Raw genomic sequence first — 60,948 nt, 5'->3', positions numbered from 1 at the left:
ATAAGAGCAGAAGGAAAAACTCATGATCCCAACCGGAAGCTGGAGATAAACAGAGTAAGGTATCTGGAGTTTTGTTAGGGTCAGAAAATTTGGAAATAATCCACTAGGAAAACCAAATTTGAGAGAGAAAAATGTTGCTTTATTAAAAAATCATGGTGATATCAGCTGGGTTCTGTATCTAAGCTATGTCTGGATCCAAGCTATGTCTGTGGTAGTAGAAAGGTGCAGGTGTCAGCGAGGACAGATCACAGAACAGCCCTTTAAAGCATGAAAAAACATACAAAACAAAACAAAACAAATTTGGTGGTTTAGTGGCAATCTTATACATGTGTGTAGTATGTTCCCAACTCCTTTCCACACCTGACATCTTCAGTTGATTATTATTATTATTATTTTTGCCATCGGAAAATAATTTAATTCTGTACAGATGATTGGCAAACTTATCAGAGTAGGGTGTGGATGTACCCCCATATTTGAAGAAATGACAGGAGAAAAGTGCCAGCGACACGTGCCATTCAAGAGGTGACAGCGACCAGACACCAAGTAAATCACAAATTGTGACAGCTGTGGAAGGAATATAAATCAACACTTTTCCTCTGGGACAAGAAAAAGAAAAACAAAACAACAAATATCAGATCTGAGGAATGTTTTCTCTCCCAGCCATGGAATGGTATTTGTCCATGATGAATGCAGGGATGATTGGGAGTAGATGGTCCAGGCCCCTGCGGCGATATCACCTGCCACACCTGTTATGGTCCCATTTGTGCCTCAGTCAGGCCAGCAGCATTCAGGATTCATAAGCAGCTCCTGTAGTCACAGTCATCACAGGCCTCAGAAGAGGGGCTTTGAGCCCTGGTTTTCAAACTCAGACCATGCATCATTCAGCTCCATGAAGATCATCTTGGCAGACTGTTCATATGGCTGCCCTGTGGCACTACCAGCGCTGCACGGCAGTACTGCTTCTTCACCTGCTCTGGAGTCACCAGGTCAGCCATACTCACAGGTGTCCAGCGGCTCTCCCCATCCCACAAAACTGTGTGCAGAGTGGACAGCAGTGCACGAATATTCCTCTCTTTGCCTTCAATCCAGTCCAAAAGCTTCAATTTGAATGGGTCTGTATCTCCTGCAAGTTCCTTTTTCTGCATCTCTGCCATGGTCTTTGGCCCCTTCTTGTCAGACTTAGAGAAGCCTTGATTAGGCAGCAGATCTTCAAAATCATTTTCTGAGACCTTTGGCTTTTCGGCAAAGCTGGGCGCACAGACAGCTCTCTCTTCTTGGGCCCCAATCACACTAAAGTGAGACCTTAGTTGTTCAGAGGCTCTGGGGGCTGGCTTAGCCTGCGGGGGCCATGAGGTTCTAGGGTCTGTGGGATGAGTTGTCTGCCAGGAGCTGTTGCTTTTGTGAGTGGTGGCTGATGTGCCAATGAATCTCCCTGCAGGAAGTCCAGCAGGCAAGCCTTGGAGGCTAGAGCTGAGATCACTGAGATCAGCAAATGGTCCGGGTTCTGAGACTTCGTTTGGCTGGGGTTGGGGCCTGGAGGGGCTGGGTGACCTGCAGAAGAGAAGAGGGTACCTTCTGATACTGGAATGGAGGCCGGCCCAGGTATACCAGTTTCAGCCCACGTATCCCATCCTTCTAGCAGATCTGGGTGGCTGGATGAAGCAATCACCTTGTTGGGCTCTGCTGGCAGATCTCCCAGGTGCAGGAAGGCAGAGCTGCAGGATGGGGGTGGGCACTGTGTGTCGATGGGAAGGCAGTTGAGGAAGCTACAGAGTCAGAGTTGAGAAACTCATCAAAGAGATCAGGCTTGGAGCAGGGCTGGGTGTGCGAGTTAGATGACAGCAGGAACTGGTCAAATGGGTCCACAGTGTCAGGGACTTTTCCTTGCAGGTTGCTCTCTTCAGTTGATTATTACTTATCTAGTAACTCAGATCTCATATCTGATAAACCAAGACCAGCCAATCAGAGCATATTTAGATGTTACTGGGTTTCAGGGTTTACTGGGTGCTAACCCACAAAGCACAGGGCAAGATATTGTGGTCTAAGTTCATAAGGTTTAATCTGGGGCCAGAATCCAATTCTGGGAATTCAGCTTTTTCTGATAATTCAGCCCATGACAAGATAGGGTCTTTCCCTACGACAAGAAACTATATATGAGATGAGAGCTCAGAACCTAAAGTGTCCCTAACTGTTTAAAATAGCAACTCTCATGATAAACTAGGGTATCTGTACTGAATAGTTTTATGTCAACTTGAGATGAGCTAAAGTCAACAGAAAAAGGGACTTCCACTTAAGAGAATGCCTACATATAGGTTGAAATCAAGTCTTTAGTGCATTTCTTAGTAATTGATAGTGGAGGGCCCATTCATTTTAGCGAGGGAACTGCCAAATGTTGACAGCATCATCCCTGAGCCTAGCCTTTTAGGTTCTTTATGAAAATGGCTGAGCATGTGTGAGGAGCAAGCCAGTAAGCAGCACTCCTGTGTAGCCTTTACATCAGCTCTTATCTCCATGACCCTGCCCTGTTAAAGTTCCTATCCTGTGTTCCTTTGGTGAAGAGTAATATGGAAGTAAAGGTCAAATGAACCTTTGCATCCCCAAATTGTTTTGATCATGGTGTTTCATCACAGCAATATTAGGCCTAACTAAAAAAATCCCCTTTGATAAACATTCTAATCTCTTCTGAAGGTCATAGTCCTGATTGAATTTTTAATCTCTCAACAGGCTCTGTCTCTGATAAGTGGCTTGTCTCTTCTTTCTTTTTAAATCAAATTTATCTATTGTATATAAGCATACATACGCAACATACCACAGCACATATATGTTAGTCAGAAAACAACTTATGGAAATTGGTTCTACCTTTCACCATGTAATTCCTAAGGATGGAACTCTGTCATTATTCTTGACCAAGAAACACACTACCTGTTGAATCATCTAACCAGCCCTGAATGTCACCACTCATTGCTTTCATACTGAGGCCCAAATGTTGTATACATAACCCTAAGGACAAGCTATACCTTGCTTGCTATACTGTAGTACTGTAACACAAGAACATATACTCATTTTTGAGGCACAGGCTTAAAAGCATCTACATTTATCTTCATTCATTTGAATCCTCTTTTTCTCTCTCTAACCTCATATTGACATTCTAATTAAAGCATAATCTGTACCTACATAATTATCCAATATCTATGATGTCAAGTACAGTGGCAGACATTACTCAGGTTCTATGTCTGTGTAACCTGAGAGCTAACAAGGAAGATACAAATATATCCCAGGGCTTGGTGGATAACTAGTTTACCGAAATTAAGGATCCTAATGAGAGATCATGTCTCAAAAATAAAGGTAGGCAGCTCTTGAGAAACAAACAACATATAAGGTTGTTCTCTGTCTTCCACATGCTCCCCCCCCAAACAGACACACTAATTTGAGACCCAGTTTTATTAAGCTTGTCATACAGACCATCAATAAGTTCTCACATCTTCCAAACTTCATTTATTATCTTGATTTCTACATTACCATCAATAAGTTCTTTATGCATATAATCTTCAACACATTTCTTTTAAATGTCATCTCCTTGTTATTAGAGTCCTCTGGTGGTTAAAAAGAAAGATAATTCATTCAAGCTATAATAATAATAAAAAACAATGAATGTAGATACCTGGTGTGAGTTCTCGGACTTCTCAGTTCCCTTAATTGAATAATGGAAATCCTCTCACTTCTTGATTTAAATTATAACTGAAAGGATGAAGACCAGCCCTTGTGTTACTCTAGGATGCCTTACCTAGGTGCATGGGTCTTACTTTGCTCATTATCAGTGTGCCCATTAACTTTGATAGAATGTGTGATCTGTGACATTTCCCAGAACACTCTTAGACCTTAATTCAACTCATTTCCATTGCTTGGGACAAGGAAAAACAGACCCTATGTAATTTCTTGACTCTATACTTACAGAGAATCCATTTACTGAAAGGATGAAGATTAAGAGACCTTGAGTGTTTTCTTACTTCCAGAAATGCTTTATTATTGTTATATGCATTTTTAACAAGATTAAAGGTAAATAAGTTAAACAAAATAATGGGAGAAGACTGCATTCATCTGGCACTGATATAAAAGTAAGATCAAAGTTTACAAAAACACAGAGTAACTATATAATTTTGGTTTGATCATTACTATTGATTTCCAATTTGAAAGCATAAAAAAGACATTTCTCAAGGTATGTCTCCGGAGTATTTATTTGGATAATTGAGATAAATATTCTCATTGTTTTTAATGGACCCACATTATCCCTTGGCTGTAGTTCAGGCTTGAATAAAAAGTAAGTAATGAGCTCAAGTTAAATGTCAAACCTGCAGCAATCATTTATCTCCCTAATTTCTGGCTGTGCCTACAATGCAACTAGTGAACTGCCTCATGTGTCTCCTGCTATGCATTCCCAACTATCATGGACTGTCCTCTTAAATTCTGAGCCAAAATAAACCCTTCTTTCTCAAGTTGTTTTTGCTGGCTATTTTGTCACAACAATGAGAAAGTAAACTAACACAAATGGTTGACACTTATTAACATCGAGAAACCATTCTAGGAATAGTGTCAATGTTATCAATTTTGACTTAATGAGTTAAATTAATTACTGAAATTCTGCATGTTTTGTAAGTGACAGATTTAGATTCAGCAACAACAAGAACATCATCATCATCAACAACAAAAACAACAGCAAATTATATTTGTATTCTTAATCTATAAGTTTTACTCTTCAGATCACAACTAGAGATGCAACTTTGTATTCTCCATTTTACCAAAGCTTTTTTCTTGGAAATAAGATATCTAGAATGCCCAGTCATAAATGTAAATTAACGTAAACAATTTCAAATATATATATTGAATATGAAGTTTCATTTAGGTCACAGAAATGTGTATACATGCAGGTATAAACACATACACATACACACACAGAAACACATACACACATATACAAACACACACCCATATGGAAATAGAGATAGAGAGAAGAAAGAGAGAGAGAGACAGAGACAGAGTCAGAGTCAGAGACAGAGAGGCAGGAAACAAAAGAGAATTGTTATCAAGTTCAAAGATCCTTACTTCAGATCCCTAATGAAGAGTTAATCACAGTAAAATATTTCCTGAGTTTCTACCATGCATTGTAAATTGTTAAGTGAGAGCTATCCAGTGTTGCAACTAACATGCTATTATCATATAGGAGGTTATTGATGCTGGTGTTTACAAGTACTACTCAAATATTTGTGCTACCGTGAATCTTCTAACAAGTGCAAACAGGAAATGTAAGAACAATGGAACTGTGTTGATGGGATGGTCACATAAGAGTGGATAAAAAAAAGTTGTCTATTAATCTTTAACTGGAAATAAGGAATTGAAACTGAAATCAAAGTTTATGTCTAAATATATGTTAAACACTAGCACAGAGTAAATTTTGTCTAAAATCTAGTGAATGAACCAAGGCAAGAGAATCCTAATAACCTCCTATGTACCTAGGAGAGTGTAGAGGCCATTGAAAGAAGCAAGACATAAACATAGGCCATTTTGTAGAGAAATGTGGGCAATTGGACTAATATATAATGTAAGCAGCAAAAGAAACAGATAAACTATAAATCCTGCAGCCAGTTCCCTCATGTGCATGTGTGTACATGCTTGTATAATCAAGGAAGTGTGCTCATGCATATTTGTAATAAGTTGTGCATGCAAATGGAGAACAGAGATATAAATTGGGTTCCAATCAGATCAACTCTCACTGCTACCCCTCAGAGAAAGACACTAGCACTTGTCTTACCTGTGCGGACTCCCATGCTTGGCTTTTTGCCTGGGGATCCACATTTACCTGGAGAAACTGCACTTAGAACTTAATGTCTGTATGGCAGGCACCTAACCATCTGAACCATTTTCCCAGGTTCTTCAGGTAACTTCTTATATCGGAAAAAAAATATATATATACATATATATATATATATATATATATATATATATATATATATTCAATAACAGAAGTCCTTTCTATTGCCTTCTGTTGTGGATAAAATGTTTGTAGAAGACACTTCAGTTTAGAAGATTTAAGATTTGGAATGGAGCCCTAATTCTGTTACAGTTATCTACAGCGCCTGACTGACGCTGCCTTCTTTTTTTTTTTTTTTTTGGTTCTTTTTTTTCAGAGCTGGGGACCGAACCCAGGGCCTTGCGCTTCCTAGGTAAGCGCTCTACCACTGAGCTAAATCCCCAGCCCCCTGGAGCCCTAATTCTGTGCCTGTCCTGATGATACAGAACAGAAGGACTGCTTCTGGTCAAAGAAATAAGACTCTGAGAAGTTTTCAATGGAGATCATGAGAGGTAATTTTAGAGGAAAAAGAGACAAACAAATAGTATCTTGCAACATTTCTAAGGTAAACGAGTATTCATTGGGCTGGTGAAATGGCTCAGTGGTTAAAAGCAATGACTGCTCTTCCAGAGATCCTGTGTTCAATTTCCGCAACTACATCGTGGCTCACAACCATGTCTATCAGGATCTGTTACCCTTTTCTTGTATGTCTGAAGAAAGTGACAGTGTGTTCATATGAATAAACAAATCTAAATAATAAAAGGAAAGAAAAGAAAGTAAGAAAGAAAGAAAGAAAGAAAGAAAGGAAGAAAGAAAGGAAGGAAGGAAAAAAGTGTGAGTATTCATTGTCTAGGTCAATCAGATAGGAACAATCACGTTCTGCCTAGAAAGACAGTGGGAAGAACATGGACAAAATGGCTAAAAGGACTATCTTGAGCTGAGTGAAGAATCTACACTCATTTCCAGAGATCAGAGATCTGCAGGAAGAATGCAGAAAAGTACATTGCCTATATATAGCGATCCTCTTTTTAGAAATAAAATTAAATAAATTTTATTAAAAACCTTAAAGGGGCTGAGGAGATAGTGAAATTCTTGAATTGATAATATGAGGACCTGCCATCTAGTTCCAGAATCCAGAGAGGAAAGCCAGAAATAGGAATGATTGTTTAGTGGTAGAAAACTGCGCTAGTATGTACTAGGCCCTGGGCTCAATTACCAGGTTTGGAAAGAAAAGTAGAGCCTAATTTTAAATCAGTCCACAGAGTCAGGTATTGAAGGACATTAAAGGCTTTTGCCAGTCTTACACCCACCTGCCTCTGGTCAAGGCTAGACAAGCTTCCAGCTTCCAATCTTGGGTCAAAGCTAGGCCAAGTTCTATTCTCCACCCACAGGAACGTTTTTGAGTAAAATATCTCAGAATGTACTGATCTTCTGGAAAAGCCCAGGTATAGTTCATATGCTTATCATGATCTTCCCATGCTTGTTAGCCAATAGATTTAAAGGTCAATATGCATAGCCAATAAGTTTGAACTGTAACCTTGCAGATGTAACCTGTGCCCTTTAAAAGTATAAAAACTGCTTGTAATAGTCAATTTTTGCTGCTTTCTAGTCTCTTGCCTCGGGGACTGATTGAGGGTTGACGCAGATGTGCCAGAAAATAAACCTCTTGCTTTGCATCAATATGTGTTGTTGTCTTGAAGTAAGTTCCACTGACTGAGGTTTGGAGTTCTCATAGTATGTGTGTTTGGAATTGCAATGTTAAGAAGTTGGAGACAACCTGGTCCCTGAATCTGGCTAATAAGTCAAACCTAACTTACTTGTCAATTTCTAGTCTAGTGAGCACCTCAATTTCAAATATTATCACAAATATTATGCTTTGTACTCTTCATGGAGTTGCATATTGTACAGATTGTACTGTGTAGATTTATGTCAGGTCTGCCTTCTGCCCTGTCACTGAGGTGTGAGCATGGACATTGGGAGGGACCACACACGGATAGGGAAAACACAGCCTAAGAAGTGGTCGGCCGAAGCTGGGATTCCCTAACACCTAGGTTTCCAGTTTCAGTTAGAAAACCTGCATTAAGTTGTTGTGAACAGAATTGTGGAGGTTTAAGAGCCCGAGATGACAAAGGTTGGGACAAGGAACTGCCAAACTCATGGACATCCAGGCACAGGTTGGGACAGTGTCACGGTCCACAGGCTGAGGATTGAAACTAGCTTGGGTCTGAGGAACATGGGAGTTCTCCTTTAGCTCATAGGCAAAAGTCCTTAGGAATGATTGTCTGGGAGTCCAGAAAGGCTTTCTCCACACTCCCTATGATAGTTATTGATGAAAGAAGCAGTCCTTGACTCAAAACTGTTTACTAATTAATCACCATGGGAAATGGGTTCATATTACTTCCTGAGGATGGGCAGATATTAAATAACCTTTTCAGGGAGAAATGCCCATGAATGAAAGAATATTGGCTAAACCATCAGGGTCTCTAGGTACATCATTAGCAATTAGTAGGGAGAATTCTGTTTGAGGCTATGTGACCATGAATCATGTTTCCTTATGTGGGAAATGAGGCAGGTTTTCCAGGCTTGAAATTTGACAGAGATTAGGAAGCCACCTACTGTCTCAAGTGGGTGCCCATGTACATGGTACTCTTAATACACTCAACCTACCAAGTTTCCTGGAATGGTCTACTGTACCAACTATATGCCCTCTTACCTTCATGATGATAAACACAGAGTCAGATAGAACACAGACACCACAATCACATTGGTTGAAGACCTGAAGATTAGTGTACAACCATAGTTCAACAGGACATAGAGTAGGTATGGTCCAGAATAGTGTAATACTCCTTGAAGACAGAGCTCTGATTTATCCTTTTTGACATGACAGTCCTTTTGAACCTTCACTCTTCACTGCCTGCCATCACCATGAAGCACGTTTCTCCTATAAACTAATTGTAGTCCTCCCTCCATTTGTCCTTCCTATTGGCTCCTGAGTCCTATCTATTCCCTCCCCTTAAAAATCTTTTATTTCAATGGTCTAACTGATACAAACCTAAATAGAAGTGTAGGTAACTGTTTCAAATGGTTTCTAAAATTCCTGAAAAAATATTTGTGTTGTGCATAAAAGCAAGAAGAGTATGAAGTGGCATGCCCAGAGACAAGCATCACTTCTCTGGAAATCAAGATGAAAAATAATCTGGGAATAGACCAAGAAAGCACATAAAGAAAAAGCATAATAATATTACAAGTGAAATAAAGGTCAGTGGATCTTAAAATGTCAAGTGACAAAGTATAACCTTCCTTCAAGGTTATAGTTAGTGTAACTTAGCTGCTGCCAAGGTTTGAAAACTGTCTGGATTCATGTACATTTTTGGTCTCATGATGCCAGTTTAATAGCAATTTCTTCAAGTTTGTATTAATATCACTATAAATGTCAATCAGCATTTTAAGTCCCATATAAAATTTCAGATATATTATATATATTCTGAGCACAATAATTACACATTAGCACTAAAAATGTGCAGATTGTAAATGATCTTGCTTCTCTATATATTTAATACATTTTACTAAATATATGCGAGAGAAAAAATACAGGTCCCCACACACACACAGAGGAGTGGGGATGGAGAGAGTGAGAAGAACAACGCTAATAGAAAAAGGCACTGTCCTTGACTCCTATTTGGGTTCCATGAGGCCTCTCGTTGGGAAAAAAACTTGCTATACAAACAAGCATAAGACCTGAGTTCAGGTCCTCTGTACCCATGCAAAAATTCGGGTATTATAATACACATCTATGACTTCAGTGCTGAAACAGGGAGCTAGGAGGAGCCCTGAAGTTCTGTAGCCAGCTACTCTCGGAAATTGAGTAAGCTCCAATACAGTGAGAGATTCTACCTCAATAAGAAATGTACAGAGCTATAGAAGACAACCTATGACTTTTATACACATAAAAAAATGTGTAAAATAAAATTTTCCATGTGTAAAATAAAATCTTCCATGTCCTAGTGTTGTAATTTGAAAATGAAATTCTACCATAAGCTCACCTTCTTGAAAACTCTGTTCATAATTGATGGTAGTGGTAGGTGCCTACTAGAATCTGTAGAAGCTAGAGGTTGGCTACATGAAAGAATGACTTTGTGTTGGACTTACGCTTGATTGTCCACTCTTCCTTTCTGTTCATTCTCTGCTACATATTTTGCAACTATTTTTAGTTTTAATTGGTAGTTTTCTTGCTGTAGGATTTGGTATACAGCCCGTTGATTTTTCTTAGTTATCACTGTTCTGATCTCAGTAATGAGAAAAATGTGTGTTCGGTGACCTAAATGATACTTCTGAAGTCGCACAGTAATTGAGGGGCACAAACAAGATTTTAAATAAATATTTTCTACTTCTCAAATGCAAGCTGTTCCTGATACATATACAGGACTGCTGGATGTCAGTAAATTAATGTTGATTATCTCTGATTTGAGATGAACAATTTCAGTCTTTATAATAAACAACGTAATGTATACTGTATAAATATTTTACATTTTTCTTCCATGTCCTAGTGTTGTAATTTGAAAATGAAATTCTACCATAAGCTCACCTACTTGAAAACTCTGTTCATAATTGATGGTAGTGGTAGGTGCCTACTAGAATCTGTAGAAGCTAGAGGTTGGCTACATGAAAGAATGACTTTGTGTTGGACTTATGCTTGATTGTCCACTCTTCCTTTCTGTTCATTCTCTGCTTTCTCTCAGCAGATACAGCTTGACAACCATTCTCTCAGCAGACACAGCTTGACAACCATCTCATCTTCATACAATCCTTTCCCACTATAATATACCGCATTCTTTAAATTGTGAGCCAAAAAAGCTTTCCACCTTTAAGGTGCTTCTTGTTGTGCACCAAGAAAAATGGTCAAACTTTCAAGCCCTTTAAGAAAGAAAGTTAATTCAATACATGTGGACATTTTTTTTCCTACAAAACTGACAGGTGGGCTTATAGATCTGCAATGATGAGAATTTCTAAAATTCTTACATACTAATTCAATTCATTTTTTTTCTCATTGACCTCTGTTCACGTCCCTGTGTTGAACTCAGAAGAATGTGGAAAAATAAAAGTAGAGTTCTTTCTCAAATGACTGAAATGCTGACTACTTCCCACGACTGCTCAGCTAGAGATGTGGCAAGTATAAGAAAAAAAGAACAAGATCTTCCTGGTTGCTGCCGCCACAGAGAGCTCGTGGGCAGCACCCCGCAAGCAAACTTGAGCCTTGGGACCACAGTTAAGACCAACTTTTCTGCTGCAAGTGACCTGTCCGGTGAACTCAAGACACAGGCCCACAGGAACAGCTGAAGACCTGTAGAGAGGAAAAACTACACGCTCGAAAGCAGAACACTCTGTCCCCATAACAGGCTGAAAGAAAACAGGAAAACAGGTCTACAGCACTCCTGACACACAGGCTTATAGCACAGTCTAGCCACGGTCAGAAATAGCAGAAGAAAGTAACACTAGAGATAATCTGATGGCGTGAGGCAATCGCAGGAACCACGGGAAGCAACAGAAACCAAGACTACATGGCATCATCAGAGCCCAATACGCACATCAAAACAAACATGGAATATCCAAACACACCAGAAAAGCAAGATCTAGTTTCAAAATCATATTTGATCATGATGCTGGAGGATTTCAAGAAAGATGTAAAGAACTCCCTTAGAGAACCTGTAGAAGCCTAAAGAGAGGAATCGCAAAAATCCATGAAAGAATTCCAGGAAAACATAAATAAAAAAGTAGAAGCCCATTGAGAGGAGTCACAAAAATCCCTGAAAGGATTCCAGGAAAACACAATCAAACAGTTGAAGGAATTAAAAATGGAAATAGATGCAAACAAGAAAGAACACATGGAAACAACCCTGGATATAGAAAACCAAAAGAAGAGACAAGGAGCTGTAGACACAAGCTTCACCAACAGAATACAAGAGATGGAAGAGAGAATCTCAGGAGCAGAAGACTCCATAGAAATCATTGATGCAACTGTCAAAGATAATGTAAAGCGGAGAAAGCTACAGCTCCAAAACATACAGGAAATCCAGGACACAATGAGAAGATCAAACCTAAGGATAATAGGTATAGAAGAGAGTGAAGACTCCCAGCTCAAAGGACCAGTAAATATCTTCAACAAAATCATAGAAGAAAACATCCCTAACCTAAAAAAAGAGATACCCATAGGCATACAAGAAGCCTACAGAACTCCAAATAGATTGGACCAGAAAAGAAACACCTCCCAACACATAGTAGTCAAAACACCAAACACACAAAATAAAGCAAGAATATTAAAAGCAGTAAGGGAAAAAGGTCAAGTAACGTATAAAGGCAGACCTATCAGAATCACACCAGACTTTTCGCCAGAAACTATGAAGGCCAGAAGATCGTGGACTGATGTCATATAGACCTTAAGAGACCACAAATGCCAGCACAGGTTACTGTATCCAGCAAAACTCTCAATTAACATAGATGGAGAAAACAAGATATTCCATGACAAAAACATATTTACACAATATCTTTCTACAGATAAGCACTAAAAAGGATAATAAATGGTAAAATCCAACATAAGGAAACAAGTAATACCCTAGAAGAAGCAAGAAGCTAATCGTCTTGGCAACAAAACAATGAGAAGAAAAGCACAGAAACATAACCTCACATCCAAATATGAATATAACGGGAAGCAATAATCACTATTCCTTAATATCTATCAACATCAATGGCCTCAACTCCCCAATAAAAGACATAGATTAACAAACTGAATACGCAACGAGGACCCTGCATTCTGCTGCCTACAGGAAACACACCTCAGAGACAAAGACCGACACTACCTCAGAGTGAAAGGCTGGAAAACAACTTTCCAAGCAAATGGTCGGAAGAAGCAAGCTGGAGATATCAATAATATCAAATAATATCAAATAAATTGAATTTTCAACTAAAAGTCATCAAAAAAGATAAGGAAGGACACTTCATATTCATCAAAGGAAAAATCCACCAAGATGAACTCTCAATCCTAAATATATATGCCCCAAATACAAGGGCACCTACATACATAAAAGAAACCTTACTAAAGCTCAAAACACACATTGCACCTCACACAGTAATAGAAGGAGATTTCAACACCCCACTCTCATTATGGACAGATCATGGAAACAGAAATTAAACAGAGACGTAGAGAGACTATGAGAAGTCATGTACCATATGGACTTAACGGATATTTATAGAACATTCTATGCTAAAACAAAAAGATATACCTTCTTCTCAGCTCCTCATGGTACTTTCTCCAAAATTGACCATATAATTGGATAAAAAAAGGGCCTCAACAGGTACAGAAAGATAGAAATAAGCCCATGCGTGCTATCAGACCACCACGGCCTAAAACTGGTCTTCAATAACAAAAAGGGAAGAATGCCCACATATACGTGGAAATTGAACAATGCTCTACTCAATGATAACCTGGTCAAGGAAGAAATAAAGAAAGAAATTAAAAACTTTTTAGAATTTAATGAAAATGAAGGTACAACATACCCAAACTTATGGGACACAATGAAAGCTGTGCTAAGAGGAAAACTCATAGCGCTGAGTGCCTGCAGAAAGAAACAGGAAAGAGCATATGTCAGCAGCTTGACAGCACACCTAAAAGCTCTAGAGCAAAAAGAAGCAAATACACCCAGGAGGAGTAGAAGGCAGGAAATAATCAAACTCAGAGCTGAAATCAACCAAGTAGAAAAAAAAAAAAGAACCATAGAAAGAATCAACAGAACCAAAAGTTGGTTCTTTGAGTAAATCAACAAGGTAGATAAACCCTTAGCCAGACTAACGAGAGGACCCAGAGAGTGTGTCCAAATTAACAAAATCAGAAATGAAAAGGGAGACATAACTACATATTCAGAGGAAATTCAAAAAATCATCAGATCTTACTATAAAAGCAATATTCAACAAAACTTGAAAATCTACAGGAAATGGACAATTTCCTAGAAAAATATCAGGTACCGAAGTTAAATCAGGAACAGATAAACCAGTTAAACAACCCCATAACTCCTAAGGAAATAGAAGCAGTCATTAAAGGTCTCCAAACCAAAAGGAGCCCAGGTCCACACGGTTTTAGTGCAGAATTCTATCAGACCTTCATAGAAGACCTCATACCAATATTATCCAAACTATTCCACAAAATTGAAACAGATGGAGAACTACCGAATTCCTTCTATGAAGCCACAATTACTCTTATACCTAAACCACACAAAGATCCAACACAGAAAGAGAACTTCAGACCAATTTCCCTTATGAATATCGACGCAAAAATACTCAGTAAAATTCTGGCAATCCGAATCCAAGAGCACATCAAAACAATCATCCACCATGATCAAGTGGGCTTCATCCCAGGCATGCAGGGATGGTTTAATATACAGAAAACCATCAACGTGATCCATTATCTAAAGAAACTGAAAGAACAAAAACACATGATCATTTCATTAGATGCTGAGAAAGCATTTGACAAAATTCAACACCCCTTCATGATAAAAGTCCTGGAAAGAATAGGAATTCAAGGCCCATACCTAAACATAGTAAAAGCCATATACAGCAAACCAGTTGCTAACATTAAACTAAATGGAGAGAATCTTGAAGCAATACCACTAAAATCAGGGACTAGACAAGGTTGCCCACTCTCTCCCTACTTATTCAATAGAGTTCTTAAATTTTAGCCAGAGCAATCAGACAACAAAAGGAGGTCAAGGGGATACAGATCGGAAAAGAAGAAGACAAAATATCACAATTTGCAGATGATATGATAGTTTATTTAAGTGATCCCAAAAGTTCCACCAGAGAACTACTAAAGCTGCTAAACAACTTCAGCAAAGTGGCTGGATATAAAATTAACTCAAATAAATCAGTAGCCTTCCTCTACACAAAAGAGAAGCAAGCCGAGAAAGAAATTAGGGAAACGACACCCTTCGTAATAGACCCAAATTATATAAAGTACCTTGGTGTGACTTTAACCAAGCAAGTAAAAGATTTGTATAATAAGAACTTCAGGACACTGAAGAAAGAAATTGAAGAAGACCTCAGAAGATGGAAAGATCTCCCATGCTCATGGATTGGCAGGATTAATATAGTAAAAATGGCCGTTTTACCAAAGCGATCTACAGATTCAAGGCAATCCGCATCAAAATACCATTCCAATTCTTCAAAGATTTAGACAGAATAATTTGCAAATTCATCTGGAATCACAAAAAACCCAAGATAGCTAAAACTATCCTAAACAATAAATGGACTTCAGGGGGAATCACTATCCCTGAACTCAAGCAGTATTACAGAGCAATAGTCATAAAAACTGCATGGTATTGGTTCAGAGACAGACAGATAGACCAATGCAATAGAATTGAAGACCCAGAAATGAAGCCACACACATATGATCACTTGATTTTGACAAAGGAGCCAAAACCATCCAATGGAAAAAAGATAGCATTTTCAGCAAATGGTGCTTTTTTCAACTGGAGGTCAACATGTAGAAGAATGCAGATTGATCCATGCTTATCACCCTGTACAAAGCTTAAGTCCAAGTGGATCAAGGACCTCCACATCAAGCCAGACACACTCAAACTAATAGAAGAAAACTAGGGAAGCATCTGGAACACATGGGCACTGGAAAAAATTTCCTGAACAAAACACCAATGGCTTATGCTCTAAGATCAAGAATCGATAAATGGGATCTCATAAAACTGCAAAGCTTCTGTAAGGCAAAGGACTGTGGTTAGGACAAAACGGCAACCAACAGTTTGGGAAAAGATCTTTACCAATCCTACAACAGACAGAGGACTTATATCCAAAATATACAAAGTACTCAAGAAGTTAGACCGCAGGGAGACAAATACCCCTACTAAAAAATGGGGTTCAGAGCTAAACAAACAATACACAGCTGAGGAATGCCAAATGGCTGAGAAACACCTAAAGAAATGTTCAACATCTTTAGTCATAAGGGAAATGCAAATTAAAACAACCCTGAGATTTCACCTCCCGCCAGTCAGAATGGGTAAGATCAAAAACTCAGGTGACAGCAAATGCTGGTGAGGATGCGGAGAAAGAGGAACACCCCTCCATTGTTGGTGGGGTTGCAGACTGGTACAACCATTCTGGAAATCAGTCTGGAGGTTCCTCAGAAAATTGGATATTGAACTGCCTGAGGATCCAGCTATACCTCTCTTGGGCATATACCCCAAAGATGTCCCAAAATATAAAATTCCTGCTTCAGAGCTTTAAATGCTGTACATTCCTCTCAATAATCGAGACCTTGACAACAGAAGCTTGCTTGGTCTCCATCTTTTCTCCCCTCCCTTGACCCTCAGGTAGAGCCTCTTCTGGGCCCTGAATAACTGGACCTGCTGGACGGGTCAAGTGGCACCTGAACAGGGACCCGAAGCACGGCCAACTACCGGAAGACGGAGAAAGGAGATCCTCGGAAAAACTGAGAACTCTTCAGGGCGCATCGCTTGTGCTTCTCTGGAGAGGAAGTAAGACAGGGCCCCAAAATACTTGACGTCCCATTGTCGGGGGTAAGGTATTGTCTAAGGAAGCTTGTTTCATAGGAGAAATCAGGCACTCACTCAGAGAGAGAGGAATAAAAGTTAAGAAAAAAGATCTCATTAATCTTTTTTTTTTTTTATCTTTTTGTCAGAAACTTGTCCTTGGTTTATTACTGAAGGAACAGAAATTAGCTCCTATAGTTGGGACAAGGTTGGAAAGTGTTGAAATGACTTATTGTAAGAAAAAGGATCCCAGGTGGTTCTGATTCAGGAAATAACGTCTGTGTCTTTGTGTCTTTGTGTTTTGTCCCGGCTAATCTCTGGGTCTCTATTTGCTACTCTGGGTCTGTATTTGCTTGTGAGTTCTGGAGTTCTGGTTTTGCAGTTGCTCCCATCTCGGGCTGAGAGTGAGGCTCATGTCTCAGGAGAGACGCAAATGTGAGCGGTAGATGTGCCAGGTGCTCACTGATTGTGCTGCCCTGGGAGATGTATCAGGAGGTGAGAAGGGACACAGGGATGCCTGGGAGATTTCTGTCTGGGTGCCAGTGAGGATTTGGTGATTCTCATGGATTGGAGAAAAGACCTGCCTTTCTGGCCGTCTGTATTTCCAGAGTGGTCTTTGTGTGTCTTAGGTCTTAGTTTTGTGTTACTCGTGACTTTGACAATGTTTTGTTTTGGTGCGCACTTTTCTTTTTTTTTTTTTTGTCTGTTAATCTTTTGATTTTCTCTCTGTGTGACTGAATGCTATTTGCCCTCTTCGCTGGACCTCTATTTTATGGACTCTCTTCTTGTTTTCTCACCATCCCACTTGAGATGCTTGTTAGTAGCTCTTACAGGAAATCTATAATGCTTACTTGAGGAATGTGCTTTAGAAACAAGAATTTCTTGTTTGCCCTAGGTTCCTTCAGGATAGGTGTGGGGATAGACTTGATTTCTATTGCAAATAATGTAACATTGCATATGATAGTACTCCTAACACTTCTTGGGACTGTGCCTCAGGGATCACAACCTGTATAAGTTTAGAAGTTCTAAAACGCAATCATGATCTTTGTGTGTAGGTTCAGATAGTGTCCAGATTGGAATCCTGATGCTTAAGACTTATTAAGACACAAAAGAGAGTTGAAAATTACTTAGGCCTATCTGAAGGTGCTGCAAGGGCACCTACAAGGACATTTGCTGTTGCCCTGCAACACAAGGCTTATGGAGAATTCAGAAATGCCATTGATATAGAAAGAGTAAAAAAGACTTGTTAGCTGACCTCCAAGAATCCCTAACCCCCCTCTCAGAGATAGTCCTTCAGAATAAAAGAAGATTAATTAGACCTGATATTCCTTAAAGAAGGAGGTCTGTGTGCTACACTAAAAGAAAAAATGTTGCTTCTATGTAGACCATTCAGTAGTAATTTAAGACTCTGTGAGTAAACTTTAAAAAAGGTTAGACAAAAGACAGAGAGACAGAGACCATCAGGGATGGTTCGAGATCTGGTATCGTAGATCTCCTTGGATGACTACTCTGATATCTTCCCTTATGGGACCCTTCTTAATTTTGCTTTTGTTTCTGATTATAAGTCCATATGTGTTAAATAAGCTAGTTACTGTCATGAGAGAAAGAGTATGTGCTGTTCAGATTTTGATGTTATGTCAGCAATTTCATGTTTTAATTTAGTTGTATGATTAGAACTAGCCACTAGAAGAAGTGGGGAATGAAAGGTAGAAGTTTTAAGGTTGCCTCACCCACTAGACAAATGTTCTGAGTAGAAAAAAAAAAAAAGAAAAGAAAAAGAAAAAAAAAACTGGTTAGGCCCTGGAATTTTATGTTGCAGGAAGCTTCTCCTAGGACCATAGAATGGGTAATTTACATCAGCCGGTTCAACAACTCTCTCCCAGGAAGTATCTGACCATAAAGTTAGACTAAAATCTTAGAGAACAATTTTGAGAAGCAGGAAGCTTCTCCCAGGAACTAGCAGACCATAAAGTTAATCTTGAGAAACAGGCAGTTCCTTTTTGTGATTTTTCACTGGTATTCTCGACATTTTCCAATGATGTCCTTCCTATCCCCTTTTCCCCAACAGCAGTTTTTTTGACAGAAATATCCTCTTTACTGGATACATTTACCTGTCTTCTTAACTAGGGTCCTTTCCACCTATCCTTTGCTGGTGGCACAAATCATACGTCTTGGAAGAGAACAGTCCCATAAGCTCTTTGGAAGTGAACCCAATGCTTTAATATTACTCTATAGCCCCTCCCAGAACTCTTGGGTCAGTCAACGTGCAGATGAATGGACAATTAGCTGCATTGCCTTTCAGGGTAAGATAGAGAATCATTACCCCTCAGATAAGTTGATACATTTTTTTCTCAAAATTACAGTCCCAGTGGTCTTTTCAAAGGTAACACGTGATCACCCTATGTCGGGAGTTCACCTTGTCTTTACAGATGACTCTTCTAATGGACAAAGAGAGAACCCATCACTGCCCTGACTCTTGCAGAACTCTTAGGCCTGTCAGCTGTGGGGACAGAAACTGGGATTGCCTCCCTGATCACCTCCCAACAGAGTTATCATCAGCTCAGTGCCACCATAAACAGGGACATCAGTGAGCTTCAACAAGGAATAACCTATCTTAAAGACTCAGTCGCTTCATTGGCTGAGGTTGTTCTACAAATAGAAGGGGATTAGATCTTCTCTTTCTACAACAGGGAGGGAGGGCTCAGTGCGGCACTCAAGGAGGAATGTTAAGACAGGATTAGTAGAAAACAGCCTACAAAAGTTAGAGAAAGTCTACAAAAGAGACAAAGAGAAAGAGAAAAGAGTGAAGCATGGTATAAAAACTGTTTTTTTCTGCCTCTCCCCTGCTCACCACGCTTCTACCCAGTATCCTGGGTCCCTTTATAGTACTCCTGCTGCTTGTCTCCTTTGGTTCATGGGTACTTAGAAAGTTAACTGATTTTTATCAAGGCCCAGGTAGATTCAGCTACCAAGCAGATCTCAGTCCATTATCACTGCCTCTATTGTGAGGAGGCTGAAAAAACCGTGTGTGTGTGTGTGTGTGTGTGTGTGTGTGTGTGTGTGTGTGTTGTGATACTTCCCTTGGGTCGCCCACAGCTGGCTGCGACTTCTCCAGCCTAAATACAACCTGTAACTCAGGCTGGAAAATCAGTCGATGGTGGAAGCGTCAGTTACAATAATATGTGCCACATATCAGGTGCACACCTCACCGCTGTGAAGTAACCTTATGATGGGATTAGCACGGGTCCATGATCTGTGTTGCCCACTCTCACAAAACACATGTATAGCCCAGAATGGTCTATTAAAGCATAAGTTCGTTCCTAGCCATTGCGGTGCAGTCCTAACTGCAAGAGTGACTTGCCATGGCCGAGCTGGGCACTCTGTGAGGCATGTCTGATCTATCTCAGACCACTACTTCCACCCTGGCAGAAATAATGGAACCTAAGTGAGAGTGCCAGACGTGGGGGCAACCTGTGTAGACTAAGACACGGGGCTTCACCAACCAGGTGCTGGTTGTAAATGCACATCATATAGACAGAACTTCCTCCCACTGATAGTTAAGGAAAGGTGGAGATGTCGGGGACCGGATATCCAATCTAAGCAAAGCTAGAGCTCTGCCCTGAGCATATTCCTGAGAAGGGCTTGACCTTTTCAAAGAACTTGTCCCCGAAAGACTGTTGCATCTTTGTCTAAGGAGGATATCTTGCAGTTTAATGATTCACCTTATGTCCTTGGGCACTTCCCACTACTCCTCCCATCCTAAGCTTCAGTTCCTGCTCCAATTCCTGCTTCAGAGCTTTAAATGCTGTACATTCCTCTCAATAAACGAGACCTTGACAACAGAACCTTGCTTGGTCTCCTTCTTTTCTCCCCCCCCTTGACCCTCAGGTAGTGCCTCTTCGGGACCCTGAGTAACTGGACCTGCTGGACGGGTCATATCATACCTATTATCATACCTATTCATGCATTTTCATACCTTTAAAAATAGCAAGATAATTAAAAAGCCAAAATTAAAAGCAATATGCTCAGTTCCTTTACATTCCTGCTACCACAAAGGAGTCATTATAACCGTGACACATTCTCCACCTTGAAGGAGTCATTTTTCAAACTGTGAGCCAAAGGAATATCTTTTTTTCTTAAGTATTTTTGGCTTGACGGGTCATATCATTCCTATTATCATACCTATTCATGCATTTTCATACCTTTAAAAATAGCAAGATAATTAAAAAGCCAAAATTAAAAGCAATATGCTCAGTTCCCTTACACTCCTGCTAACACAAAGGAGTCATTATAACCGCCACACATTCTCCACCTTGAAGGAGTCATTTTTCAAACTGTGAGCCAAAGGAATCTCTTTTTTTCTTAAGTATTTTTGGCTTAGTAATATTACATGTAACTAATACATAATTTTTGTTTGTAGTTCCCTGGTGCGTTCCAAGACATAACTCATTCCTTCCAGGTATGTTATACCTAGTTATCATCTCAGAGAAATTAAGTAAATTATTTAAAAACTATCAGAGAAAATAGTAATTAGAATACAAACCTTGGTTTATCTAATTGAGAAGTCATTTATTTACTAATATGAATCTAATCAAGGAATGTTTTAGTTGGCTCTCACTTCAGCTGGTTTTGTTGATTGACAAGATAGTATTTACTTTTCTAGAGCTTTCTTCCTCTAAGATTTGAATCAACCATGAAACACAAGGGTCATAGTTCCTGAGTAATAAATGGTTTGGCCTTCTCTGATTATTTGGTTATTTAATGATAACCAACATTAATTATGATCTCTGATGGTGATAATCTAAGATTTTTTTTTGTACTGAGGAGTAAATCTAGGATCTTGTTTATGCTAACCAACTTCTCAGTCCTGAGCTTCATCTACAGCTCTCTTTTTAAATGTTTTATTTTCTTTTCAGATGGAACCTCTTTATGTTGTCCAACCTTTTTTTGAATTAATTCTTGTAAACTAGACATACCTTAAATTACCATTGCTTCATACTTAAATGTAGTTGATATTACAGGTTTGTGCCATAAACCAAACTTCTAAGGTTTAATAGGCTCATCAAACAGTTAGGATGTTCTTTAAAATTTAAGAAGTTGTGTGTTTGTGTGGCTTTTGGGTTGATATGAAATAAGGAGCTCCCGTATATTCCCTTTGAGGTGAAGGAATTAATAAAGAAGACTGTTGGGGTTGGGGATTTGGCTCAGTCGTAGAGCGATTGCCTAGCAAGCACAAGGCCCTGGGTTTGGTCCCCAGCTCTGAAAAAAAAAAAAAAAAAAAAAAAAAAAGAACAATGTCAAATCTCCAGAAGGAGACATTCGTGAAATCTACCATACAGGAAGTAGTTGCCAACCATAAATAATAAGCTTAGGGCTAGTGCTATGCTCAAAAATTAAAAGGGATATCTTGTTTTGCATAGGGCTAATTTCATTTAACAGCATCCATATGGTGGCTTATATTACCTACAATTGTAGTTCTAGAGAATCCAATTCTATCTTCTCATCTTTAAGAACACCAGGCCTGAAATTGGTTACTGTACATACAGAAAATCAAATATGCATAAATATAAAGTAAATCATTAAAAATGAAGCTTTCATCCAATCACAGGATGCCTTAGAGAATATATGCCTCTGCTTGAAAAAGAATTGAACCCTGATACATAAATCCCAGGAGTAAGCTTGTCAAAAAAGCTGAGAGAGATTGGTAATACCTCACAATGTTCCTAGGAACACACATTTGTGCCTTGGTTATAATCAACACTGAGCCACCCTAAATACAATCATTATTCCATGGGAAGAGATCCAGGACTGAACAAAAGGGTCCAAGTGAGGTGAGCACTAGCATTCACCCCTCTCTGCTTCTTGATTATGGATGCCACATGAACAGATGACTCATGTTTCTGCTCCTGTGCCATTCTCACTGCATGGACATTACCTTAGCACTGAGAATCAAAAGAAATTTAGTCCTAAAGTTGTTTTGCTCAAGTAATTTTTTCCTGCAGTGTAGAAGTAATTCATATTGCTCTCAAAGCCAGAACCATGTTCTCTGATGGCATTAACTGAACAGCCTAATACACACATATTATAGGCTTATAGGACAGTCTAGCCACTGTCAGAAATAGCAGAACAAAGTAACACTAGAGATAAGCTGATGGCGAGAGGCAAGCGCAGGAACCTAAGCAACAGAAACCAAGACTACATGCCATCATCGGAGCCCAATTCTCCCACCAAAAAAAAACATGGAATATCCAAACACACCAGAAAAGCAAGATCTAGTTTCAAATTCATATTTGATCATGATGCTGGAGGACTTCAAGAAAGACTTGAAGAACTCCCTTAGAGAACAAGTAGAAGCCTACAGAGAGGAATCGCAAAAATGCCTGAAAGAATTCCAGGAAAACATAAATAAACAAGTAGAAAGCCATAGAGAGGAGACACAAAAATGCCTGAAAGAATTCCAGGAAAACACAATCAAACAGTTGAAGGAATTAAAAATGGAAATAAAAGAAATCAAGAAAGAACACATGGAAACAAACCTGGATATAGAAAATCAAAAGAAGAGACAAGGAGCTGTAGATAGAAGCTTCACCAACAGAATAAAAGAGATGGAAGAGAAAATCTCGGGAGCAGAAGATTCCCTAGAAATCATTGACTCAACTGTCAAAGATAATGTAAAGCAGAAAAAGCTACTGGTCCAAAACATACAGGAAATCCAGGACTCAATGAGAAGAACAAACCTAAGGATAATAGGTATAGAAGAGAGTGAAGACTCCCAGCTCAAAGGACCAGTCAATATCTTCAACAAAATCATAGAAGAAAACTTCTCTAACCTAAAAAAAGAGATACCCATAGGCATAAAGAAGCCTACAGAACTCCAAATAGATTGGACCAGGAAAGAAACACCTCCCGTCACATAATAGTCAAAACACCAAACGCACAAAATAAAGCAAGAATATAAAAAGCAGTAAGGGAAAAAGTAGCATATAAAGGCAGACCTATTAGAATCACACCAGACTTTTTGCCAGAAACTATGAAGGCCAGAAGATCCTGGACTGATGTCATACAGACCCTACGATAACAAAAGTGCCAGCCCAGGTTACTGTATCCTGCAAAACTCTCAATTAGCATAGATGGAGAAACCAAGATATTCCATGACAAAACCAAATTTACACAATATCTTTCTACAAATCCAGCACTACAAAGGATAATAAAGGGTAAAGCCCAACATTAGGAGGCAAGCTATACCCTAGAAGAAGCAAGAAAGTAATCGTCTTGGCAACAAAACAAAGAGAAGAAAAGCAAACAAACATAACCTCACATCCAAATATGAATATAACAGGAAGCAATAATCACTATTCCTTAATATCTCTCAACATCAATGGCCTCAACTCCACAATAAAAAGACATAGATTAACAAAGTGGATATGCAACAAGGACCCTGCATTCTGCTGCCTGCAGGAAACACACCTCAGAGACAAAGACAGACACTACCTCAGAGTGAAAGGCTGGAAAACAACTTTCCAAGCAAATGGTCAGAAGAAGCAAGCTGGAGTAGCCATTCTAATATCAAATAAAATCAATTTTCAATTAAAAGTCATCAAAAAAGCTAAGGAAGGACACTTCATATTCATCAAAGGAAAAATCCACCAAGATGAACTCTCAATCCTAAATATCTATGCCCCAAATACAAGGGCACCAACATACATAAAAGAATCCTTACTAAAGCTCAAAACACACATTGCACCTCACACAATAATAGTGGGAGATTTCGTTCAGGAAATTTTTTCCAGTGCCCATGTGTTCCAGATGCTTCCCTAGTTTTTCTTCTATTAGTTTGAGTGTGTCTGGTTTGATGTGGAGGTCCTTGATCCACTTGGACTTAAGCTTTGTACAGGGTCAAGCAACCAGAGCTTCCAGGGACTAAGCCACTACCTAAAGACTATACATGGACTGACCCTGGACTCTGACCCCATAGGTAGCAATGAATATCCTAGTAAGAGCACCAGTGGAAGGGGAAGGCCTGGGTCCTGCTAAGACTGAACCCCCAGTGAACTAGACTATGGGGGGAGGGCGGCAATGGGGGGAGGGTTGGGAGGGGAACACCCATAAGGAAGGGGAGGGGGGGAGGGGGATGTTTGCCCGGAAACCGGGAAAGGGAATAACACTCGAAATGTATATAAGAAATAGTCAAGTTAATTAAAAAAAAATGTTAAAAAAAAAAAAAAGGAACTAGATAAAGAACAATAAAAGAAAATCTGGTTATCTTTTCAAAAAAAAAAATAGTGGGAGATTTCAACACCCCACTCTCATCAATGGACAGATTATGGAAACGGAAATTACACAGAGACGTAGACAGACTAAGAGAAGTCATGAGCCAAATGGACTAACAGATATTTATAGAACATTCTATCCTAAAGCAAAAGAATATACCTTCTTCTCAGCTCCTCATGGTACTTTCTCCAAAATTGACTATATAGTTGGTCAAAAAACGGGCCTCAACAGGTACAGAAAGATAGAAATAAGCCCATGAGTGCTATCAGACCACCACGGCCTAAAACTGGTCTTCAATAACAATAAGGGAAGAATGCCCAAATATACGTGGAAATTGAACAATGCTCTACTCAATGATAACCTAGTCAAGGAAGAAATAAAGAAAGAAATTCAAAACTTTTTAGCATTTAATGAAAATGAAGGTACAACATACCCAAATTTATGGGACACAATGAAAGCTGTGCTAAGAGGAAAACTCATAGCGCTGAGTGCCTGCAGAAAGAAACAGGAAAGAGCATATGTCAGCAGCTTGACAGCACACCTAAATGCTCTAGAGCAAAAAGAAGCAAATACACCCAGGAGGAGTAGAAGGCAGGAAATAATCAAACTCAGAGCTGAAATCAACCAAGTAGAAAAAAAAAAAAGAACCATAGAAAGAATCAACAGAATCAAAAGTTGGTTCTTTGAGAAAATCAACAAGATAGATAAACCCTTAGCCAGACTAACGAGAGGACCCAGAGAGTGCTTCCAAATTAACAAAATCAGAAATGAAAAGGGAGACAAAACTAGAGATTCAGAGGATATTCAAAAAATCATCAGATCTTACTATAAAAGCGATATTCAACAAAACTTGAAAATCTACAGGAAATGGACAATTTCCTAGAGAAATATCAGGTACCGAAGTTAAGTCAGGAACAGATAAACCAGTTAAACAACCCCATAACTCCTAAGGAAATAGAAGCAGTCATTAAAGGCCTCCCAACCAAAAAGTTCCCAAGTCCAGACGGGTTTAGTGCAGAATTCTATCAAACCTTCATAGAAGACCTCATACCAATATTATCCAAACTATTCCACAAAATTGAAACAGATGGATCATTACCGAATACCTTCTACGAAGCCACAATTACTCTTATACCTAAACCACACAAAGATCCAACAAAGAAAGAGAACTTCAGACCAATTTCCCTTATGAATATCGACACAAAAATACTCAATAAAATTCTGGCAAACCGAATCCAAGAGCACATCAAAACAATCATCCACCATGATCAAGTAGGCTTCATCCTAGGCATGCAGGGATGGTTTAATATACGGAAAACCATCAACGTGATCCATTATATAAAAAAACTGAAAGAACAAAACCACATGATCATTTCATTAGATGTTGAGAAAGCATTTGACAAAATTCAACACCCCTTCATGATAAAAGTCCTGGAAAGAATAGGAATTCAAGGCCCATACCTAAACATAGTAAAAGCCATATACAGCAAACCAGTTGCTAACATTAAACTAAATGGAGAGAAACTTGAAGCAATCCCACTAAAATCAGGGACAAGACAAGGCTGCCCACTCTCTCCCTACTTATTCAATATCGTTCTTGAAGTCCTAGCCAGAGCAATCAGACAAGAAAAGGAGGTCAAGGGGATACAGATCGGAAAAGAAGAAGTCAAAATATCACTATTTGCAGATGATATGATAGTTTATTTAAGTGATCCCAAAAGTTCCACCAGAGAACTACTAAAGCTGATAAACAACTTCAGCAAAGTGGCTGGGTATAAAATTAACTCAAATAAATCAGTAGCCTTCCTCTACACAAAAGAGAAACAAGCCGAGTAAGAAATTAGGGAAACAACACCCTTCATAATAGACCCAAATAATATAAAGTACCTCGGTGTGACTTTAACCAAGCAAGTAATAGATCTGTACAGGAAGAACTTCAAGACACTGAAGAAAGAAATTGAAGAAGACCTCAGAAGATGGAAAGATCTCCCATGCTCATGGATTCGCAGGATTAATATAGTAAAAATGGCCATTTTACCAAAAGCGATCTACAGATTCACTGCAATCCCCATCAAAATACCAATCCAATTCTTCAAAGAGTTAGACAGAACAATTTGCAAATTCATCTGGAATAACAAAAAACCCAGGATAGCTAAAACTATCTTCAACAATAAAAGGACTTCAGGGGGAATCACTATCCCTGAACTCAAGCAGTATTACAGAGCAATAGTGATAAAAACTGCAAGGTGTTGGTACAGAGACAGACAGATAGACCAATGGAATAGAATTGAAGACCCAGAAATGAACTCACACACCTATGGTCACTTGACAAAGGAGCCAAAACCATCCAATGGAAAAAAGATAGCATTTTCAGCAAATGGTGCTGGTTCAACTGGCGGTCAACATGTAGAAGAATGCAGATTGATCCATGCTTATCACCCTATACAAAGCTTAAGTCCAAGTGGATCAAGGACCTCCACATCAAACCTGATACACTCAAACTAATAGAAGAAAAACTAGGGAAGCATCTGGAACACATGGGCACTGGAAAAAATTTCCTGAACAAAACACCAATGGCTTATGCTCTAAGATCAAGATTCGACAAATGGGATCTCATAAAACTGCAAAGCTTCTATAAGGCAAAGGACACTGTGGTTAGGACAAATCGGCAACCAATAGATTGGGAAAAGATCTTTAACAATCCTACAACAGATAGAAGCCTTATATCCAAAATAGAAAGAACTCAAGAAGTTAGACCGCAGGGAGACAAATAACCCTATTAAAAAATGGGGTTCAGAGCTAAACAAAGAATTCACAGCTGAGGAATGCCAAATGGCTGAGAAACACCTAAAGAAATGTTCAACATCTTTAGTCATAAGGGAAATGCAAATCAAAACAACCCTGAGATTTCACCTCACACCAGTGAGAATGGCTAAGATCAAAAACTCAGGTGACAGCAGATGCTGGCGAGGATGTGGAGAAAGAGGAACACTCCTCCATTGTTGGTCGGATTGCAGACTGGGACAACCATTCTGGAAATCAGTCTGGAGGTTCCTCAGAAAATTGGATATTGAACTGCCTGAGGATCCAGCTATACCTCTCTTGGGCATATACCCAAAAGATGTCCCAAAATATAAAAAAGACACGTGTTCCACTATGTTCATCGCAGCCTTATTTATAATAGCCAGAAGCTGGAAAGAACCCAGATGCCCTTCAACAGAGGAATGGATACAGAAAATGTGGTACATCTACACAATGGAATATTACTCAGCTATCAAAAACAACGGCTTTACGAAATTCGTAGGCAAATGTTTGGAACTGGAAAATATCATCCTGAGTGAGCTAACCCAATCACAGAAACACATACATGGTATGCACTCACTGATAAGTGGCTATTAGCCCAAATTCTTGAATGAGCCTGGATGCCTAGAACAAATGAAACTCAAGACGGATGATCAAAATGTGAATGCTTCACTCCTTCTCTAAAAGGGGAACAAGAATACCCTTGGCAGGGAAGAGAGAGGCAAAGATTAAAACAGAGACTGAAGGAACTCCCATTCAGAGCCTGCCCCACATGTGGCCCATACATATACAGCCACCCAATTAGACAAGATGGATGAAGCAAAGAAGTGCAGACCGACAGGAGCCGGATGTAGATCGCTCCTGAGAGACACATCCAGAATACAACAAATACAGAGGCGAATCCCAGCAGCAAACCACTGAACTGAGAATAGGACCCCCGTTGAAGGAATCAGAGAAAGAACTGGAAGAGCTTGAAGGGGCTCGTGACCCCATATGTACAACAATGCCAAGCAACCAGCGCTTCCAGGGACTAAGCCACTACCTAAAGACTATACATGGACTGACCCTGGACTCTGACCTCATAGGTAGCAATGAATATCTTAGTAAGAGCACCAGTGGAAGGGGAAGCCCTGGGTCCTGCTAAGACTGAACCCCCAGTGAACTAGACTGTTGCGGGGAGGGCGGCAATGGGGGGAGGGTTGGTAGGGGAACACGGATAAGGATGGGGAGGGGAGAGGAGGGTGTTTGCCCGGAAACCAAAGAATTATTATTAAGTATTAAATAAATAAAAAAAACTGAAAAAAAAAGAATGAAAATAAAAGTGGGACAGGCAACCTATGACAGTATCAGGCATGATAAAATCTCAGTAAACACAGAGGTGTAAATTTTTCTAAGGTAGCTATCAACAGCCAAGTAATATAGACATCAAACACAATGCACATTCTAAACAGGAAGCTGGAGATCTGTGTAAATGATGCAACACCATCAATGTAGTCTTGATGGTCCACTACAGTTCTGTTATCAAAATGAAGATCATTTATAGCAAAACAAGTAGGGAAAACTCATATTTATTATGGAAGATATATTTACGTCAAACACACAGAGAGAGAGAGGGGTTGGGCTTTTGGATACTTTTACTTACTCTAATATGAACAATGCTATATTTATTCACCTTCAAAATCTTCCCTTGGAAAGATCTTTCTCTTGATGATGCTTTAATCAGAGTTTATCAGAGGATCTGTTGGCTGTCTTCTGGGACTGGCTAATTCTATGTCTCTTTTACATGCACTTTATCAGCATGTTCAAGACCATATAGCAATATTATATTTTTCAGGGTTTCTTTAAAATTAAACAAAAGACAGTGATTGCTACATACCAGCATTTGGTGAACCTTTTACTGTATAGAAAAAGTTTTCACCCCAGATAACAAATCATGCCAGATTAAAGTTATGATTAAACAAATATCAAAGTTAATGAAGCAGTTGGTTTTGGCAGAGTTAGCTACAAGAACATAGGTGGGGGTTACTTCCAAGACCAGGGATGTGTCAAACACAACTCTGTCAAAATGAAACTTTCCAAACATTGATTGCTGGGCATGGAACATGCATCCCTGTCACTCTCTGAAGACATGTGTGTAGCTTGCTATGATGGAGAGTCTCTGTGCAGCTCAGAAAGTCAGAAATGTCTCCCCTGTCTTTTGCTTATTGCTTCTATAATCAGGAAAGGGATGCTAATGAGTTTTCAAAGTTTCAGCTTTTCTACTTAAGTAATATTTGCTACCTCTTGCATCCTATGTACCTCCCTCTCCTTACTTGAGAGAATGTTTATATTCAGATGGTATTGTCATAAAACAGATAGACAAAAGGGAAGTGTTGTCCATTAATGTGTCATTATTTTATACACATACTAAGATTGTTGAATATGGAAGTTAAAAAAATAAATTCAACACAAATTTAAAAAAAAAACATAAACTCATTTGTGTATCTATATGTTATACCTATGTATGGATATGTATATGGAAGTCAGACATAGATGTCTTCTCAGTCGCATTAACAATTGATTTTTTTATAGTGTGTCTCTCACTGAACCTAAAGCTCATTGACTTAGTTTGGATGGATGTCCACTGAACCCTAGTATCTTCCTTTCTCCACCTCTTTAGCTCTGGAATTACAAGTATATATCATCACATCTATGTATTAGCGATCTGAACTCATACTAATCTTTCATTATGAATATCTCCCCAGTCCCTAGATTCAATTGAATACTTAAGACTTTTGAGCATTTTGGGGAAAGAAGACCAGAAAGATGGCTTAGCAAATATGAACACTGGCTGTGCTTACAGGGGACGTGGATTCAGTTGATAGTAGACTGGTTGGCTAAGGACCACATGTAATCTTAGTTCCAGTGTGTCTGATGCCCTCTTCTGATAACCACAGGCCCCTAACATGCACATGGTACACCTGTGTACCATGCAGTACATGAAGTAATCCCACGCACGTATAGACACATATATGAATAAATTTAAAAAAATGAAAGTGGAAATGTTGGTATTCTGACACTAGTCCTTCAGAACACCTTTTTTTTCTGTTCCCCAATGCAATCTTCTCCAGATCAGCAGCTCCTCAATTTCCCTTCAGAAAAACAAAAAAAGAGAAATGAAAAAAAATTAAAAAAAGGCCTCCCAGGGATGGAAACAGATGCACAGATCCACATGCAAACATTAGGTGAAGCTCAAGAAATTCTGTGGAACAGAGGAAGAAAACATTGTAAACACTAGAGGAGACAAGAACAACACAAGAAAACCCACAAAATCAACTCACTTGAGCCCATAGAGGCTCACAAAGTCTGAATTGCTCACCAGGAAGCCTACATGATTTTTTCCTACCTTGGTCTTCCAGTAGGGCTTCTAAAAGTGAGAGTACATGCTATCTCTGTGTCTTTGCTTCCTTTTCCCCATATGGGGTTGCCTAATTTGACTTTAATATGAAAGGAGGTGCTTAGACTTACTGTAACTTGATATGAAATATGCATTAATATCCAGGAAAGCCCTGCTATTTTCTGAATGGAAATGAATGAGCAATAGATGGAGTTGGATAAATGGCCAGTGAGGAGAAGCACTGAGAAAAGAGGAAGGAGGGTAAACTGTGGTTAGGAAATAAAAATAAGAAGAAGAATAAAATTTAGAAGGAAAAGACTAGGCAAAAACACTCATATCAAGGATGAGTAAGGCAACCCAATTTAGAAACCACAAAAAAAAAGTATCAAGAGCAGATAAATACAAAATACCCTCACACCCACTGTTACGAATTGCATGATAATAATAAGTAATAACCATAATGTGTATCCAAAGGACTTACTGCAGACACAAACAGACTTTATAATTGGTGCTTGTACCTCTGTGAGTCACTATGACCCCTACTTAGGTCATATTTATGGGCTTTGCTCTCTTCTTTTGCCAAACTTATTCATTCCTCCAAGGCTATAGTCTCCAAGGTGAGGGACCTGATGATCTTCAATTGTGCTTTATCTCTGTGTAATTTTTTTTGACGGTTTCTCCATTTTTTCCTACCACATGCTAGCAAGTCTTTGGTGAAAATTGTGCAATCACCAACCTATGTGTGTATAAAAATGTCACTAGGGATAATTTTTTTGATTTTCTTCCATCACAGATCTCAGAGATATTCAGCTGATATTTCCTGTTCATCCTGACCCACATATCATGTTGTGTTCTTTAAATTATTCGATTCACTGATTGGCTACTCCCACAGGATATGCAGCTCCATTACACCGGAATATCTTGTAAGCAGGAAAGATTATATAGTTCAATTATTTTATGGCTGAATTGGTTTCCCAGTCTAGGCCTATCACTAGAAGCCTTGGTTACAGTTACAGATAATGGCCAGTTCAGGCTCTGTATCTTGCATTACAGGCATCATGCTAAGGGTTACCCTCATATATTCCTGGGAGTTTCTGTTGCATTCAGGTTCCATCTCCCCCAAAACCCCGCCAAAGAAATGACTCTCATTTTCCCAACCTGACCCCTCATATCCCCATTCTCACAAGACCGAACCTCATTCATGAAATCTATTCTGTTTCTTCTTGCCAAGAATATCCATGCAATCCTCATACAGCCATCCTTGTTACTTGGTCTTTCTGTCGATTGCAGTATGATTAACATTTGCTTAACAGGTAATATTTACTTATAAGTATGTATCATGTTTTTCTTTCTGGGTCTGGATTACCTCATTCATGATGATTTTTCATTGTTCTATGCATTTGCCTACACTTTTCATATCACTGTTTTTAGTAACTGAATAATACTCCATTGTTGAAATTTACTGTCGATGCCCCATGCCCGCACCGACAGTGTCCCGCGAATCGGGCAAAAGCCTGTGGGATTAAAGAAACATACACACACAGGTTATTCGTGTCAAGCCAGAAGAGGAAGGGGCTCCTGTAGCTTTATTCACCAAATATATACTCATGTTCACCAGGTGGAAAATATCTGAAAATCACAGTGGGAAACCCTGGCTCGAGATTGCAGTAGCAAAAGATCAACTACTTGCCCTAAATAAACTAGGGAAAAATCCAGGAAGGCCAGCCTAAATGTCAAAGACAAAGACCAAGAAGACAAAAGGCAGGAATGAATTTACCACCACCCAGGTGTGTCTCCCAGGTGTTTCTGTACTAGGCCAGACTGCTCCTTTGTTAGGAAAAAAAAAGGCTTCCACATGCATCAGCAGGGCTCAGCAGGGGTCAAACCCTGCAAGAGACCCAGAAGGGTCTGACAAGGTGGGTGCAACATTGCATGGGATCCAGGAGGCTCTGACAAGTCCCCCTATTTTATTTATTTATTTTTTTATTAAGCAAGTCCCCCTATAATAATTTCAAGCAGCAGCCTGTCTTAGGTCACTTTGAGATGACAAGCTTCTTTCCCGTCATTAGAATATTCTTCCAGCCTCAGAATTTCCTGCTTTAGGTGAAGCCTGGACCCAAAGAGTTGCCCGCTGTCAGCTAACTGCTTCTCGTGAAGGCTGAGCCCAATTTGTGCAGAAGGTTTTTCTCCTATCAAGGAGAAAAACACCTACTTAGTTGCTGCCCACGTCTGGAAGTGCTATTTGCACATGTGATAAGAAGCACAAGGGCCACTGCATGCCAGAGTAACGGAGAGACTTTGACAGCCCAGGTTATCATAGTGCCTGCTGTTGCCACTCAGCTCTCCTATATGTTTTTCCACTGGAGTTATGAGCTGTCTGTCCTTCTGTCCTGTGGTATTCACAACAAACTTTCCCTCTGCAGTGTGCACTTGGGCGGTTCTTGGAAGAGTCAGGAGACAGCCTGTCAGCCTCTGCTCATTAACCTAAGGACCATGTGAACAGTGAGGTGGCCATCTTGTGATTTGGTCTGCATTATTTGTTGGAAAAATGCCACAAGAAGATCACACTGGGATTTAGAAGTTTCTGGCTAATACTAAGCCAGGTAGCCTTTTGTGGCCAGATTGGTCTACAAAGAGAAACAGCATTTTGGAAAAGTGAAATACCTTTGTAACCTAACATGCAATTGGTTCAATAAAGACTTCAAATTTAAAAAAAAAAAAAAAAAGCACAAGGGCCCTAGGCCAAACTCGGAGGGCCATATCACCAAGGGCTGTTGTCAAGCTACTCCCGTAATAAAATTTAGAATTCCCAATTATCAGCAACTACTCCAGAAAGTTCACCCACTATGCTTGCCTAACAATAGATTGGGGAAGGGTAAGTCCAGAAACTGCAGACAAAATGGCTGCAACAATAGCAGCAAAAATGCCAAGGTCTTTCCTAGGACAGTTTAGTATCGGCCATTCTTCTCTGGAAAAACTGGCAGGCAATGGAACCATGTCTGAGATCTGCACAATCAGGGCAGAGTTCCCCAATCCACAGCAGTTTCACACAGATGGAATTTCTGTGAAGCTAAAGACTGCAAAAATGACAACACCAGTCAAGGTGGCAAGAGCCGCAAGGGGAATGAGGGGTGGCAGTGGTAACAGCTGGAGTCCAGTTTTCTCTGGCAAGCAGTGGTGCACAGAGGGTTGGGGCGCAGGCCATGGTGGGATGGGACATGCAGTGACAGTAACAATGACTGCAACAATGCCAAGATCTCTGTGATGACAAAAAATGAGGGGAAATCCTCCATCTTCCTCTAAAAACAAGGGAATGAGTCCAGGGACCCAAACCAGGAGAACTGAATCTTCATGCTCCCAGGATCAGCATGTCTCACCAGCCACTCAGGCAGCTGGCACACTCCTGTAGCATCCTGTAGAAAAAACACAAACATGCCGTCTTCCCCATAAAAATACCTGGACAGGATCATGTCAATATGTGGATCCTTTTACTTTACCTAGGCAGAAGTATGCCTAGTTGTAGGGTGCCGTAGACATTCAGAGTGTTCCTTGGCATCCAAATTTTAAAATTGAAATAAAAAAGGCATTATTTAAATAATAGTATAGCATACAGGGATATAACTTCCCCTTTTTACTTATTAAGATATTGTTAAGATATTGTTTATTAAGGTAAGTCCTCGAGGATTAAATTGAGGACACTAAGCACTTGTATATACAAATTGACTTGTATAACAAATTATTGTCTCCAGCTTTATTGTTTTGGTGATAAAAAGAATGAGGGACTGGGGATTTAGCTCAGTGGTAGAGGGCTTACCTAGGAAGCGCAAGGCACTGGGTTCGGTCCCCAGCTCCGAAAAAAAAAGAACCAAAAAAAAAAAAAAAAAAGAATGAAATTTTTTTGACTAATTGTTCTTATGTAAGGGCTATAATCTGCCTGGTATCGTTCACTTCCCTTGTTAAGGGATCCAGGCAATTCAGTTTGAGTTCTTAAATGACCTATAAAGGAACAGTACTTAGTGCTCTTAACCACTAAGCCATCTCTCCAGCCCCTCACCAACTTTATTTACCTAAACATAAGCATTAATTAGAAATGCCAAATCCTGTAAACATGGCCCAGATTTAACCTTACTTACAAATCCCAGAGCTGGCAGAGCAAGGCTGGGAGTTGGGAGTAAGGAAATGGAGTCTTCCTCTTTTCATGAGTGTGTGCTATCAACTCCATTATCATTTTCAAAGAGCTGGGTCTATGGTTTTGTTTAGTTGTCTGAGCCAAAGCACTGAAAGGACAGTGAGTTGTCAGACATTCACACTGAAATCATGACTCACTTATTTTATATAGAAAACTTGCCTCCAATAAAGCATTAACTAATTGTAAAATTTGAGGGTTATTACTATCTAAAAAAAAAAGGAAAACTTTTTAATCAATTGTAAACCACAAGCCACACATTGGCTATCACTACATGAATTGAAAGCTTGATTTTTTAACATTTAAAAAACAGCGTCTATAGCATGTAATTCAATAATCTGTGCTGAGCAAGGGGAAACTCTAGAGAATAAACAAGTGGTCCAATCACAAATGTAGCATTTTCATTAGATCAACCACTTATAAATAGAGTAAGCACATTTTCTATGGGTTGCATGCACAAATTTACAGTAAATACAAAAGCATGCTAAGAGTAAAATCATCAATTTTGTATGAAAAATTTGTATATGTGATAGGGCAAATACAGTATCTTGTAATAAACAATTTAATTGCTACTTGGAATAAGAAATGTTTTACCAGGTTTCTTTTTTTAAAATACTTTCAAGACTCTAGCCTACAATTTTGTATTAACACAACTGAAGCTTTATCTCCAATGAGGATAACAAAGACCTAAGTCTTCTGGTAAGGTGAGGTACTTAGCCAATTAACATATCCTTAGAAGCTTAAAATTAGTTTCAAATATTAAAAAGGGAATGTTCAATATTTTTTGCAGGAACAGCTACTCCCCAAATATTAAAGCTCATTGTGAGAGTAAAGGTCTGTAGTAAAAATTTCCATATACACTGAAAGATTCAATGTTCTAATTTCTTACATTGAAGAAGCAACAAAATTACATAATACAAGGCCAATAGATATTCTTTTGTAAAATTTTTTAATGATATCACTTCATGAGTTCTCTAAAATTATAAGCAAGTTCACAAATTGAAAACTCACAATCACCAGGATGTAAACAAATTGCACAAAATCAATCCTCTAAATCTATCTTGAAATGGCAGTTGGAGTAAGCAAACAGGCTGTAATGCTCTCACAAGTTCCAAAACCTCATCAGTCCTTCATAAATCCGGTAACAATCTCTACCTGTTTGATTATTTTTTATTTAATTACAAATAAGTTTGAGTTAGCCAGTGTAACACTGGCAATCCTTAAACACAATCTTTAAGTTCTCCTTGTAACACCGGAGCACAACCACAACTCTGGAAAGCAAAACTCAACCTCTAACAAAAATACAGCCTCCAAAGTCCAGTCTCCAAAACACTGAGTCTACCCTTCATGCTACAAGGTTTGACTGCCAATTCCTACATATGAACACACGATGGTGTGGTCTCCAATACCTCAACAAAGAGACATTGTCCTAAAATCTTTTAGAATCCTGGTTTCTAGGATTAGAATTCCATAAAAATATTATCTCAATTTAGACTTGTTTCCCTAGGTTGGCTCATGCCACATGTTGTCTAGAATGACTCCATTCAAATTACAGTTCCTTTTTCGAAATGAGTTAAAACCAAATCAAGGTGTGAATGACCGGCAGATAAAGTTTTTACCATTTTTTCTATTGACCATTAAAGATAAAACATTTAAGAAACAAGAAACAAAAACCACAGACATAAACTGACAGACATGGACAGCTTGGTGCACCAAGGACAGACAATAGACAAAGAGGGGAAAAAACTAGATGGTTCCCACCGAAGGGACCCAGATACCCTACCTATGGAACTCAGAACCAGAAATAAGCATTTCTCCAACAGGAGCCAGCAGAGAGTCAAGACATCTCCTGACTTCCCTCTGTTCCTAGGAGAGCTCTCAGAAAGATTTTCTCATTCTCCAAAGTATCTGCGGAGAGTCTGGGAGGACAGTTTTTCCAAAATGCTTTCATTCTCTCTCATTTCTAGGGTGTAAACTATCTCTAGTCAGGGTCCAAAGACTAAAACTTAACTTTAAAAGAACACATACGAAAAACCACTTTGCCATTACCTTGTCCCTTTCTTTTTTTTTTTATGTTTTTTTTCTTTTTTTTATTATTATTAACTTGAGTATTTCTTATATACATTTCAAGTGTTATTCCCTTTCCCGGTTTCCGGGCAAACATCCCCCTTCCCCCTCCCCTTCCTTATGGGTATTCCCTTCCCAACCCTCCCCCCATTGCCGCCCTCCCCCCATAGACTAGTTCACTGGGGGTTCAGTATTAGCAGGACCCAGGGCTTCCCCTTCCACTGGTGCTCTTACTAGGATATTCATTGCTACCTATGGGGTCAGAGTCCAGGGTCAGTCCATGTACAGTCTTTAGGTAGTGGCTTAGTCCCTGGAAGCTCTGGTTGCTTGGCATTGTTGTACTTTTGGGGTCTCGAGCCCCTTCAAGCTCTTCCAGTTCTTTCTCTGATTCCTTCAACAGGGGACCTATTCTCAGTTCAGTGGTTTGCTGCTGGCATTCGCCTCTGTATTTGCTGTATTCTGGCTATGTCTCTCAGGAGCGATCTACATCCAGCTCCTGTCGGTCTGCACTTCTTTGCTTCATCCATCTTGTCTAATTGGGTGGCTGTACATGTATGGGCCACATGTGGGGCAGGCTCTAAATGGGTGTTCCTTCAGTCTCTGTTTTAATCTTTGCCTCTCCCTTCCCTGCCAAGGGTATTCTTTTTCCTCATTTAAAGAAGGAGTGAAGCATTCACATTTTGATCATCCATCTTGAGTTTCGTTTGTTCTAGGGATCTAGGGTAATTCAAGCATTTGGGCTAATAGCCACTTATCAATGAGTGCATACCATGTATGTCTTTCTGTGATTGGGTTAGCTCACTCAGGATGATATTTTCCAGTTCCAACCATTTGCCTACGAATTTCATAAAGCCGTTGTTTTTGATAGCTGAGTAATATCCCATTGTGTAGATGTACCACATTTTCTGTATCCATTCCTCTGTTGAAGGGCATCTGGGTTCTTTCCATTTTCTGGCTATTATAAATAAGGCTGCGATGAACATAGTGGAGCACGTGTCTCTTTTATATGTTGAGGCATCTTTTGGGTATATGCCCAAGAGAGGTATAGCTGGATCCTCAGGCAGTTCAATGTCCAATTTTCTGAGGAACCTCCAGACTGATTTCCAGAATGGTTTTACCAGTCTGCAATCCCACCAACAATGGAGGAGTGTTCCTCTTTCTCTACATCCTCGCCAGCATCTGCTGTCACCTGAGTTTTTGATCTTAGCCATTCTCACTGGTGTGAGGTGAAATCTCAGGGTTGTTTTGATTTGCATTTCCCTTATGACTAAAGATGTTGAACATTTCTTTAGGTGTTTCTCAGCCATTCGGCATTCCTCAGCTGTGAATTCTTTGTTTAGCTCTGAACCCCATTTTTTAATAGGGTTATTTGTTTCCCTGCGGTCTAACTTCTTGAGTTCTTTGTATATTTTGGATATAAGGCCTCTGTCTGTTGTAGGATTGTTAAAGATCTTTTCCCAATCTGTTGGTTGCCGTTTTGTCCTAACCACAGTGTCCTTTGCCTTACAGAAGCTTTGCAGTTTTATGAGATCCGATTTGTCGATTCTTGATCTTAGAGCATAAGCCATTGGTGTTTTGTTCAGGAAATTTTTTCCAGTGCCTATGTGTTCCAGATGCTTCCTTAGTTTTTCTATTAGTTTGAGTGTGTCTGGTTTGATGTGGAGGTCCTTGATCCACTTGGACTTAAGCTTTGTACAGGGTGATAAGCATGGATCGGTCTGCATTCTTTTACATGTTGCCCTCCAGTTGAACCAGCACCATTTGCTGAAAATGCTATCTTTTTGTCATTGGATGGTTTTGGCTCCTTTGTCAAAGATCAATGACCATAGGTGTGTGGGTTCATTTCTGGGTCTTCAATTCTATTTCATTGGTCTATCTGTCTGTCTCTGTACCAATACCATGCAGTTTTTATCACTATTGCTCTGTAATACTGCTTGAGTTCAGGGATAGTGATTCCCCCTGAAGTCCTTTTATTGTTGAGGATAGCTTTAGCTATCCTGGGTTTTTTTTTATTCCAGATGAATTTGCAAATTGTTCTGTCTAACTCTTTGAAGAATTGGATTGGTAGTTTGATGGGGATTGCATTGCATCTGTAGATTGCTTTTGGTACAATGGCCATTTTTAGTATATTAATCCTGCCAATCCATGAGCATGGGAGATCATTCCATCTTCTGAGGTCTTCTTCAATTTCTTTCCTCAGTGTCTTGAAGTTCGTATTGTACAGATCTTTTACTTGCTTGGTTAAAGTCACACCGAGGTACTTTATATTATTTGGGTCTATTATGAAGGGTGTCGTTTCCCTAACTTCTTTCTCTGCTTGTTTCTCTTTTGTGTAGAGGAAGGCTACTGATTTATTTGAGTTAATTTTATACCCAGCCACTTTGCTGAAGTTGTTTATCAGCTTTAGTAGTTCTCTGGTGGAACTTTTGGGATCACTTAAATATACTATCATGTCATCTGCAAATAGTGATAATTTGACCTCTTCTTTTCTGATCTGTATCCCCTTGATCTCCTTTTGTTGTCTCATTGCTCTGGCTAGAACTTCAAGAACTATATTGAATAAGTAGGGAGAGAGTGGGCAGCCTTGTCTAGTCCCTGATTTTAGTGGGATTGCTTCAAGTTTCTCTCCATTTAGTTTAATGTTAGCAACTGGTTTGCTGTATATGGCTTTTACTATGTTTAGGTATGGGCCTTGAATTCTTATTCTTTCCAGGACTTTTATCATGAAGGGGTGTTGAATTTTGTCAAATGCTTTCTCAGCATTTAATGAAATGATCATGTGGTTATGTTCTTTCAGTTTGTTTATATAATGGATCACTTTGATGGTTTTCCCTATATTAAACCATCCCTGCATGCCTGGGATGAAGCCTACTTGATCATGGTGGATGATTGTTTTGATGTGCTCTTGAATTCTGTTTGCCAGAATTTTATTGAGTATTTTTGAGTCGATATTCATGAGGGAAATTGGTCTGAAGTTCTCTTTCTTTGTTGTGTCTTTGTGTGGTTTAGGTATAAGTGTAATTGTGGCTTCGTAGAAGGAATTCGGTAGGGCTCCATCTGTTTCAATTTTGTGGAATAGTTTGGATAATATTGGTATGAGGTCTTCTATGAAGGTTTGATAGAATTCTGCACTAAACCCGTCTGGATCTGGGCTCTTTTTGGTTGGGAGACCTTTAATGACTACTTCTATTTCCTTAGGAGTTATGGGGTTGTGTAACTGGTTTATCTGTTCCTGATTTAACTTCGATACCTGGTATCTGTCTAGGAAATTGTCCATTTCCTGAAGATTTTCAAGTTTTGTTGAATATAGGTTTTTATAGTAAGATCTGATGATTTTTTTGAATTTCCTCTGAATCTCTAGTTATGTCTCCCTTTTCATTTCTGATTTTGTTAATTTGGACGCACTCTCTGTGTCCTCCCGTTAGTCTGGCTAAGGGTTTATCTATCTTGTTGATTTTCTCAAAGAACCAACTTTTGGTTCTGTTGATTCTTTCTATGGTCCTTTTTGTTTCTACTTGGTTGATTTCAGCTCTGAGTTTGATTATTTCCTGCCTTCTACTCCTCCTGGGTGTATTTGCTTCTTTTTGTTCTAGAGCTTTTAGGTGTGCTGTCAAGCTGCTGACATATGCTCTTTCCTGTTTCTTTCTGCAGGCACTCAGCGCTATGAGTTTTCCTCTTAGCACAGCTTTCATTGTGTCCCATAATTTTAGGTATGTTGTATCTTCATTTTCATTAAATTCTAAAAAGTTTTTAATTTCTTTCTTTATTTCTTCCTTGAGCAGGTTATCATTGAGTAGAGCATTGTTCAATTTCCACGTATATGTGGGCATTCTTCCCTTATTGTTATTGAAGACCAGTTTTAGACCGTGGTGGTCCGATAGCACGCATGGGATGATTTCTATCTTTCTGTACCTGTTGAGGCCCGTTTTTTGACCAATTATATGGTCAATTTTGGAGAAAGTACCATGAGGAGCTGAGAAGAAGGAATATCCTTTTGCTTTAGGATAGAATGTTCTATAAATATCCGTTAAGTCCATTTGGCTCATGACTTCTCTTAGTCTGTCGACATCACTGTTTAATTTCTGTTTCCATGATCTGTCCATTGATGAGAGTGGGGTGTTGAAATCTCCTACTATTATTGTGTGAGGTGCAATGTGTGTTTTGAGCTTAAGTAAGGTTTCTTTTACATATGTAGGTGCCCTTGTATTTGGGGCATAGATATTTAGGATTGAGAGTTCATCTTGGTGGATTTTTCCTTTGATGAATATGAAGTGTCCTTCCTTATCTTTTTTGATGACTTTAGTTGGAAATTGATTTTATTTGATATTAGAATGGCTACTCCAGCTTGCTTCTTCTGACCATTTGCTTGGAAAGTTGTTTTCCAGCCTTTCACTCTGAGGTAGTGTCTGTTTTGTCTCTGAGGTGTGTTTCCTGTAGGCAGCAGAATGCAGGGTCCTCGTTGCATATCCATTTTGTTAATCTATGTCTTTTTATTGGGGAGTTGAGGCCATTGAAATTGAGAGATATTAAGGAATAGTGATTATTGTTTCCATTTATATTCATATTTGGATGTGAGGTTATGTTTGTGTGCTTTAATTCTCTTTGTTTTGTTGCCAAGACGATTACTTTCTTGCTTCTTCTAGGGTATAGCTTGCCTCCTTATGTTGGGCTTTACCATTTATTATCCTTTGTAGTGCTGGATTTGTAGAAAGATATTGTGTAAATTTTGTTTTGTCATGGAATATCTTGGTTTCTCCATCAACGTTAATTGAGAGTTTTGCTGGATACAGTAACCTGGGCTGGCATTTGTGTTCTCTTAGGGTCTGTATGACATCAGTCCAGGATCTTCTGGCCTTCATAGTTTCTGGCGAGAAGTCTGGTGTGATTCTGATAGGTCTCCCTTTATATGTTACTTGACCTTTTTCCCTTACTGCTTTTAATATTCTTTCTATATTTTGTGCGTTTGGTGTTTTGACAATTATGTGACGGGAGGTGTTTCTTTTCTGGTCCAATCTATTTGGAGTTCTGTAGGCTTCTTGTATGTCTATGGGTATCTCTTTTTTTAGGTTAGGGAAGTTTTCTTCTATGATTTTGTTGAAGATATTTACTGGTCCTTTGAGCTGGGAGTCCTCACTCTCTTCTATACCTATTATCCTTAGGTTTGATCTTCTCATTGAGTCCTGGATTTCCTGTATGTTTTTGACCAGTAGCTTTTTCCGCTTTACATTATCTTTGACAGTTGAGTCAATGATTTCTATGGAATCTTCTGCTCCTGAGATTCTCTCTTCCACCTCTTGAATTCTGTTGGTGAGGCTTGTATCTACAGCTCCTTGTCTCTTCTTTTGGTTTTCTATATCCAGGGTTGTTTCCATGTGTTCTTTCTTGATTGCTTCTATTTCCATTTTTAATTCCTTCAACTGTTTGATTGTGTTTTCCTGGAATTCTTTCAGGGATTTTTGAGATTCCTCTCTGTAGGCTTCTACTTGTTTATTAATGTTTTCCTGTGTTTCCCTAAGTGTGTTCATGTCTTTCTTGAAGTCCTCCAGCATCATGATCAAATATGATTTTGAAACTAGATCTTGCTTTTCTGGTGTGTTTGGATATTCCATGTTTGTTTTGATGGGAGAATTGGGCTCCGATGGTGCCATGTAGTCTTGGTTTCTGTTGCTTGGGTTCCTGCGCTTGCCTCTGGCCATCAGATTATCTCTAGTGTTACTTTGTTCTGCTATTTCTGACAGTGGCTAGATTGTCCTATAAGCCTGTGTGTCAGGAGTGCTGTAGACCTGTTTTCCTCTCTTTCAGTCAGTTATGGGGACGGAGTGTTCTGCTTTCGGGCGTGTAGTTTTTCCTCTCTACAGGTCTTCAGCTGTTCCTGTGGGCCTGTGTCTTGAGTTCACCAGGCAGCTTTCTCGCAGCAGAAAATTTGGTCTTACCTGTGGTCCTGAGGCTCAAGTTCGCTCGTGGGGTGCTGCCCACGGGCTCTCTGCAGCGGCAGCAACCAGGAAGACCTGTGCCGCCCCTTCCGGGAGCTTCAGTGCACCAGGGTTCCAGATGGTCTTTGGCTTTTTCCTCTGGCGTCTGAGATGTGTGTGCAGGGAGCAGTCTCTTCTGGTTTCCCAGGCTTGTCTGCCTCTCTGAAGGTTTAGCTCTCCCTCCCACGGGATTTGGGTGCAGAGAACTGTTTATCTGGTCTGTTTCTTTCAGGTTCCGGCGGTGTCTCAGGCAGGGGTCCTGCTGCTCTTGGGCCCTCCCCCACGGTAGCCCAGAGGCCTTATACAGTTTCCTCTTGGGCCAGAGATGTGGGCAGGGGTGAGCAGTGTTGGTGGTCTCTTCCGTTCTGCAGCCTCAGGAGTGCCCACCTGACCAGGCGGTTGGGTCTCTCTCTCACCGTGTCTGGGAGCAGAGAGCTGCTGCGGCCCGGGATCCGAGGGTGTGGTACTTCTGGTAAACACAGAACGTGCCCGGTCCTAGAGAAATTCTTCTTCCGTGTGTCCCATGCTCACCAGGCAGCTTTCTTGCAGCAGAAAATTTGGTCTTACCTGGGGTCCCGAGGCTCAGCTTCGCTCGTGGGGTGCTGCCCAGGGGCTCTTTGCAGCGGCAGCAACCAGGAAGACCTGTGCTGCCCCTTCCGGGAGCTTCAGTGCACCAGGGTTCCAGATGGTCTTTGGCTTTTTCCTCTGGCGTCCGAGATGTGTGTGCAGGGAGCAGTCTCTTCTGGTTTCCCAGGCTTGTCTGCCTCTCTGAAGGTTTAGCTCTCCCTCCCATGGGATTTGGGTGCAGAGAACTGTTTATCCGGTCTGTTTCTTTCAGGTTCCGGCGGTGTCTCAGGCAGGGGTCCTGCCGCTCCTGGGCCCTCCCCAACGGGAGCCCAGAGGCCTTATACAGTTTCCTCTTGGGCCAGGGATGTGGGCAGGGGTGAGCAGTGTTGGTGGTCTCTTCTTCTCTGCAGCCTCAGGAGTGCCCCTGTATATATGTTTTAACTCTCGCTTAGGGTGTGGTGCCTGTGCAACTCCTGTCCCTTTCTTATTACAAGTTTTACTCATGCTAGCCCAAATCATTGAGGCCTTTTCTAGCCCATCTTACCCCAATTCGTCCCAGCTCCTCCGTCAGTCACCCAGGATGTCCCGTCAGTAGACCTTGTGTTTCCCGATCTCGAATCGCTGAATTCAAAGTTCAAATTTTGGTGGGACCTCCATTTGTCGATGCCCCAATCCCGCACCAACATGGTATCAAGAATTGGGCAAAAGCCTGTGGGATTAAAGAAACGTACACACACAGGTTATTCGTGTCAAGCCAGAAGAGGAAGGGGCTCCTGTAGCTTTATTCACCAAATATACACTCCAAGTTCACCAGGTAGAAAATATCTGGGAATCACAGTGGGAAACCCTGGCTTGAGACTTCGGTAGAAAAAGACCAAATACGTGCCCTGAATAAACTAGGGAAAAATTCAGGAAGACCAACCTAAACCTCAAAGACAAAGACCTAGAAGACAAAAGGCAGGAATGAATTGACCACCACCCTGGTGTGTCTCCCAGGCCAGACTGCTACTTTGTTAGGAACAAAAGGCTTCTACCTGCATCAGCAGGGTTAAGAAGGGTTCAAAGCCTGCAAGAGACCCAGAAGTGTCAGACAAGGGGGAAAGTGAAACATTGCATGGGACCCAGGAGGCTCTGACAATTTACCATGTTTCATTCATCCATACTTTGGGAAAGGAACATCTTACTTGTTTTCTGTTTCTGGCAATTATTAATAAATGTAGTATAAAGAGAGTTGAGCATGTGTCTATGTCTTAGGACAGAATATCTTTTGGGCATTTTTCCAAGATTCATATGAAAGAATAAAAAATACAGCCAAAAAGTCAGAAGTTTAGGAGTGCTGTCTCACCCCTAAGAAGCCCTAAATACCACAAATTCCTGACCCTGTCCTCTACCTGTAAGTAAGTAAAGGGTCACATTTCTTGAGCCTGCTCTCCCAGGATCCAAGTAAAAGGGTTTAAGATAAGGCCCATCGATAGGTGATCCCAAATTAGTAAAGGAAGCCTCTCCCAGGAACTAGGTGACTATAAAGTTAGATTAACATCTTAGAGAACAATCTTGAGAAGCAGGAAGCTTCTCCTAGGAACTAGCAGACCATAAAGTTAAGCAATCTTGAGAGACAGAAAGCTTCTTGTGATTTTCCAATGAACCACCCCTGCCCCCTTGGGTTGTGGTTTCTCCCTTTAAATACCCTTTCTCCCAGTCTCTCTAAGTTGAACTCCTTCGCCCCTGCGCGGGATATGAGTCTCGACCCCAGTACACTGGTCCCTATCAATAAACCTCATGTTTACTACAGCAAGGACGGTCTCACGTGAGTTCTTGGGGGGTCACATCATCCCGCTCCAGGGGTCTTTCACATATAGCTGGGTTTTGAGGTATGTCCAGTTTTCTGAGAAATCTCCATATTGATTTCTACAGTCATTGCACAAATTATCACTTACCCCTCAACACAGTAGTGTTGCTTCACATTCTCACCAATATGAGCGTTCAAGTCACTTTTGTTATTGATCTTGGCCATACAGAAATGTGTAAGATGTTGTCTCAAAACAGTTTTGATTTGCATTTCCTTTATGATTAAGGATGTTTTAAATCTCTCTCTCTCTCTATCTCTCTCTCTCTCTCTCTCTCTCTCTCTCTCTGTCTCTCTCATCCTTTACTTTCATTATTTGTTTTTTTACTATCCAGGTTCTTGATTCACTACATATTTTGTTTATTAGGATTTTTGTTTATTAGAACACCACCATTTGATGAAGATATTTTTTTCCTACACTGTACAGTTCTAGTTTTTCTTTTAATCAAAATGCAGGTATGTGTAGGTGTGTGAATTTATGTATTGTGTATTGGTTTTTGATTGCATTCCGTTGATCACTATTGATTTCTATGCCAATACCATGGGGTGTCAGAGATGTTAGTACCTCTGTAAGTTCTTTTACTGTTTGGAACTGTTTAAGCTATCCTATACTTTTGTTTTTTCATAGGAAGATGAGTATTGTCCTTCCATGACCTGTAAATAATTTTGTAAGAGTTCTGATAATGATCAATTTAATAAGTAGATTGCTTTTGGAATAATAACCACATTTACTATGTTTAACTTACTGATCTATGACCATGGGGAGTATTCCCTTCTTCTGAAATCTTTTTCAATTTCTTTCATCAAAGAATTGAAGTTTGTATACTACAAGCATTTTGCTTTGTTGGTTATAGTTACCTCAATGATATTTTATGATCTGTGGCTATTGTGAAGCACGACATTACATTGATTTCTTTATAAGAGGGCCATTTTTATAGAGGAAGGACACTGATATTTTGAGTTAGTCTTGTATCCAAATTTATTGCTGACTATGTACATCAGCTGTAGAAGTTCCCTGCTCAAAATTTTTGGGATGGTCTGCTCCCAGACCCGTGAGAGTGAGAGACCCAACCGCCTGGTCAGGTGGGCACTCCTCAGGCTGCAGAGCAGAAGAGACCACCAACACTGCCCACCCCTGCCCACATCCCTGGCCCAAGAGGAAACTGTATAAGGCCTCTGGGCTCCCGTGGGGGAGGGCCGAGGGGCGGCATGAACCCTGCCTGAGACACCGCCAGAACCTGAAGGAAACAGACCGGATAAACAGTTCTCTGCACCCAAATCCCGTGGGAGGGAGAGCTAAACCTTCAGAGAGGCAGACAAGCCTGGGAAACCAGAAGAGACTGCTCTCTGCACAAACATCTCGGACGCCAGAGGAAAAAGCCAAAGACCATCTGGAACCCTGGTGCACTGAAGCTCCAGGAAGGGGCGGCACAGGTCTTCCTGGTTGCTGCCGCTGCAGAGAGCCCATGGGAAACACCCCACGAGCGAACTTGAGCCTCAGGACCACAGGTGAGACCAACTTTTCTTCTGCAAGAAAGCTGCCTGGTGAACTCAAGGCACAGGCCCACAGGAACAGCTGAAGTCCTGTAGAGAGGAAAAATTACACACCTGAAAGCAGAACACTCTGTCCCCATAAATGACTGAAAGAGAGGAAAACAGGTCTACAGCACTCCTGACACACAGGCTTATAGGACAGTCTAGCCACTGTCAGAAATAGCAGAACAAAGTAACACTAGAGATAATCTGATGGCGAGAGGCAAGCACAGGAACCCAAGCAACAGAAACCAAGACTACATGGCACCATCGGAGCCAAATTCTCCCATCAAAACAAACATGGAATATCCAAACACACCAGAAAAGCAAGATCTAGTTTCAAAATCATTTTTGATCATGATGCTGGAGGACTTCAAGAAAGACGTGAAGAACTCCCTTAGAGAACAAGTAGAAGCCTACAGAGAGGAATCGCAAAAATGCCTGAAAGAACTCCAGGAAAACATAAATAATAAAGTAGAAGCCCATAGAGAGGAGACACAAAAATCCCTGAAAGAACTCCAGGAAAACATAAATGAACAAGTAGAAGCCCATAGAGAGGAGACACAAAAATCCCTGAAAGAATTCCAGGAAAACATGAATGAACAAGTAGAAGCCCATAGAGAGGAGAGACGAAAATCCCTGAAAGAATTCCAGGAAAACACAATCAAACAGTTGAAGGAATTAAAAATGGAAATAGAAGAAATTAAGAAAGAACACATGGAAACAACCATGGATATCGAAAACCAAAAGAAGAGACAAGGAGCTGTAGATACAAGCTTCACGAACAGAATACAAGAGATGGAAGAGAGAATCTCAGGAGCAGAAGATTCCATAGAACTCATTGACTCAACTGTCAAAGATAATGTAAAGCGGAAAAACCTACTGGTCCAAAACATACAGGAAATCCAGGACTCAATGAGAAGATCAAACCTAAGGATAATAGGTATAGAAGAGAGTGAAGACTCCCATCTCAAAGGAGCAGTAAATATCTTCAACAAAATCATAGAAGAAAACTTCCCTAACCTAAAAAAAGAGATACCCATAGACATACAAGAAGCCTACAGAACTCCAAATAGATTGGACCAGAAAAGAAACACCTCCCGTCACATAATTGTCAAAACACCAAACGCACAAAATAAAGAAAGAATATTAAAAGCAGTAAGGGAAAAAGGTCAAGTAACATATAAAGGGAGACCTATCAGAATCACACCAGACTTCTCGCCAGAAACTATGAAGGCCAGAAGATCCTGGACTGATGTCATACAGACCCTAAGAGAACACAAATGCCAGCCCAGGTCACTGTATCCAGCAAAACTCTCAATTAACATTGATGGAGAAACCAAGATATTCCATGACAAAACCAAATTTACACAATATCTTTCTACAAATCCAGCACTACAAAGGATAATAAATGGTAAAGGCCAACATAAGGAGGCAAGCTATACCCTAGAAGAAGCAAGAAACTAATCGTCTTGGCAACAAAACAAAGAGAATGAAAGCACACAAACATAACCTCACTTCCAAATATGAATATAACGGGAAGCAATAATCACTATTCCTTAATATCTCTCAATATCAATGGCCTCAACTCCCCAATAAAAAGATATAGATTAACAAACTGGATAGGCAACGAGGACCCTGCATTCTGCTGCCTACAGGAAACACACCTCAGAGACAAAGACAGACACTACCTCAGGGTGAAAGGCTGGAAAACAACTTTCCAAGCAAATGGTCAGAAGAAGCAAGCTGGAGTAGCCATTCTAATATCAAATAAAATCAATTTCCAACTAAAGTCATCAAAAAAGATAAGGAAGGACACTTCATATTCATCAAAGGAAAAATCCACCAAGATGAACTCTCAATCCTAAATATCTATGCCCCAAATACAAGGGCACCTACATATGTAAAAGAAACCTTACTAAAGCTCAAAACACACATTGCACCTCACACAATAATAGTGGTAGATTTCAACACCCCACTCTCATCAGTGGACAGATCATGGAAACAGAAATTAAACAGAGATGTAGACAGACTAAGAGAAGTCATGAGCCAAATGGACTTAACGGATATTTATAGAACATTCTATCCTAAAGCAAAAGGATATACCTTCTTCTCAGCTCCTCATGGTACTTTCTCCAAAATTGACCATATAATTGGTCAAAAAACGGGCATCAACAGGTACAGAAAGATAGAAATAATCCCATACGTGCTATCGGACCACCACGGTCTAAAACTGGTCTTCAATAACAATATGGGAAGAATGCCCACATATACGTGGAAATTGAACAATGCTCTACTCAATAATAACCTGGTCAAGGAAGAAATAAAGAAAGAAATTAAAAACTTTTTAGAATTTAATGAAAATGAAGATTCAACATACCCAAACTTATGGGACACAATGAAAGCTGTGCTAAGAGGAAAACTCATAGCGCTGAGTGCCTGCAGAAAGAAACAGGAAAGAGCATATGTCAGCAGCTTGACAGCACACCTAAAAGCTCTAGAACAAAAAGAAGCAAATTCACCCAGGAGGAGTAGAAGGCAGGAAATAATCAAACTCAGAGCTGAAATCAACCAAGTAGAAACATAAAAGGACCATAGAAAGAATCAACAGAACCAAAAGTTGGTTCTTTGAGAAAATCAACAAGATAGATAAACCCTTAGCCAGACTAACGAGAGGACACAGAGAGTGCGTCCAAATTAACAAAATCAGAAATGAAAAGGGAGACATAACTAGAGATTCAGAGGAAATTCAAAAAATCATCAGATCTTACTATAAAAACCTATATTCAACAAAACTTGAAAATCTTCAGGAAATGGACAATTTCCTAGACAGATACTAGGTATCGAAGTTAAATCAGGAACAGATAAACCAGTTAAACAACCCCATAACTCCTAAGGAAATAGAAGCAGTCATTAAAGGTCTCCCAACCAAAAAGAGCCCAGATCCAGACGGGTTTAGTGCAGAATTCTATCAAACTTTCATAGAAGACCTCATACCAATATTATCCAAACTATTCCACAAAATTGAAACAGATGGAGCCCTACCGAATTCCTTCTACGAAGCCACAATTACTCTTCTACCTAAACCACACAAAGACCCAACAAAGAAAGAGAACTTCAGACCAATTTCCCTTATGAATATAGACACAAAAATACTCAATAAAATTCTGGCAAACCGAATTCAAGAGCACATCAAAACAATCATCCACCATGATCAAGTAGGCTTCATCCCAGGCACGCAGGGATGGTTTAATATACGGAAAACAATCAACGTGTTCCATCATATAAACAAACTGAAAGAACAGAACCACATGATCATTTCATTAGATGCTGGGAAATCATTTGACAAAATTCAACACCCCTTCATGATAAAAGTCCTGGAAAGAATAGTAATTCAAGGCCCATACCTAAACATAGTAAAAGCCATATTCAGCAAACCAGTTGCTACCATTAAACTAAATGGAGAGAAACTTGAAGCAATCCCACTAAAATCAGGGACTAGACAAGGCTGCCCACTCTCTCCCTACTTATTCAATATAGTTCTTGAAGTTCTAGCCGGAGCAATCAGACAACAAAAGGAGATCAAGGGGATACAGATCGGAAAAGAAGAGGTCAAAATATCACTATTTGCAGACGACATGATAGTATATTTAAGTGATCCCAAATGTTCCACCAGAGAACTACTAAAGCTGATAAACAACTTCAGCAAAGTGGCTGGGTATAAAATTAACTCAAATAAATAAGTTGCCTTCCTTTATACAAAAGAGAAACAAGCCGAGTAAGAAATTAGGGAAACGACACCCTTCATAATAGACCCAAATAATATAAAGTACCTCGGTGTGACTTTAACCAAGCAAGTAAAAGATCTGTACAATAAGTACTTCAAGACACTGAGGAAAGAAATTGAAGAAGACCTCAGAAGATGGAAAGATCTCCCCTGCTCATGGATTGTCAGGATTAATATAGTAAAAATGGCCATTTTACCAAAAGCAATCTACAGATTCAATGCAATCCCCATCTAAATACCAATCCAATACTTCAAAGAGTTAGACAGAACAATTTGCAAATTCATCTGGAATAACAAAAAACCCAGGATAGCTAAAACTATCCTCAACAATAAAAGGACTTCAGGGGGAATCACTATCCCTGAACTCAAGCAGCATTACAGAGCAATAATGATAAAAACTGCATGGTATTGGTACAGAGACAGACATATAGACCAATGGAATAGAATTGAAGACCCAGAAATGAACCCACACACCTATGGGCACTTGATTTTTGACAAAGGAGCCAAAACCATCCAATGGAAAGAAGATAGCATTTTCAGCAAATGGTGCTGGTTCAACTGGTGGTCAACATGTAGAAGAATGCAGATTGATCCATGCTTATAACCCTGTACAAAGCTTAAGTCCAAGTGAATTAAGGACCTCCACATCAAACCAGACACACTCAAACTAATAGAAGAAAAATTAGGGAAGCATCTGGAACACATGGGCACTGGAAAAAATTTCCTGAACAAAACACCAATGGCTTATGCTCTAAGATCAAGAATCGACAAATGGGATCTCATAAAACTGCAAAGCTTCTGTAAGGCAAAGGACACTGTGGTTAGGACAAAACGGCAACCAACAGATTGGGAAAAGATCTTTACCAATCCTACAACAGATAGAGGCCTTTTTTCCAAAATATACAAAGAACTCAAGAAGTTAGACCGCAGGGAAACAAATAACCCTATTAAAAAATGGGGTTCAGATCTAAACAAAGAATTCACAGCAGAGGAATGCCGAATGGCTGAGAAACACCTAAAGAAATGTTCAACATCTTTAGTCATAAGGGAAATGCAAATCAAAACAACCCTGAGATTTCACCTCACACCAGTGAGAATGGCTAAGATCAAAAACTCAGGTGACAGCAGATGCTGGCGAGGATGTGGAGAAAGAGGAACACTCCTCCATTGTTGGTGGGATTGCAGACTGGTAAAACCATTCTGGAATTCAGTCTGGAGGTTCCTCAGAAAATTGGACATTGAACTGCCTGAGGATCCAGCTATACCTCTCTTGGGCATATACCCAAAAGATGCCTCAACGTATAAAAGAGACACGTGCTCCACTATGTTCATCGCAGCCTTATTTATAATAGCCAGAAACTGGAAAGAACCCAGATGCCCTTCAACAGAGGAATGGATACAGAAAATGTGGTACATCTACACAATGGAATATTACTCAGCTATCAAAAACAACGACTTTATGAAATTCGTAGGCAAATGGTGGGAACTGGAAAATATCATCCTGAGTGAGCTAACCCAATCACAGAAAGACATACATGGTATGCACTCATTGATAAGTGGCTATTAGTCCAAATGTTTGAATTACCCTAGATGCCTAGAACAAATGAAACTCAAGACGGATGATCAAAATGTGAATGCTTCACTCCTTCTTTAAATGAGGAAAAAGAATACACTTGGCAGGGAAGGGAGAGGCAAAGATTAAAACAGAGACTGAAGGAACACCCATTCAGAGCCTGCCCCACATGTGGCCCATACATATACAGCCACCCAATTAGACAAGATGGATGAAGCAAAGAAGTGCAGACTGACAGGAGCCAGATGTAGATCCCTCCTGAGAGACACAGCCAGAATACAGTAAATACAGAGGCGAATGCCAGCAGCAAACCACTGAACTGAGAATAGGACCCCCGTTGAAGGAATCAGAGAAAGAACTGGAAGAGCTTGAAGGTGCTCGAGACCCCAAAAGTACAAGAATGTCAAGCAACCAGAGCTTCCAGGGACTAAGCCACTACCTAAAGACTATACATGTACTGACCCTGGACTCTGACCCCATAGGTAGCAATGAATATCCTAGTAAGAGCACCAGTGGAAGGGGAAGCCCTGGGTCTTGCTAAGTCTGAACCCCCAGTGAACTAGACTATGGGGGGAGGGCGGCAATGGGGGGAGGGTTGGGAGGGGAAAACCCATAAGGAAGGGGAGGGGGGAGGGGGATGTTTGTCCGGAAACCGGGAAAGGGAATAACACTTGAAATGTATATAAGAAATACTCAAGTTAATAAAAAAAAAAAAGTCACAAAAAAAATAAAAAAATAAAAAAAAAAATTTGGGGATGTTCATGTATACTCTATCATCTGGAAATAACAATACTTTAAAGTTTTCTTTTCAAGTTTGAATCAGTTTGTTCTTCTGCAGTTGTTTTGACAGACCACTGGGGTGGGGAAAAACCCCACTCAAATCTTGAAAGGACGCAACCCCCGAGGAATTCAGGAGAAACTGGTCTTGATGTACTAAACAAGAGCTGTATTTGAGGAACCAGAGCTCTGGGGATGACACGTATCTCACAGAGGAGACGGAGGTGTCGACCCCGAGCCAAATTATGGGAGGGGATTTATAGGGAAAATTACATAGGAAGTTAGCAACAGTCACACAAAGCAATTTCATTGGTTTTTAACTTGGACTCAGTTCAACTCTAGGCCATACTCCTTCTGGTAGTACAAATTCTTATTTTTCTCAGGACTGTTGAGTCAGACCCTATCGAGGCCAGATCGTTTGTGGTGGCTATAGCCAGGCTACATCCCCAAAAGGTTTTATGTTATTCTTTGCTGTGAGGTGCACTTGTCCTCACAGCAGGGTCAGTGGAGGATAGTATAAAATCTTTATTCTTTCATTCCCCACTTCTGCTTGTGACTAGTTCTAATCTTAGAACTCAGGGCCTTCTTCTTCAATTTTTCCCCTAAGGTCTTCTGAGTCATGATATTGTGGGTGAAGCAGTAAAATCTGCACTGCACTAACTCTTTCTTTAATAAAGGCTATTAACTTATGAAAAATACAGGGTCCAAATGTCAAAAGTAACAAGAGAATAACTAAGGGTCCTAGGAGCATGGAAATTATTCTCACATCCCCAAGCAGAACAGTACAAACTTTCTAAGCCCCCACAACGCTGGATGTTAGCCTGGTCTCGGCTATCTCGGGGACAAATGTAAAACCTCAATCTCCCCAGTTGGCACCTTGTTTCTGGACTTCCGCATCCGAACTTGCCCCCAGATAAAAATCTCTTTGGGACTTCTAGAGGCATACACTGAGGATCTGTGTCAGAAATGTCCCAGGTGTCCAGCCCAGCTACCAACTTACAAAAATCAGGGTTGAGAGTGGGCCACCATGTGTATGGTTGGGTCACCATGGAGATGGACCATATTACCTCCCCGGCCTTGAAGGAAACTTGCCAAATTAGTTTCCAAGCTTAAGAGGTTTAACAGTTTTTTCTAACTTCCATTCATTTCTGATAACATCTGGTTCTGTCTTCAAATTGGAGGCATGGACCCATGTAGGAATCCCATGTACCTTAACAACAAAGGGAGTGGTTAACAGTACTAGATAGGGTCCTTTCCAGTGAGGTTCTAAATTCTCAGCCTGGTGTCACTGGACCAAGACTGTGTCACCCTCTGGGAACTGGTGAGGCACCCTGGACTTCCAATCTTATATGTGTCCTTCACTTGGCTCCAAATTCCACTTTGAACTGTGTCTAAAGCCTCTAAATGAGCAAACAGGGTTTTAGGAAAAACCTCAGGATAGGGGACCCCGCCCGATTCAATGAAAGAGGGGGCTCCCATACATAATCTCATAAGGTGTTAGGCCAAAAGGGTCAGGAGTGTTTCATACACGGAACAGAGCAAAAGGAAAAAGGACAGTCCAGTCTTCCCCCACCAGTCTCTATGGCCAATTTTGTCAAGGTCTCCTTTAGAGTTCTATTTATCTTTTTCATCTGCCCTGATCTCTGTAGTCTCTTCAGGGAAGTGGGTAAGGGTGAATATGGAAGGGGCATTTCTTGCTCTGAAGAGAGCAAGAGGGAAGGAGTGCCACCAAGTCTGTGCCAGTCTCCATGGTCAATTTTGTCAGGGTCTCTTAGAATTTTATTTATTCTCTCTACCTGTCCTGAACTTTGAGGTCTGTAGATGTAATATAATTTTTAATTGACCTATAAATACCTGGCCACACCTTGACTTACCTTGGCAACAAAGGCAGGGCCATTGTCTGACCCAATTACCTTGGACACTCCAAACAGGGGGAAGATATCTTCCATTATCTTCTTGATGACTACTGAGGCTGTCTCTTGCTTGGTGGTGAAATCTCCTACCTATTCCTGAAAAGATATCTGTAAACACTAGGAGACATTTGTAACTGTCTTTTCCTGTTTTTATCTCTGTGAAGTCCACTTCCCAGTAGGATCCAGGCCGTTTCCCACGGAGCCTCCTGCCAGAGTCAACTTTCCTCAAAACAGTTATCTTTTGGCATGGTATACATCAGTGAACTATCTGTTCCATGAGATATTTGAGACTTGTGACATAATATTTAGTTTTTGACAACATCTGGATGAGTTTGCTTACCCCTAAGTGAGTCCATTGGTGCATTTTTTTTTATCATGGCCTCTGCCTATTTTTGTAGCAGGATCTTCTTTCCCATTGAGGTGTACCAGAGTCTCTTCCTTGGCCTGGCTGGGTCATGGTGGGCCCTTAACAGTGCCAGAATCTCTATATTCTTTTCCTCAGATGTCAGCAGGCCCCTCTGCTGATGGGCTGTGGCAAAGCCATACCTGCTGTCCACATAAATGTTAAGTCTCTTTCTCAGCTCAAGGGCTTTGGTGAGGGAAACGAACTCTACCCTCCGAGTAGAGGTACCTTCTGGTAAGGCCTGAACCCATGTGTATCTGTTTCCATCTACCACTGCTGCTCCAGGCTATCTTTTCCCTTCTTTAAGAAGTTGTTCTCATCTATGAACTAGATGGCATCTACCCCTTCTGATGGCTGGTCAGTCAGATCTTTATGCCACCCCTGTGCTATAGTGAGCACCTGCTGACAGTGAAGGGGGGTCTAGGTTGGTGTCCGGGAGCAGTGTTTCAGGGTTTAGACTCGTAGGGGCAGCCTGGGATCACAAGGAACAAGTGGGATACCCGGCCCATGCCAAGGTCCACCGTTCTTCGGGTAGTCCATGAGTATTGTTTGCTGCTGGTAGTCCCCTGTACTCAAGGTCTTTTGCTGGACACTAGCCCATTTGGTCATAGAGTGTTGGGTACCCGTATTCACAAAACAACTGGGCGGGCTTCCCTTCTATCTTTGTGCATAGCCAGCACTCTAGGACTGAGAGGCTTGCCTTCGGGGCTGCTGGTGGAGAGGCCCCTCTTGTTCTTCCTGGGGCAGTACCTTACCCAGTGTTCTTTTTCTTCATATTAGGCACACTGATATTTAGCCAGGAATTCTCTTCTGTTGCCAGGTACTGTCTTCCTAGGGTGCCTAACTACTGTGGCCAGTATATGTTCCTCTCCTGTCTTTTATCTCTCTTTAGCTCTCTAACCTCCTCCTCTTGTCTCTTTTCTTCCCTAGCTTACCGCTCTTTTTACCTTCTTTCTTCTTTCTCTTCCTCAATCTCTCTGTTATATCTTCTGCATCTTCCTCTGCAGCTACTAGATGCTGTCCACTTATGTGCACAGACCCTGAACCACACATTTACCTTACTTTCTCTGCAACTTACACTCTCAGCAACTTAACTTAACCCTTCAAATTTCTGTAACTTTTTCTTCATATTTTTTTCCTTATCTTAGCCATATTGATGGGGCATTTTCCAGCCCCTCGGAGACCCACCCTTGGAGCCTAGAGGTAAACCTGGTGCACTCCCTACCTTCAGGGGTATTGAAGTCAACAGTCAGGAGTGAGGGTCTTCAATCCATGTCTCGAACATTTTTTCTGGCCTCTAGTAGGATTCTGTCTTTCCTTGGTAGTAAAGAAGACCTGTAACAGTGACTAACAAGCATCTCAAAATGGGATGGTGAGAAAACAAGAAGAGAATCTTGAGAATAGAGGTGCACTGAAGAGGACAAATAGCATTTAGTCACACAGCTATAAACCAAGAGGCCATTTTTGGGATAAAAAGGCAGTTGTAAAAATAAGCACAAGCTTTGTTCCTGTGAAACAGAAAGGCAAGCAGAGAGGCATTTGATCTGTTATGGACTATCTCTCTGGACTTAGATTTTACTTAAAGAGTAACTCCCTTCAGTGTCAGCTTGGGGATTCTGCCTCTCAAGAGACTCAACCTCTAAAGGTCACTAGGTTTCCAGTAAGAACTAATAACAAAAGGGTGGAGAAATGGTTAGGACCTGGGTGCTAGCTGCCAAGTGGCTGACAAAAGAATTGTAACTAGTTCATCTGGGACTTTCAGGACCTCAGTAGCAGCCCTTTACCAAACTGTGTCTCTGGGTTAAAGGCCCATGCAAAAGAAAACATAAATCCTGACCTTGGCCACAGCCAAAGCCTGAAATCTAAATTTTGACTGACAAAACAAAGTTCTTCACAGTTCATTGTAGATTCTTTTTGAAACTATTTTAGGGGCTTGTCTGCCCCCCAATCTGGGGCATTTGAACACAGGGGCAGGAACTGGCTGCTGAGGGGATAGGATCAAAGACACTCTCCATGTCAATGATGACTAACAGGGAAAGTTACTTAAAGTTGGAGATCAACTCCTCTCTTGGAATAAGGCTAGCAGATAAGGCAGGCTCCCTTAAAGAACTACTCTTAATGAACACTCTCCTTCTCTGACCAAGTGTTGAAGGTTTGGCCACTGAGGGCAGCAACTGGAATTTTTTTTTCAGGGCCAAAAGTCTCATAAAACAACCAGTAACTCCACACTATCTTTTTGCTGTCAAAGCGTCAACCCCGGCTGGAGTCATCACCTTGAAACTCCTCTTACGCTGACTTGGCCTGAGATACGCCACTGCACAAGCACAGCCTACAGCTTGCTTGTTAGTAGGCCTGCACACTTGCCACCCTCAGCCCCACAATTCTCTACTCTGTGATGTTCCTTCCTTAGAAGCTGTGAATGTTTAAGCAACAGGGAGAATTTTTCTTCATGATCTAAGGTAAAGCTTTCAGGTTTTTATTAATGCCTGCTTCAGACAGGGTCACCAGCTAACCTGGAGTCCTTCATACACAACTGTTAACAGCAGATAGACTGGACAAGGGGAGTAAAGGGAGGGTCATCTCTCCTTGGAGAGGAGGCACAAGAGAGAAAGATAAAACTCTCCAGCAGAAAACAATTTTTCTCAAGCAAACTATTTTTAACTTTTAAGTTAAGCACTAAAAGGACCAAGTAAAACTCTTTGACGAACAACAAAAAAAAAATTCCATGATTTCAAACACAGTCTTCAGTCCAAGATTTCAGTCCAAATTCAGAAATGAAACAAAAGCCAAAAAGTCACTCGACAATACCACAGAAAACGAACCAGACAAACAAGACCAAGAGAAGTCATCCTAACAGATGCCTGATACCTTTCATCACCTGGCCCAAAGTGCAGCTTAACCTTAGCTGCTTCTGGGATGAGGTGGACCATCTGATTCCACCTCCCAACAGGATTACAGAGTGTCTTCTTGCCCTAACGTCTGTCCAATGCTCCACCGTCAAAGACAAATGGGGTTGTCACAGCCTGCCCCATGGCAAAGAAAAAGAACACCAAATACAGAAACAGAATACAGACAACAGACAGTAACATGTCCAAGCACACTTGTCCATACCTAGACTTAAATAGGCAGCCGGACTCGACCTCTGATGGAGTGGGATTCCTCGTCCACTCTGGCCTAGGTAAAAGGAGAGCTCTGTCTCCTTTTCTCCAAAAATACCCATAGTCAGATCCTCCTGATTGCCCACAGTATGGTCCTCCTAACTGCTCTCCACCCGTGGAACGTCTTCCAGGGTTGCAGCTTGTGGGCCCAGAGCATCCCCCCTTCCGAGGCCAGAGGGTCCTCATTGACCGCAAAAGCCGCTACACGGAGAGGGATTCCAAATCCACGCCCTTATTTCAAACCGATACTAACCAGAACCAGAAAAGAGACAGACACAGACAGCAGCTGCACACTCAGACAAAATTGGGGATCCCCCTTACTTCCAATAAGGTCTTCGAAGTTGTGGGTAGTTGCGAGATCCCAGACGGGCACCCAAATGAATGACCACCGGGGTGGCAAAAAACCCCACCCAAATCTTGAGATGATGCAACCCCCGAGGAACTCAGAAGAAACTGGTCTTGATGTAATAAACAAGAGCTGTATTTGAGGCACCAGAGCTCTGGGGACTACACGTATCTCACACAGGAGACAGAGGAGTCGAACCCGAGCCCAATTAGGGGAGGGGATTTATATGGAAAATTACATAGGCAGTTAGCAACAGTAACACAAAGCAATTTCATTGGTTTGTATCTTGGACTCATTTAAACTCTAGGCCACCCTCCTTCTGGGGCAAGCTGACCCAAATTCTCGTTTTTCTCAGTGCTGTTGAGTTAGGCCCTATCGAGGCCAGATGGTTTGTGGTTGAAGTAGCCAGACTACATCCCCAAAAGGTTTTATGTTATTCTTTGCTGTGAGGTGCACTTGTCCTCACAGCAGGGTCAGTGGTGGATAGTTTAAAATCCTTATTCTTTCAGTTTTACTTCTGTAGCTACAATATCAAGTACTTTATTGGATGATATGTTAGAGAATGTACATCCTTGTCCTTTTGGGATTTTATTGGAAATTTCTTCATTTCCTTCAATCTTGCCTATATGCTTGTTGTAAATTGCCTTTTTTATGTATCCTTACTGTTTCTGAGACTTTTATAATGAAGGGATGTTGGATTTTGTCAAAGGCTTTTCAGCATCCAATGAGGTGATTATGTTTTGGTTTTTGATTTTAGTTTTTTATCAATTTATTTATATTGTGGATTACATTGAAAAATTTTTGTTTATTGAATTGCCCCTTTATCTCTTGGATGGAAACTATGTAGTCATCCCTGTGAGAATTGTTTTAATTCACTTTGCATCCTGCTGCCTGCCCCTCTCCTGGTCACCTTCTCCAATAATGCTTACCTATCCCCTATTGCCATCCCCTTCTTCTCTGAGTAAGTGGGGACTCTCTGGGTATTCCCCGCAACATGGCATTTCAAGTCTTAGAAAAGCTAGGTGTTTCCTCTCCCATTGAGGCCAGACAAGGCAGACTAGGTAGAAGAACATATCTAACATACAGGCAACAGGTTTTGGGATATCCCCTACTTGAATTATTCAGGAACCATATAAAGACCAAGCTGGGCATCTGCTACATGTAAACAGGGAGGCCTAGGTCACACCCATGTGTGTTCTATGGTTGGTGTTTCAGACAGTGGATCCAGGTTAGCTGACTCTGTTGGTCTTACTATGTTGTCCCTACCACTTATGGGCCTGCAATCCTTCCTCCTATTCTTACATGAGTCCAGAAACCACTCACACCATTTGGGTCTGGATGTCTGTATCTGTCTGAATCAGCTGCTGTGTGGTATCACTCAGAATACAACATGCTCCTATCTGCAAGCCTAATAGAGTACCATTAATAGTGTTAAGTATTGGTGCTTGCACATGAAATGAATATCAAGCTGGGCCCGTTATTGGTTGGCCGTTCCCACAGTCTCTGCTATTGGGAGACTTTTAATGGTTGTTTCTACTTCCCTAGGGGTTATAGGTCTATGTAAATTGTTTATCTCATTTTATCTTAATTTTTGTAAATGGTATCTACTCAGGTAATTATGTATTTCTTTTAGATAGTTTGACTAAATTTTATAAATTTTATTGACTTTCTCAAAAAGGCAAATTTTTGTTTTCTCAATTCTTTAGATAATTCTCATTTCTTTTTATTGATTTCAGCTCTCAGTTTAATTATTACCTTCTACATTCTTCTCTTTTGTGTGCTTATTTCTTTTGGTGGGGGGATTCAGTGACCATGTTAGCAAGAGTTCTGGCAGGTGATGGTAAAACTGCTAGAGTAGGGAGTATTAAAAACTTCTGGGTGCTAGGTTAGGGCAATGAGAAGGATAGAGTACTGGACTTAGGGTTGTAGGAGAGTATCTGGTATATTACAAAGCATTACAAACAATCAGAATGTTTTCT

The 60,948-nt window shown here is 40.4% G+C and overlaps 1 non-coding gene and 1 pseudogene across 1 annotated transcript; one reads left to right on the top strand and one right to left on the bottom strand.

Moving 5' to 3' along the window:
* Positions 1-317: 317 nt before the first annotated feature.
* Positions 318-44,319, bottom strand: LOC148001512 (cyclin-G-associated kinase pseudogene; annotated as a pseudogene).
* On the top strand, positions 33,071-33,194 carry LOC120096390 (small nucleolar RNA SNORA44). Its single transcript, XR_015636415.1, has one exon. It is a non-coding gene; the product is annotated as a small nucleolar RNA SNORA44 (small nucleolar RNA).
* Positions 44,320-60,948: the final 16,629 nt, after the last annotated feature.

Source organism: Rattus norvegicus, chromosome 13 (genome assembly GCF_021556685.1).
Source record: "Rattus norvegicus strain SHRSP/BbbUtx chromosome 13, alternate assembly SHRSP_T2T, whole genome shotgun sequence".
In the NCBI taxonomy this organism is placed as follows: Eukaryota; Metazoa; Chordata; class Mammalia; order Rodentia; family Muridae; genus Rattus; species Rattus norvegicus.
Note: the sequence above shows the minus strand (reverse complement) of the source record. Positions and strands in the feature narration are given on the sequence as shown.